The 71420-nt window shown below is 38.2% G+C and overlaps 6 protein-coding genes and 1 pseudogene across 7 annotated transcripts; 3 read left to right on the forward strand and 4 right to left on the reverse strand.

Annotated features, from left to right (window-relative positions):
* Window positions 1-1958: 1958 nt before the first annotated feature.
* Window positions 1959-2077, reverse strand: LOC121742781 (annotated as a pseudogene).
* Window positions 2078-3252: 1175 nt separating this feature from the next.
* Window positions 3253-4812, forward strand: LOC121811537 (dof zinc finger protein DOF3.1-like). Its single transcript, XM_042212418.1, has 2 exons — window positions 3253-3455; window positions 3929-4812. Exons 1-2 carry the CDS (start codon window positions 3414-3416, stop codon window positions 4649-4651), a joined length of 765 nt encoding a protein of 254 aa, XP_042068352.1. The 5' UTR covers window positions 3253-3413; the 3' UTR covers window positions 4652-4812.
* Window positions 4813-8016: 3204 nt separating this feature from the next.
* On the reverse strand, window positions 8017-10940 carry LOC121742728 (interactor of constitutive active ROPs 3-like). The gene is made up of 3 exons (XM_042135968.1): window positions 10736-10940; window positions 9888-9985; window positions 8017-9757 (listed from the first exon to the last, which is right to left on the reverse strand). Exons 1-3 carry the CDS (start codon window positions 10911-10913, stop codon window positions 8219-8221), a joined length of 1815 nt encoding a protein of 604 aa, XP_041991902.1. The 5' UTR covers window positions 10914-10940; the 3' UTR covers window positions 8017-8218.
* A 2742-nt stretch (window positions 10941-13682) lies between these two features.
* Window positions 13683-15876, forward strand: LOC121811609 (tetraspanin-3-like). Its single transcript, XM_042212483.1, has 2 exons — window positions 13683-14239; window positions 15409-15876. The coding sequence occupies exons 1-2, from the start codon at window positions 13736-13738 to the stop codon at window positions 15742-15744; spliced, it is 840 nt and encodes a 279-aa protein (XP_042068417.1). The 5' UTR covers window positions 13683-13735; the 3' UTR covers window positions 15745-15876.
* A 9383-nt stretch (window positions 15877-25259) lies between these two features.
* LOC121740888 lies at window positions 25260-27979 on the reverse strand. The gene is made up of 3 exons (XM_042133537.1): window positions 27336-27979; window positions 26244-27004; window positions 25260-25588 (listed from the first exon to the last, which is right to left on the reverse strand). Exons 1-3 carry the CDS (start codon window positions 27933-27935, stop codon window positions 25483-25485), a joined length of 1467 nt encoding a protein of 488 aa, XP_041989471.1. The 5' UTR covers window positions 27936-27979; the 3' UTR covers window positions 25260-25482.
* Window positions 27980-28799: 820 nt separating this feature from the next.
* On the reverse strand, window positions 28800-35972 carry LOC121741729. Its single transcript, XM_042134613.1, has 4 exons — window positions 35884-35972; window positions 35112-35166; window positions 30348-30863; window positions 28800-29592 (listed from the first exon to the last, which is right to left on the reverse strand). Exons 1-4 carry the CDS (start codon window positions 35970-35972, stop codon window positions 29167-29169), a joined length of 1086 nt encoding a protein of 361 aa, XP_041990547.1. The 3' UTR covers window positions 28800-29166.
* A 28038-nt stretch (window positions 35973-64010) lies between these two features.
* On the forward strand, window positions 64011-71040 carry LOC121741524. Of its 2 annotated transcripts, XM_042134317.1 has the most exons (7): window positions 64011-64721; window positions 64900-65091; window positions 65180-65419; window positions 65600-65817; window positions 65922-66176; window positions 66348-66647; window positions 70923-71040. In XM_042134317.1, the coding sequence occupies exons 1-6, from the start codon at window positions 64391-64393 to the stop codon at window positions 66639-66641; spliced, it is 1530 nt and encodes a 509-aa protein (XP_041990251.1). In that variant the 5' UTR covers window positions 64011-64390; the 3' UTR covers window positions 66642-66647; window positions 70923-71040. The 2 variants fall into 2 exon arrangements, with proteins under 2 accessions (XP_041990251.1, XP_041990250.1); XM_042134316.1 differs by lacking the exon at window positions 70923-71040 and having other exon boundaries at window positions 64012-64721; window positions 66348-66851.
* Window positions 71041-71420: the final 380 nt, after the last annotated feature.

Raw genomic sequence — 71420 nt, forward strand, 5'->3', positions numbered from 1 at the left:
ATTTGACTGAAAAAATAATCTTGACCAGTCAACCAATTTCGATTGACGCTGATAGCCCAATACCAACATTTTCCAACATATGGGCCCGCATTGTAATTAGCACATTACTATTGAAATTAAAGTAGATAATTTCAGTTATTCAACTATTTTTGTTCTTGATACAATAAAAAATTCTAAATGTATCCTACGTACTATCATAGCAATGTAATTCAATGATATTTTGATCGGAGTATAAATCGGAATCTGCTCATTTTTAATTCCACAACAACAACAAAAATATCTTCCAAAATCCAAATGTATCATGTACCGAACAAATCAAATTTAAAAAATACTTACTAGATCAACCAAAAGTCGAACTAAAATATTCATTTTTATTTGGATTAATAATGATAATGATTAAGATGGAATACAAAGATTTGAAATTCAAAGTGTACCCTTTAATTCGAAGAATAGCTAAAAGAGAGCCAACAAATCAAGTATAACCCTTGTTTTGTAATTTTGAAATACTAATAGTATAGTGATTGGAAATGGGGAAAATTAAAAGCTAGGGACTAGTAATAGGGTAATGAAGGAATGAGTGGAATCAATGATTGTCCGTTTGTGATATGTATCAATCTTTGATAGATTATGACATGCTTTTATATTTGGTGTGGTCACATTGATTTTCACACCTTCTCATGACTCTTCGTCCCTTTAGTGGTGAGGCTTGGGAATGAGAAAAGAAGAAATATATTGGTACCAAAAGTAATTGTGGAATGGCGGTGTGGGGTTTTCATGTTGGCTATTCATTGCAATTTTTGTTACCATACTTTATTTAATAATGATAAACGTATAACTATATAATTAATACATTGGGTGAGATGAAATTAAAAACTGATCCATATAAAAGACAATATAACTTGAATTTTATATAATTTATTATAAAACTAATAACAACATAAAATAAAAAAAAAATTAACATGAACTAATTTATTTTATCAGAAACGACGCTCATATAAAATATCCATCATAACACTCTCAATATATATAACAATGTTATTTGTTAACGCCTAATAAGTCGAGATAATTCCAAAAATAGGCATGCGCGTAATAATCATTTAATTTGCATGGAGATGGCATATTAAATTAATTAGGAAATCAATTTATATTACTCCACAACTTACCGAGACTAAATATATGACTGTGTACATTTTATTTGATAAAGACCAATGCGATGAAATTTAACTTTTGATTGATATTTTTCTGAATTGGAATTAATGCACCAGAGATATTTATGTTTGTTATCTTGGGTACGTAGCATCCTATGTTTATGAGTAATTAATAAACACAAGTACACAACAATGTAAAATAATTGATGAATAAATAATGATATATGTTCATATAAATAAATTATGAGGATTTGGCGATTATGGGGGTAGGAATCTTTGACTAATCACAAATCTTTTCAGCCCAAATAAATGTTTATATTGTGATAATCATATGTTGGTGGATCGTGGATTGCATGTGTGTAGAGTTCATACCTTAGTGGATAAGGAAATTGATCTAATCATTTCGTTAAGATTCTTTTATGTTTTTCTCTTCTTTTAGTATTTTTGGTTTTCTAATTGGGTGATAATTCTGTTTACCTTTCTTTTAGGTGTGGTTTATTTTTTTGGCTATGTTGAATCCTTATTCATTACCTTGGATAGTTGTATGTTTTTCTATTATACTCATATAAAAAATAAAATTATTAAATATAATTTTTAGAGTAAAATTTATACTCTTTTGGTTATTTGTAACAACAGTAAATAGACAACTTCAACCACATAACCGGAGGTCCGAGTCACTCCGGGGGTAGATGGGGAATCATCGTCGATCCTCCTTAAAAAAATTTTAAAAAAATAACTTCAACCACATAGCCAAAACTGTAAAAAAATAAAAATAAAAAGAGAGAGAGAGAGAGAGAGAGAGATAGAAAGAGAGAGAGAACTAAATTAAACGTATTAACATTTCCGTATTTGGAAATAGTTTTCAACAAGCAATAGACGCGTCTCGATTAGAACCTCACAAACTGAGTCATTGCTCGAAGTGCAAAGATTTCCTTATGAACGTCGAAATAGGCAGGCTTACAGTTTAAAACATGCATATTTCTTTAGATTAATTTGAAGGTGAATTAAAAAAAAAGTTATGCTGGTCTCAAATAAATATTAGGCTACATCTAGCCTAAAACATGTAGAGGAAAGATTCTTCCTTAAACTTATATATACTCTATCCATGTAATAATAGGAGTTCCATTTTATCATTCATTTCACTTGTATTACAACAAACTTATTCAATTCATATAGAAATAAGATCTACATTTCACTAAATTTTTCAATTCATATTTATTTAACCCCATGACATACAAAGACCCCTAATAATGAAAGGAGGGAGTAACTAGCAAATCACTGAATGTTTCAGAAATACCCTTTTAATAAGATATCAAATACTAACCGACAATATTTGTTACTCCGGGGGTGTTCGGTTGGCAAGATTAAATCTCATGATTAAATATGTATCATGTTTGGTTCAGAAGATTGAACCCTTCAACTTAATCCTAGATGGATAGTCTCATGATAATTAGTTATAGCCTCCCCCTCCAACTAAAATAATCTCACAACTTAATCCTAGATGGATAGTCTCCTGAAATTAGTCATGGCAACCGAACGCCACCTCCGTGTATATTTGTAAGGATACATGCACCTAATTCAGTTGCATTCTCATTTCATTTGTGATATCATGCTATACCTTTGGTTGATAGCTTGACACCCACAAAAAAAAGATTTCTAATGCTACTATATATAGTATGTTCATTTTAAAACGTCTAGTATTGATATTTTGAAATGTTTACCATTTAACCCATTTAAAGTAAATCACAAAAACATATTATGTGACCACATTAATTATGATCAAACTACAATTAAACTCCTAGGATTATTAATTACTAATAAAAGAATTTGTGGACACCCAGGAAAAAGACCCAATGGAAATCTGAACACAAAATTCTTGTCCATTCTATTGTTGTGTGTGTGTGTGTCTCTTCAGTCTCTCTCTTGAAATTACAAGAGCTTGCTGACTGAGATTACTTTAGCAGTGGGCCTGTGGCATGCCAATTCATAGAACACAATTGACAGAGACACGCATCCCCATTAGATTAATTAGACACTCTTGTAATCATTACTTTCTCTCTCTCCTCTCTCTTACATATCGACAAACTCCACACCTCGTCTATATATATATCTCTGTGTTTTGGCTGCTCATCACTTCACACACAAACAGGGACAAACACAACAAACCTTTGCATCAGCCTCTTACATACTTACCTCATTTCTCAAGAAATTTTAAAACTAAAATTTGAAGGTGAGTTTATATATCCGAAGAGATCGATCTGTTGCATGCCTATGGATTCTGCTACTGCACAAGCTCATCATCACCAGGTTGGGAGATTAATTATACTTTATTATGCTTTTTTTCTAAAAAAGAAATTGGCGGAAATTGTTTGAATGTTGTTATGTTTGACTCTCAATTGAGATAGCTTCCTTTTGATTGTTTATGCTCTTACAAAATAGTACTCGTAGAAACAAATTATTGATAGACGAAGTTAATTTGTAGTAGTAGTGAATTACTACTTATTAGTTAAACAATTGAAGTACTTAAATAAATACAAACACTAAGATAGTTGTAGAAATCAAACGCGTTTCTTGAACAAATTTAATGATAAAGTTGATGTCTTTGATATAATCCCATGATATAAATAATTTTTTTGTGTTATTGCCACTCAAGAAAAAAATAATGACTTGATTTGATAATTCTTTCTTGTTCCTCTTCTCATATGCAATCCATTATAGTGCAATAAATCATTCCATGTATTAATTTTAACTAATTAATTAATTGTCATTAAATTATTCAGGAAATGGGATCACAAACACTAGAAAGCATGTTGGCAAGCACAAAGGCGGCGCAGCCTGCAAAGAAGCCACGGCCGGCGGAGCAATCCCTAAAATGCCCTCGGTGCGACTCTAGCAACACCAAATTCTGCTACTACAACAACTACAGCCTTTCCCAGCCCAGGTACTTCTGCAAATCCTGCAGAAGGTACTGGACCAAAGGCGGCACGCTCCGTAACGTCCCCGTCGGCGGCGGCTGCCGCAAGAACAAGCGCTCTTCAACTTCCGGCCGCCGCAACCACGACCACCCTTCGCCCTACGATCCAATGCCCGTGTTCCGGAAGCCGACTCTTGGCGGCCGCCTCGGGCTGGACGACCCCGGTCTCATGGATGCCCTGAGGGACGGGCTTCACAATCTCTACGGTGGTGGCGAGGGGGGTAGTTTCGGAATGGAATGTGGAGCCGGGTTCGGGATAGGCATGGGGAATGGAATGGAGGTAGGAATTGGGGCACTTAATCAAGAGTTGGGATGGATGGGGCTTGAGGAATTTTGTAGTGGTGGGGGACCCACTGGAGCAGGTGTATGCTCCATTGGGTCTGGGGGAGAGAGGTGGGGTTTGAACACGTGGCAGAATGGTAGTGGTGGTGAAGGAAGCTTGGGTGACCTTGAGTCCACTAGGATTGGGAGCTGGAATGGGATTGTCTCGTCTAGTTGGCACGGGCTTCTAAATAGCCCTCTTATGTGATCGGGTTGGGCTGGGTTGGGTTGGGTTGGGTTGGGTTGAAATTTCGATAATATATAGAGAGTGTGATGTGTTGAAGGAGAAGATGCATCTTTGTTAATTTGGTTGTGTATTGAGAAAAGGATATTTGAATTATCTAACAAAGGGCATAACTTTATGGAAAATTTGGCAAACTACACTAATTCTCTTGGCACATGAATTTTCTTCCTTTGTTTAATGTTGGGAATTTTTTTTTATGTTTTAGTGTCTTATGTTGCACCTCTAGATATTGTCTCTTTTACTATGATTTACAGCAGCCAAATTACGAACATACAAATCTAACTAGTTCATGTTTGCTTTCTTACTTTTGCTAGACTAATTTGATGATTTTGTGTCGTCAATTTCTAAATTGCAAGAAAACAGAAATTGATACATGACAAATCAAGAAATTTCGGAAAATAATTTTGCCTTGCATGATTTTCTACATAGTTTTCTTAAAATTGGATTGAATTTTTTAGTCCAACAAACTAGCTTCCAACGAGCCCTATTCCATGGATTAGTAGTGTAGAGTAATTTTTGGCAATACAAGTAGCTAGTCTAGAAAGAAGAAAAAGCTTCTTACACAGGAGAGTTTCAATATCTCGATAGTTTAAATTTTGTGGTGTCATATTATTTCTTCGAACAGCAATGTCTCGAGAAAAGTTTAATTTCCTGTATTTTCTTCTGTTGTTTTTCTTCTTTAAATTTTCCAGGCATGTTTAATTTCCTTGGGAAAGTAAAGATTTCCGGATTTAGAATTTTTGTATATTTGGTTAGTTTATTATCTAATATACTAGTACTACTATATAAAATAAGAACAATTCTGAGTACAAAATTTCGAAATTACTATTATTTTCTAGTTTTTTAACCTATACACAGGCTCATGGTTTCTTATATGGAGTATAATATGTTTTGACTCAAATTCTGATGTTATAATTTTTGCTAACCTAGCTGGTGTGAAAGTTATTATGTGGATTATCTCTTACTTTTATGTAGATATTTGCTCATATTAATAAGCAAAGATGTATAATTAAATGATAATGACTCTATTCAATACGAATACTTGTCTTCACATATCCCAACAAACTAGAATTTCAGTGAGCTCTGCTTTCCGCACTTCTGTAATATTTTCGCTAGACCAAATCATGCAACAGATTTAGGCGTGGTTCAGAGTTGAAAGTTGAATCACTACAGTTTCATGCACTACAGATTTAGGAGTATTGTTTTTTTTATTTTGTAATTTTATAAACACCGTTTTAGTTTATATTTGTTGTTACTTGTTGGAGTTGAATGGTGGTCTCTTATCTTGCAAACGAATTAAGTTCTTTTTTTAATTTTTAAGACTTTCATGGCTTCTTAATATTTAAACATTTAGACTTTAAGAATTTTTAAGACTTTCATGGCTTCTTAGCACGAAGATAAAAAACCATATAATAAAGTGGTCTGAACTGTGAACTCAAAATTAAGAAAAATGTAATTAATGGGATACAATGTCTGCAACACAAACTTATCCATATTAATATACACGTTTTTTCCAAATATACTTATTTCATCTTAATATTTAGTTACTTGAAACAACTATTTCTTCGCACTAGACACTTAATGGCTTGAATTAAAAAAATTGGTGAAATTTTGTAATTCAATCACATCGCCTATAATTTACTATTTTGTAAAATAAGCGGTGGTTTATGTTTTATGGCCAAATAAATATATGTTTACAGTAAACTAGATCAACATGGACCACCATAATATCATCAAGAATAAAATGCTTAATGTTATAAATCCTCTGAGCACCTTTATAGTATTTTATATAGTGCTATGGTTTAGCTACATTTGTTTAAAAAAATGAAATGATTTTAGTTATATTTGTGCAACACATTATTGCTGATATTTTATAAATGAGAACTACAAGACGAGGTACACTATTTCCCATCACAGGAAATTAATTAAATTTCCTTGCAAAACTTCTTAAAGATTTTCATTTTATCATACACGCAAGTTGATACATAGTCGTTACTAGTACTTTTCTCTATTATAAACTGGTTTTAGTTTTGGTGTTGGTTTTAATATTTCTCACGACTTAACCGCAACTAAATACGTCAACTTTGGCCCAATTTTAATTTACGAAATGAGATTAGAAATTTGAATCGTAAAAATCAGTTTCTGGATAGTAGTAGAACTATATTTTCACGGTTGTAGGTGCTTAGTATAGTATACGTGTGACTTGCAACCGTGGGTAAAAGAGTCTTAATTTAACCTAATTAAGTTAGGTAACCGCAGATAATAGAATCTTAATTTAAATTAGAAAACGTTTAGAGTATTTATCGATAAACATCACAGTTCAATTACCAGATCTTGTTAGTTTTTGCCTAAAATATAATGAAATAAATGGTAGCCATACTAAAAATTTAAGATCCTGTATAAATATTATGACATTGATAAAATAATATAAAAAATTAGTAGTGAATAAAGTAGTAGTATTAGTAATAACCAACACATAAACGCAATAAAAGAAAAAATAAACAAAAAAATGGAAAACCCAACGCTAGTAAGGTAGATGATCCTTGTAAGTTGTTTGGGGAAAGAATTATAAAAATGATGTTTCAACCCTACTGATCTGCAACCCCACAGAAAAAGAAGAAGCCGAGAACAGTTTAGAGTGACATTTGATGTAAGTCCATTAGCATTCAAAGCTGCTCATAGCTCTAAGGAGCTCTTAGCCTTGCCAAGAATGGACTGCAAATTATTCATCCAAAAAAGACCAATGATAAAACCATTCATTGAAAGAGAAAAAAAAAACTTACAAAATAACCACACACTACTGCTTGCTGAAGAGAATTGTGCCGTTGCGGCTTCACACTAATTGATTGAAATAACCCTAGAAATGATGGGTCTTTTATAGAGATTTATGTAGGCTTTAATGGGCTTCAATGTTTCTGGGCCTATAGCATTCATATATTATTTGGAAGGTTATCCTCTTTTTTTTATTATTAATTATTGTCCATTTGTTTTTAATTACTGTCCTAATTCATTCTTTATTCGCCGGCTGTAACTGGAATGATTTTAATACTCGATCTTCTACCAACTTTGTTTATTTATCTCTCATAAAAAAATGTTTCCTATGATTTTTTGTGTCTAGAAAATGTATTTAGGCATTAAACCAACACCATATTTAATAGTAAAAAATCCCTAACATTACATAACCTGAATATGGGTTTAATTCACTTCACATAGTTTGAGTAATATTTGCATTCAAAAAATACTACAATTGAACTTCAAAATTAGATGGACAGTACTATTTACATAACAATTGAAAAGGTTATACCAATCACAGAACTATATGGAACAACTGAAGAGAGAGTTAGAGAGGCTACCATAGATATTTGTATCTTCATGGGGAAACACAGACATAGATTTTACAGCTCATCCTGAGTAAAGGTAGAAGTATATAACATAAATAAATGGTTGTCATGGTTACACAGAGTAATAATACTCCACATAACATGGTTCAAGCAGTGAAGAAAACCAATGCTGAAATGAATGAAGGGTCTCCTATTTTTGTGGCTTCTTCCACAACACCCCAAACTTCCTCAGTTTGTTACCATTTTTCTTCTTCATCAACTCCTCATCAAGATTGTCCGCATAAGGCGAGCTTACCTTCCCTGTCAGAGGGCTGTAATGACCATCTATCGACCCCGTCCTCTCCATCATCTGCCCGTTGTTGTTCCCTGCCGACAGCATTGCAGCAGCAGCCTCCGCAGCCTTCCTCCATTGATCCGACTGCACTTTCAGCCTCCTCAGCTCACCTTCCATCTCTGCATTTGTTGCTTGCGCCGCCTCCAGCTGCTCCCCCACTCTCGCCGCCTTCTTGTTACTCTTCTCTATCTCCTCTGCCATGTAGCTCACATTCATGGCCGCCTCACTCTCAATTTCCTCGCTCGTTCTGCCATTCTTCGCCATTTCCTTCAGAATTTCATTCTCCTTCGACGTGCTTTGCCACTCTGCCTCCTTCTGTGTCAGGCTGGCCTTCAGAGTTTCTATCTCGGCATGGAACTTCTTCTCCAGCTCGCTCTCCCTCTGCCCCGACACAGAGTTCTCGAGCTTCACGGTGAGGCCCTCGTTCTCTTCAACTATACCTTGCAGTTCGGTCTCCTTGTCCATCAGGTTCGCCTTGAGCTCCTCGATCTCGTATTTGGATCTCCGGATTTCCACCTCCAGCTCCGATTCTCTCTGGCTCGATGCAGATTTGAACTTTTCCACCGTTTCCATAGCGTCCTGCATCTGCTCTGCATTACGACTTCGTTCCTCGTTGTATCTTATCTCACCAGCTTCTAAAACCGACCTCAATTGCTCAATTTCGAGTCTCAAAGAACTAACTTCTATTTCACCTTGGGAGTCTTTTTTGCCATCACTACCAATGTCAGCCTGGAGTTTGTTCACAAGATCTTCCAAGAAACTAACACGAGCTCTCGACTGCTCCAGCTCAGAAGCAATGGCAGTATACTCCTCGGTGGTCTTTAGTCCATCCGATCTAAGCGTCTCCACCATCTTCTTGGCCGTTTCTAGTTGCACCAGAGTCTCTCTAACGAGCGCCTGCGCCTGAGCTTCGGATTCTTTGCTACACATTACCTGTTGTTTCATTTCTTCCACGATCAAGAGCGTCTCAGACAAGTTCTCCTTCAATTTAATGAGGTCGTTTTGCTCAGATTCCGAGTGCTTAGGTTGAGGTGCCTCAGACTCAGCTACCTTCTCAAGCTGAACCTTAAGCTGCTTGATCTCATCCAACGCAGAAGCCAATGCAGCCGAGTCATGAGAGCCCTGCTTCTTGATAGCCTCGAGTTCGGATTGTGAACCCAATTTTTGTTCCTCATACACAACTTCCTCCGAAGATAACTGCTCAGAGAGGTGTTTCTGCAACTCTTCGAGCTTCAAAGATAAGGCCGAGAGCTGCTGGTTAGACTCCTCAGCATCTGTCTGAGCTTGCTTCTTCTGTGCTTCCGTAGAAATTAATTGATCCTTGACAACTTTCAGATCATGCTCAAGCTGAGATATCTGACTCTCGAGCTCAGGTATTTTGCTTGGCCGTTTCTTCTGGAAATTTTAGAGATAAATTCTTTTAGTAAAACACTCAAACTTGTACAAATTCTAAATGCAAGCAGTCATAAATACGAGCACGTTATGATTGTCGTTGCATAAATGGAGAAGAATGAACTTTTTGTACCTCAGACAGCGGGCTTCTAGGGGATTTGTGATCAGTTACTTTAGGACTTCTCTCTTTTGGAGCTCGGCTTGCTTGGTTTGATGAAGATGCGGTAGGGTCTAAGAAACGTGGCCGTGGAAGGCATTAAGTCGGTTCACGCAAAATACGGATACAATAGCCGTGGTGAGATCAATCAAAAGGGAGTGTAATGAATGAACCGTAGGGTGCAAGAACTCAATGATCAAGAATTGTAGGCGTGATACACATGCAGCATAAATGCAGTCACGAGGGAACCACAGCTATAAAAGGGTGGGGACAGCCAAAGTGGGGCAAATATCACTTCCATCCGCCATTGCAGCCGAGATTAGTGGTGAAAAACTAAATCTTGTTTTCAACAAAAACCATTATAATAATGCAGGTGATGAAACAAGTCAAGAGTAGCAGTTGCAAATGATTAATCTAAACGGTTTGATCGAGATAGCCAAGTCAAATGTAAACCAAACAAGAGGAAGTTGTGTTTATATTTGGAGATTAAAAATTAATGGCCGTTTCTGCTCATAACTATACAAGCTGAGAGATTCTTTACTTTTTTTCTTCATTTATTTATTTTTTCTCCTAGAGACAGAAGAAAAATTAGAACCGAAAAGATTCTATTTTTTCACCAGCACTTTAATTTTCAGACACACATAAAAGAACTAAAAAGTGCAGCTGCATTTTACAGATTCGACGATTTCCAGCTGAAAGAAACAATTTTTCTCCAAACCCATTTTCCAAAAACCTAGGATTATGATGAAGGACTCGGAATTAAACGTGCAGCTTTGAACGAATTGCAAGTTTCAAGAGAGAGAGAGAATGTGTGTAGTCCTTACCAAGAAAATGCAGAAAAAGAGAGGCTGTAATTAATGTTGCGCTGCAGCAGAAGGATTTAGAGGCATTTTTGGAAGAAGAAAATAAGAAGCCATAGTTAGTGGGGGAGAAGGAGCTCGGTTTTCTAGGCGAATGGTGAGTAGTGGAGTGAGCAACAAGTGGGTGGAGCCGTGGAGGCATGCTTCATTATACAGAGTTTAAAGACAAAAATTTAGGAATATACAACGGCATCCACTGCTTACCAAAATTGCTTATGTTTGGGCATCTCTTTTTCACTGCAATTATCCTTTAGATTCTCACGATATTTGCAAAAAATATGTAATTCTAGTTAATTATTTTTTGGCAAAAAATAAAAAAATGATTTAATTATATTAAAACTTTCCAAATAAAATTAACATAAAATTGGAATGAATACTAATTAAAGAGGAGAAATATAATTACAACTTTTTTTATATACCCATACCAATTTTGACTATCGGGTGATTAATTATTGATGGAGAAGTAAAAATATCTTCTCAATCTAGCCGTGTTTCATTATTAACAGTATGACTAAAGTTACCAAAATATTTTATGAGCGAACATCTTGACGGTCAATTTTTTTTACTTTTAATAAATTTTAAATAGTTCTTATTAGATTGGGATTCAATTTGAAGTAGGTATTGAGCTCGATTCAAAATTTATTTCCAACTAATATGTTTTAGATCATTTTTCAACAAAAACAAAGTTTTAATTTCAACGTAAATTAAAACAAAAATAAGAAAATGGAAGCGGAATATGGTGTCACACCATTGTGTGAGTACAATAATAGGTCGAATCATGAATTTATTCAAATCACAAGACCCTGACTACAAATCATTTGCTTAATTAAAAATCACCATCTGCTAACCTCAAATCGGTTGAATTTTAGCTTCCGGAAACACAATTCGGCTGGATTATTTTTGTGTCTCCATTAAACAAATAAAATACTCTATCAACCAAGTTTAGAAAAAGTAAAATATCCCTATTAGGTTTTCTATGTTTCAAATTTTTAATAGAAAAACATGGATGTGACCTTCGAGAAGCCGTTGCATTCCTAGGAATCTAAGTAAGAAAAGTAAATTCATTATTACGTTATGTCTTTATATAAATTAAATCCAAAATCTGAAATTCATTCAATAAAATAATGAATCCATCATAAAATTGAGCGATGTGTTAGTGATGGAATATATGATCTCATAATTGAACTTAAAAAAAGGTTAATTATACATTTAACATCTAGAATTTTAAATGAAACTTTAAAATAAAAAGTAGACAAAAAAAGACAATTTCAATAGGACAAAATGATAACATACGATAACTAAAAATTTGGTTGGAAGATTTTGAAGGCAAAAGTGGGACCCATAGGATGCAGGATTCTCGTAGTTGATCACATGGGCCTATGTTTAAGGCCAATTCCGTCTATTTCAGGTCACTGTCCTTGTCCTTCACACTCCATTTATTTTCATACTTACTAGTAGTAGCAATCATATTTTTCATATTAATAAAATAAAAAGTGTTATGCATTATTGCCCTCATTTTCAAAAATATCGTTCATGAAAATACATTCATTCTAGCGTTAGCACAAAAAAATTTAGCATCTGTTTGGTAAAATTAACATCTTCAAATTCAACAATATCTACTTTCAATTTTTTTAACAATCCACTTTCATGTTATTGCTCCTACATCATATAGTAAAAAAAGTACATTTCCTCCAAAAAAAAACAGTACATTTGTTGGTGAGTTGTTAATGTGGGTTGTAGTATTATGAAATAGACAAAAATTATATTGGATCTGGATTATTAGATCCAAGTACTCCAATTACAGTATTTTGAATTATCAAATCTTACAGAGGTAGGCACCTGCATCTGACATGTACTATGAATTATAGTCCTACCACATGACAAAAAAATGATGGACTAACAATGGAGCTAGGTGTCAATAGTCTATCCGACACAATTACAAATTTAAAACTTATAAAATAAAAATCATACAAGTCACTAGAGGAAAAAGGGATATATGATTGAGTTGAAGAAAGTTTTCATTAAAATAACATAATTCCAGTGCATTGTTTTCTATTGGTCAATAGTCAATACTGTATTGCAATATTACTTCACGATAATTCAAACTTCTAACCTATTAAATTGAAGGAAAATGTCATATTTCCCTTAATTAGAAATAATTGGAATGTCAAATTCTTATTTAAGCTCGGAAACTCTTTAATAGTTTTATTTATAATGCATGTGATGTCAATCTCACATAATAAAGAGAAGAAGAATAGGGTTAACATTTTATTTACAGATATAATGAATCATCCTTTTTTCGAGAAATAAAGGTCTCAAATTAGCAGTGTCTAGTTATATAAAGGCCCAACTATATTGGTAAATTGGGCTAAATATCAATTGGGCTAAAAAAAATTATGACAAAAAAAATTGATTAAATATAACAGTAGCACTATATATGTTGATCAAACGAAACAAGAGAATAGAATGCATGGAATCAAAAATACATTTATGGTTATCTTTTATTCAGTTCCAAAGTCAAACCTTTTTGAAGTTACTCCAATTTTAAATTCTCAACCTCATCAATTTTTTATAGTATGACCAAATGCACTCTAGCTAATTATTTAGATTTTCAAATAATTATAAGACTGAGATTCTGAGATCCTCTAAAACATATTGCTATTTCCAATCGTAATCAGGGTTTACAAATAATCTAATTAGTTTTTAGTCCTTTATAATTAGTAGTAATTTTTAATTTATAACTATATTTACTGGCTAATTTAAAACCTAAATCCCTCACTGACTGACAATAAATCAATAAAATAGAATAAAATAAAATAAAATAAAACCAGAAAGTGAAAACAATAAAAAAGTGGCCTTTCCACAATTCCTATATATCTCTATCTGGTGCATATGCTCACTCATATTATTGGCATCTTATATATACCAAACTCCCAAAATAAATTAATAAAAAAATAAAATAAAATGGGAAAGAGCAACAACCTAATCGGATTCCTCAACTTCCTCAGCTTAATCCTCTCCATTCCGATCATAGGCGGCGGCGTATGGCTGAGCACCACCGACTGCATGAAGTTCCTCCAGTGGCCGCTCATCCTCATTGGCCTCACCGTCATGGCGGTGTCGCTGGCTGGCATCGCCGGCGCCTGCTACCGCAACACCTTCCTCTTGTACGCCTACCTGTGGGCCATGTTCTTCGCAATCGCGGCCCTCGTCTTCTTCATCATCTTCGCCTACTCCGCCACTGAGAAGGGCTCCGGCCGCCCCGTCATGAACCGGGCCTACCCGGACTACTCCCTCCAGGATTACTCTGGCAGCTGGCTCGCCGACCGCGTCTCCTCCCGGGCCCACTGGGCCAAGATCAGCGACTGCCTTCGCGCCTCACACGCCTGCCGGAGCCTGCATAGGAACGTCGAGGGAGTTCCTGAGTTGGCCGATCGCTTCTACCGCAGGAAACTCACTCCCATTCAGGTAATTAATTCGTATCTAAATAGGAGGCCTAAAAGTAAAATGAGATATTTATTGGCAGCCAGATTATAAAGGAAAATTGAAGGGAGTATATTTTTGTATGTTGATTAAATGGCCCCTAGACATTATTTTTCTTCATATATCATTCCATATGAAAAAATTTAGGTTATAGTATTACTATTTTTCAACCTTTATTAGTAGCAGTAAAAAGTGTTTTTTGTTTATTCTTTGGGAGTATTGTGATTTGAAATATGAAAATAAAAGTAAAATTTAATGCGATCATATGTGTGAAGAGGGAAGGCTCCGTTCTAAATTTCTAAATGGCAAAGCTTACAAGTTAAGAAATTCCCCCCATTTGGGAATATGGGTATGGTCTATGCATGATCAACTATATAGCAATAATGCATAACCGAAGAGGAAAGTGGTGAGCTATCTAGCTTATAGTTAGGTTATTGTTGTCAAATTTAGTGTCACTTTAGTTTTCTATTTGATTCCATGAAAAGTAGAAATGTTTAATATGTATTGAAAGAATCCAACAAGTTAAGTATCTTCCCCAATTGATTTTCTAATTTGTGCCAAGCATTGATACGAACCAATTGAAAATCATGTGGTTCAAATGAGAGCTCCTAAATATTATGAGAATCAAGAATCATTTTCAACTCTTTAATAATAAAATTAGTACTTGCTAGACAATACAAGATCAGAGTTTGAATCTTGAGTCGATTAGTATAATTAATTTCAATGTATATGCATTGACTTTATATATTAGTGACGTAATATATATAACATGTTCTCGCGTAAAATGTAGTTTTACGATAAGCCACCCTCTCTTTTACAATACTTAAATTATAGAGTTCTATCAAATTCTTGAGATCCATTTATGTTCGTCCTTTTTTAACTTTTTTTTTATTTTTCGCTTTATTCTTAGTCCACTATAAAAATCTTCTCTCTTTTTCCCTTCAAAAAGTTGGTAGGAGTATGTTTTATCTCTCTGATTTCTGTCGCAATCTGCAGGTTCTTTTCCAAACTTATCTAAAACCCAATATGTGAGACAAAATATGTTAGATACTGACATGTATTGGACTCGAAATCTAATTTCCATATATAGCTTATTTAATTATGTAAATTCTAGCCTTTTACTGATTTATTATCACCAATTTTTAATATTGTAGTCGGGATGTTGCAAGCCACCAACGTCTTGCGGGTACACGTACATGAACGAGACGTTCTGGATCCCTGGCGAGGGGCAGACGGGAACAGACCCCGACTGCGCTCAGTGGAGCAACGAGCAGCACCAGCTATGCTACAGCTGCAGCTCGTGCAAGGCTGGCGTGCTAGCCAGCCTCAAGAAGAGCTGGAGAAGAGCCTCGGTCATCAACATTGTCGTCCTCGTCATCTTAGTTTTAGTTTACATCGTTGCCTTAGCTGCCATCAGACACAACCAGCAGCTCGATGACGCCCATGGTGAGACCTGTATGCAGAAAGCCCGCCCGAGCTGGCTCTTCTGATAATGGCCCAACCGTGGACTTGAATGAAAAAAGTATATGTAAATATATTGTGAAATATTTTAGAAATCATGATTCGAATGGAACTACTTGGAACATTAAATGGAATAAGATCTGTAATTTTAGTTTACCAAACAAACTGCTAGAGTTGGGTTGAAATTTGGAGCCATGAACATGAATATCAATGAAAACATTTGAGGTGAAAGACAACTCAAACAGATTCAGATAATAACATAAATGAAAAGAGATGACAAACCTGATTTACATCTTGGATAAGCATTCCAAGCTTCCTCCTGCATCACAAGAGCATCGGCCGGGGCAAATGCAGATAACCAAGTAGGAGCTTTGCTGAAAATTAGTATAAATAAATAAACCCACGGTCCGTGATTAAAGTAGAATTTCGTGCTAGATCGAAACAAGAAGAACTAAAAACACAACCAAAATAAACCACTCTTAACAAAAAATAGTAAAATGCAGAGGAAGAGGGTGTAATGATGAACAACAACCGTAAAAATAAACAATACTTTGATAGAAGAAAACTCCCAAAACTATGCCAAAAGCAACAAAAAACTACCTTTGCAGCCTATAAATTTTCAAAGTGTATTGGCCTTTTCCAATTTCTTCATCTTCGAAGGGTCTGTTCTCCAACACCTCCACCCCTTCCGTTGAATTGGTGTTCTGTTGCTGCATTTTCATCACCATGTACATCTGAGCTACTTGAAACTGCCAAATAGTAACAAAATAATCAGACAGATATATCTTTACTGCAAATGAGCATTACATCAAATTGTTATTTTTCTAACATTTTTTGTATTCTGATCTCTCTAACATTACCAATTGCCAGTTACCCTTCAAAAGTTGTTGTTTTTAAGGTACGGAGGGAGTATATTTTTCTCAAAACATCAATTGCAATTACCTCTTCCACTGATAATGGCATAACAATCCGACTGCACCACAAACCCAGTTAAGAAAAACAAATTTTCGGAAAATTGATTTTAACAGCAAAGAAATCAACAAATTGCGTCATGATCCCACAACAATATGAACAAATAAACAGAAAGAGGCAGACATAATTCAGAAAACAGAATTCCAAGAATAAATGGCGATTTCTAAAAAAGGATAAAACTCTTTAATCTGAACCATTTTCAAATATGTGCAGCCCTCCGTTCCTTGGAAAAAATGTTGAAGCGCAAAGAAAAAAGAAAGAATTTTGTTGGAGAAGAATTAAAGAAGGGAAGCGGCGAGGATTTGGTTTGATATGGTCAGAACTAGGCATGCACAAACCGACCCGGCCCGGCGGTTAACCGGCGGTTCGGAACCGTCGGTTCATGAACCGGAACCGGGCCCGGAACCGGCGGGTTGAACCGGCAGAAGGGTCGCAGGGTCGGAAGGGCCGGTTCAGGTTCGGCAATATATTGAACCTGAACCGGCGGTTCAAAACCGGCGGTTCGGCGGTTCGAACCGCCGGTTCAAAGGGTCGAACGGCATAGGGTTCGTAGGGGTTCAAAGTAGGGATTGGTATGAACCGGCGGTTCGCCGATTTTGGGCGAAAACTGCCGGTTTTGGACGAAAACCGCCGGTTTGAACCGGCGATTCCGACCGGTTTCCGCCGGTTCCGGAAGCTTTTCAGGCGTAGGGGCTAGGTGAGGTCAGAAACCGGCGGTTTGTGTCGGAAAACCGTGGACCAACCCGCCGGTTTTGTGGAAAAACCGCCGGTTTTGTGGTTGAACCGCCGGTTCAGGCGGTAAACCGGCGGTTCGGCCGAAAATTTGAAAATTCGAATTTTGAATTTTTTTTTTATTTCTTCCAATTTTACTCCTATAAATACCCCACTTCTCCTTCATATTTCCTTACCCCATTCTTGTGTTAACAAGGATTTCATTCTCAATCTCCATTTCTCTATTCTCTCCTCATTCTCTCTAATTGCGCAAGTTTAATTCTACACTTTCTGCTCACTACTATATTTGTTGTGCTCATAATTTACCACTTCTTTTATACTTTATACATATTTCATTCCAAGTCAATATTACTTTTCATTTATCAATATATTCAATATGTCTTCTTCTCGTGGTGGATCGGGACGTGGTGATCGGGGCAAGGGAATAGCCCAAGATCAAAGCACTACGCGTCCCTCAAAATCTCGACGACCTAGTCGTCGAGATGTTATGGAAGAGGTTTCCCGATTGGCAGCCGAACGCATACAAGTAAGTAATGAAAAATTTGTTTTCCAATTCACATGCACAAAATTTCATTAATTTTTTTTTTGCGTTCATACTTTTAACTTCTACTTACATAATATTTGTAGATGGAAGAAGATCATAGGACCGCCATGCTACTTGCTGAAATGCAACAAGGTGGGGGGGGGTAGGGGAGGTCGTTCCCAACAAGATGAGGAGTTCGACGTTACTATATCGTCGGACTCGGACAACAACGAGGATAGATCGCATTCTCGTATTCCTTCTAGCACCGACGGAAATGAGGAGATGCCTCCCCCTGCACCCACTAACACGGCAAAAGCTTTGAAATCGGACATTTTTATCAAACACTACAAGAAGGTGGCGGTGGTGATTCCAAGTTCTCACGATCCGAACTCTCAAGAAGTGACTTCGGACTTTCATGTTTACTGCAACTATTGCGATAAAGTGTACAAATGGTCCGCCGGTGGTGGATATGGCACCCTCCGTCGCCATTTAGTGGCAAAGCATCCGGTAGAATGCGGCACTGCCTCTACCCAAAGCCAACTAAACTTCCAACCCGCCGGCTCGGGTTCGTCAGGTGCGCCTCTATTTAAATATGATAAAAAGAATTTTGATGATACAATGACTAGATGGGCGGCTATGAAGCATATGCCCTTTAATGTTTTTGATGACAAAAGTTTTGAGGTTACTATGCAAAGTGGGTTGAATGTAGCAATCAAAAGAATAGGTCGAATGACCGTGCAACGATCTACCGTTCGGCAGTGCTTGGAGAAAAAGGTAGAATTATCACGTTATTTAGTTAACATGGGCCACAGGGTGAACATTTGCTCAGATGTTTGGACGGATTGTTTTAACCGTCATTCATACATGGGTATTACGGTTCACTTTGTGGACAACAGTTGGACTTTGAACAAGCGTTTAATTGGTTTTAGAGAATTTGAAAGTCCACACACTGCACCCGAAATTGCTTCTTTGATTATACAAGTGTTGAATGAGTTTCAGTTATGCAACAAGATATTTTCTATTGGTTTTGATAATGCAACTGCCAACACCGCAAGTATTGCCGATTTGATTGCGGCTTGTACACCGGTAATTGGAGGTAAGTATTTTCATCAAAGATGCATTTGCCATATTTTAAATTTATGTGTACAGGATGCGCTTGAATTATGGCAAAAGCATGTCTCTCCTATTAGAAATGCAATTAGATTAATCCATCAAAAGCCAGCTATTGGCAAAGCATGGAAGAAATATTGCCATCAAAAGAATGTCAGGTACACGAATTTTACTATGAATGTGTCTCATAGATGGAATTCGACATATGATTGTCTGAATTCTACCTTGACACATAAAGATGCTTTATGTGATTTTTATAGAACTAACCCCTACTGTGATTTATATCTTTCGCATAGTTGTTGGGATAACAGTTTGGCTTTATTTAAATTGTTCAAATATTTCAAAAATGCTACTGTTGAATTGTCGGGTGTTTATTATTGCACTGCTGTTCGTGTTTTGGAGCATTGCATGTACATATCCCTTGGTTTTAAAACTGCAATGAAAAATGCTTCCTCTTCTCCCGAGTTAATGTGCGTTTTGTATTATATGATTGAAAAATGGCTCAAGTATTTCAGTGAGATTCCTAACGTGTTTTTGATTGCAAAGGTATTGGATCCAAAATGGAAATTAGCAGGTACCTCTAGAATTTTAGATTTTTATTATAACAATTTGAGTTCAATTGATCTTGGTCCCCTTCAAGCAATCCAATCGGATACCAGTGACGAATTTGGAGTCGACCTCTCAGAAACCTTTCAAATAAACCTCCCGGACCGGTCAGTTGTGCAACAAAACCTCGAGTATAACTTGCGCTCTCTCTACACCGAATATGAAACCAAGTATAACACCACTCACCAAGTCAGAAGACCACCTCCTCCACAACATAACTATGGCTTTGCATTTCAAGCCGATTATGATGACCCCGACGCGCAATCCCAACTAGCCGACCTATACAACTACAGCACCGGCGGAAGGTCCTCAGGTATGGTCAGTGAATTAGATTTATATTTTGAATCACTCTTTTCCTTTGGTGATGAAGGTCCTACTCCTCCCGCCCAAATCGACGTCCTCGATTGGTGGGGAACCCACGACAAAGATTTTCCCATCCTTGCTTCAATGGCCAAGGAGATTTTTTCTGTTCCGGCTTCCACCGTCGCCGTCGAGTCCGCTTTTAGTGTTGGCTCGCGCGTTTTGGATGAATCACGAAGTAAGCTCTCCGCGAAAAATATGGAAGCCGTGATGTTACTTGATGATTGGGCCAAAGCTGACGTCCGAGAACAAGAAAATGATTGGAATGATCGTCAAGAGGGATCACAAGATGAATTCACTGGGGATGAAGATTAGGTCAACCGTCAACCGCCGCCGGCCAAGCCAAATAGATAAGTAAGGTAAGAGAACTACGTGGACTTTGATTCCCTAATGCAAATGAGCAATTGGGATACGTAGGCACATCAACTTAAATTTTTTAATTTAAGTTGAGCTCAAGTCCTTTTTCTTTTATTTCTTTTTTTTCCCATTAATTCCTACTTTAAAAATATGCAAATACAATTACATAATTGTATTTGTATATACTCTAGTCGATGAAGTATATTTCTCTATACGGCTAAATGAGGGAAACTTTTGACAATTCTACTATAATTGTTGATTGTTAGACGAAACTCAACATTTAAAGTTGAATTGCTAAAGGTGTCCTTAATTTAGTTATGTAGAAAGATCTTCTTCGCCGGTTAAGAGTATATATATAATACACTTATACGTTTAAGAACTTCAACGTCATTTCTTGTCATTTGTAATTAGTTCTTCACTGGTAGTCTCATTTGTATTTAAATTTTGTTTAAGACTTCAAGACCGCCATATGTTTTCAATTTGTAATTGTTGTAACTTGTCACGTGTAATCTGTAAACATGCAATTTCAATAAAATTGCAACTTTAGCCGTATTTTTTTCAATTTTATTTACTCACATTGCATACAAAAACAAACTTGAAAAGTGTAAATTAATTTGATTAAAATTGAAAAGTTGAAAAATGCAAAAAAAAAAAAAAATATATATTCGTCGAACCGCCGAACCGGCCCGGAATCGGCGGTTCAAGCCGAAAACCGGCGGTTTTGAACCGCCGCGTAACCCGCCGGTTTTTTGAACCTGAACCGGAACCGCCGGGAGCTAGGCGGGCCGGTTCAGGTTCGGCATTTTCTCGACCCTTGAACCGCCGGTTCGGCCCCGGAACCGGCGGTTTACGACCCTTGTGCATGCCTAGTCAGAACAGAGGATAGGAAAATGAAATAATAGAAACGGTGGCAAGCAACGTTATTTGTTAGGCCATCCACAACGCTGTTCCTATACTGTTCATATACCGTTCCTTAAACCACTATTTGAGGGCCCCACTGTACTTTTTTACTCCATTCCTTAACTAAGGAACGGAACCTGCAACCCTCCGTTCCTTAACCGTTCCTTAAATTACTATTCATTCAATTTCATTTTTTTTTATTTCCAACCCAATTCAATTTAAATAAACACACTTTATTAAAAAACAAACACACTTTATTAAAAAACACACAACATTAAAAAAAATTACAACTTAAACTTAAAAAAATAAAAAGCACTCAATTAAAATCCTAAAAAAATAAAAAACACACAATAAAAATCCTAAAAAAATAAAAGTACACAATTTTAATAATTTCATCCGCCAAAATTTGCCCAAATGTGCTCAATTAGATCCAGTTGGAGTTGGGTGTGGGCACTAGAGTCGCGTGTCCTTGCACGAATAGATAACCGTTCTTGAGATGAAAATTGGGGTGGAAATAGAGAGGAATAGATGTGTGTTTGTGATTGAAATGAGTATGAAATAGGAGTATTTATAGAGTAAATAAATAAAATAAAAATTAAAATTAAAAATAAAAACGGATATAAAAATAATTTTTTTTTATTAAATTCGAATTAAAAAAAAAATGAATTATTGCGTCACCGGACGAAGCCCACTCGCGGGGCAGCGAGTGGGCTTCACGCGTCGAATGGGAGGCCGCCACGTCGCCGAGGCGACGTGGCGGAACGTTCCGTTCCGCGTTCCTCCGGAACGGAACGCGGCACGGCATAGGAATGGCGACGGCACGGAACGGCGACGGAACGCATCCCGCAACGCGTGCCGCCGCGGAACCGTTCCGCCGGAACGGCATAGGAACCGCAACGGCACAACGTTGCAGGTGCCCTTAAGACGGTGAAGGAGAAGGAATTCGTGTCGATAACCATATTTTCCCTCGATTCTAGTATTTTATTATCATGGCAACTCAAAATGGGAGGTTTCAACGTTGGAGACGGCCCGACCACAACGATTCGGGCCGGCCGTCCACCGGTCCACTACATGTATTTTCTAGCTTATTTCTAGACACTTTCCTTTCTAGCTTAATGGTTTTTTGTATCGATTTTTCAAATGTTTGGACTATTCTATTCAATTTTCAAATTTGTATATATTTTATGCAATTTTTTTTATTTAATGTCAAACTTCAAATTTTGGATTAATTTTTTTTTCGAAAAAATTCAAATCGAATCAAATTTATTTTTCATAAAATTTCAGATTTTAGATCGGTTTAAGCAAAAATCAAATCTGATACCCGAATGCTCATCTTAAGTCTAATGCTATATTTTTTAACATTATTTATTTATTTATACATGTAATTTAATTTTAATATCTCAAGAATAATTATTGGCAATTATTAATCTTATAAATACAAATCGAGATTCGATTGTTAATTTTTATCAAAAATATTGTGACCATAAGTTACTCTCTCATCATACAAAATAGCAATAGGTAGGGATCACCTAATTCAATTGGTATAACTAGGGAGGTCAATTTAGCCCGTAACTCGTGGGCTGGCCCGAATAACCCGCCAAATTTATAGGATTAGGGCTGAAAATTTCCAGTCCGATAAAATTACAGCATGATTAACCCGCACCCGATTAACCCGCAACCCGTTAGGGGCCAGACCCGAAAACCCGATGGGCTGGCCCGGAAACCCGATAAAATTTATATTGTTCTATTTGTTTGACTCTAATTCGACACGTTATTGATTAATTTATAATATAGATTACTGAAAAAATAACTTTTCATTTTATATATTAAATATATAAATTATATATTAAGTTTATATTAATATAATAATAGATAAATGAATTAGAAACTTCAAATTCACTAAAAATATATTTAAATTTCTAAACATGCTTTAAAATTTCTTGATATTTATGTTTTATTTTGCATAAATATCAAATATTAGTATTTGATCATGTTTATGTTTGAGTTTACGCATATATCTCAAATTTATCATAATTAAATATTTTACATTTTATAAATATAATTAATTTTCACCATTATTTATTGGATTGATCGCATGTTAATTTTATCGGTAGCAACCCGATTAACTATGGGCTAGCCCGAAACCCGAGTTTTTAGGGTCAGGGTTGAACTTTTATAACCAGGAAAAATAACAACCCGATTAGCCCGCAACCCGAATAGGGTTGACCCGAAATCTAATGAGCTGGCCCGATTGACATCCCTAGCTATAACATTTCATACTACACCACTACTGAATGAACCTGAGGATCTTCAGAGCATCCGCAACGGTGGCGCCGTAACCCGCGTCCGTCCGCGCCGCTGGCACGGACGTGTCTCGCCCCCGCTGCGCTCGCGCCCTGCTCGATGCATCGAGCAGCGCCGTGCCAGCGAGCAGGTGACATGGCGGCACGCGATTAGGCAACGACATAGCCGTTGCCTTTGAATATATTTTTTTTATTTAAAATTCGTTATTTAATTATAAATAATGATAAAAAAATATATATATATTTTCCAAATTCCAAAAATATTGCCATTTTTTTGCCCGTTTTTCTGATTTTTTTTGAATTTTTTTTATTTTTTCCACCCGAAATCATCTATAAATACACACATTCATCATCCATTTATCACATCAAATCATCTCTCATTCATAATTCTCCTACAAACTATCAACACATTCATCCCTCACTTAAATAAATTTTTAGGATTTTAATTATGTCGTTTTTATTTTATTTGTCATTTGTAATATTATTTAGGTTTTTTTAATGAATTTTAGTATTATGAAAATGTTTTTGTTTAATTGAATTTTAAATTAATTGTGCTCGTCCTTGCGGAAGAGCAAAGCTATGGGTGTTGTGCTCTTGCCAGAGAGCAGACAGAAAAAGTAGGGTCGGACTCACAACCGTGCCACTGGCAAGAGCACGATTGTGGATGCTCTCATGTTCATTGCAGCAAGCTAATGAACATAAAGATCCTATTTGGCAAAAAAAAAAACAAATCATTTCCCAATCAACCTCTCTCCTCTATCTTCTCTCTCCCTACTTTCTTAAATTACGTTTAATTCAATACAAGTACAAAACCTATTTCTTCTACCTGCACTCCTATTTTCTCTCTATACCTTTTGTTAATCTTAATAAATATTTTATTTATCTGTCAAAAAAATACTGTATCAAATAAAATCTGAAAATTTTAAAAACTTTTTATTTGTTATATTAACTTCTAATATTTCATTTAGCAATGGAAATAATCTAGAGCACGATAACAATGTTCATCACATTTATTATAAATTTATGACGATAATTTTTTTTAGTTGAGTAAAAAAATTTTAATTGTACTAATATAATTTTATAACGTTATAGAACTAAGTTTTATTACTATTAAAATAAACTAGTATTATAATTAATTATACCAATTAAACATTCAATTTATATGAATTACTTTTATTATTAATTATATTATTTTACACATTTATTTAGTTATTTACTGAAACATATTTTATTCCTATTTATCATCTAGGCCCTCTAGTTATTTAATAATGACTAATACAATTATGTAGATTAAGAAAAAATAGGGAGAGAAGGTCAAGGTAGAGAAGACAGATAAAAGATTTTAGATTTATTGGATATTTTTATGAGTGGTTATTTATTTAGATTAACAAAAAATAGATAGAGAAAATAAGAGAGAGAAGGTGGAGGAAAGAACTTGTAGTATAATTGTAATTATTGAATGAAACCGTAATTTAAGAAAGTAGGGAGAGAGAAGATAGAGGAGAGAGGTTGTATTGGAAAATGATTTGTTTTTTGCCAAATAGGATCCACATGTCTAGGAGTGTAGTAGGAAATGTTGCAACAATCCATACTCATGTGTTTCCGAATGGATTTAATTATTATATCTTCGATTATGAGAAATTATTTATAGAAACTCATCAAAACTTGAATACTATGAAACTAGAAGCCAAGCGTAACCACATTTCCAAAATGTGCAGCACAATTACACAAAAATTGCGCAGGAAACGAAACAAAACAAAACAAAAACATCTGGATGAGTATGTTATATCCATCAGATTCTAATCTTGAAAAAAGAAAGTCAGCCTGCCAAAAAGTGATCTTTACCAAGGAACAAGGAGCGTAGAAGCACCGAGCATCACACTCTATCTTGCTTCTTCTCAATCTTAGTTATCATATACGATGTTGTGCTCGTCCCAGATAGGACAACGACATGTAGCTTTCTTGTTTCGCCATTCTGCTCCACATGTATAGCAAAACTCGTGCCCACACCTGCATATTCGAGTTCGGATTATTTGAATCTTCAAAGTGCAAAACAGTGTAAAATCTAGCGATTAACAAGAACAATGGTATAGTTCATACAGATTGAAGAACTTAAAAACAAGAGCTTTGGAAGAATCGTAATGCAAGGACCAATAAACAGAGGTGGCTGAAAGTAATCAAAATAACATGTAAGCAATCCATGTTACCAAAAACTTGCATAATAGGTTTGTTGCTATCACTCCCATCGCCCGCAATACTTAGATCATTGGATAAACCAGTAATGCATTGGTCTTATAAACAGAAGATCAGCGCAAAACCAATACAAGGGGCAAATTGTATCGTACTAGGATTTCAAATCACATTTTAAAAACTAGAAACATGTTTTTCTTCAAAAGAGAAGGGGGAAATACACTATGGCCAGGGTTGATAGACAAGAATGATAAACATCAAGGAGAGGAACCCTAAACCCTATGTAAAAACTAGAAACATGTTTTTCTTCAAAAGAGAAGGGGGAAATAAACTAGAGTCATGGTTGACAGACAAGAATGATAAACATCAAGGAGAGGAGCAAACTTTTGCAGTCAGATGCTACCAGCAGTAATTGGAAGATTTGCTAGTGTCAGTGCATTTGAGAAACACATGATCCAATGATTGAAGTGTATACCTGCAGTAAATGTGGTAGCATCCTACAGAAAGTGAAACCATATGGCTGCACTTGGGACATTGACGCCAGAGATTCTTAGTAGCCAATGACTTCAGTTTCTTTTCATTACTGGAGCTGGGATTACCGGTTTTAAATGCAGAGCAGCTCATATTACTATGCCAAGGGACTTTGCAATTGATGCAGAAAAGGCCACCACAATGAGAGCACTTCCTACAACCCAATACTTCAATCGCATCACCCTTGGAACCTTGAAGCTCTGTTTTCGATAACAAACTAGAACATCTTGAGTAGGGGCAATAAATTTTCTCCGCTGGTGGGATTGATGCTTCCTTCACACGCTGGCACATTATGTCGAACAATTCCGGAGTCAGGAATTTTCTGCAACTATCAAGTTCCAACAGAGATTTGCAGTTCTCATTGGGGCATTTAGGTAGAATGCCCTGAAGCAACTTATAGTGGACATATTTTGACATACATGACAAGCAGTAGCTATGCAGACAACCTGCAATTAAGAGCATCTGATCCACATCTGTATCTTCCAAACATATTGTGCATGTCTTCATCAGATTCTTTGTGCCACTGCTTCCTGCTGATCGCTTGACCTCAAATGCAATTGCCTTCCTAGCAAGTTCAACAGCAAACACATTATCATGGCGAGTTACAAAAGATGCACCGGGATTGCCTAATTTCCGCAGAAGAAGATCTATCTGGTTAGATAGCACAGCAAAAGTTTCCCTGATCTCCCGGTTTTTGCCAGTGATCTACATTCAGAAAAACAGGATCAACATTAAGTCATTGTAATGTAATAACTCATAAAATCATACTATGAGCGTGAAAACCGAAAGGAGGCTATTAAATCCTAATTGTGATGAATAAGCCCTAACTGGAATTAATGTGATCTAATTGAGATGGACGCACCACATTAGGAATTTCGGATGTACACAAGTTATTGCTATTCATTCAGACAAACTGAAAACCAAGAATCCCAACAAATTAGAGTACAAATTTTCATAACTCAATAATAAGTTATTAGTTCATCCTAAAGTAAGGAATGTTAATCAATGATAAATAATATTGCTGGCAATCACTAACATGCAAGTACAGCAACCGATTATCAGTAACAATGGTAACCCTCTTTAACTCCAGCATCACGGCGGCTTCAAGTCCTTCAATCAAAGCTTTCAACTCAACCATCTCTTCACCAATAATCTGATTTTTTCCGCTCAATCCCTTGCTCAATTCAAACACCGATCCGCCATTGTCGTCACGTATCACAACCGCAACGCCGGCCACGATCCCCTGCACCAAACCCTTGACGTAAACCCTAAATCCCCAACATTTCCCACTCGATGAGGAGCCTTCTCCGTACGGCTTCTGCAGCTCATCCCCGATTTTCCTCCACTCCTCCTCCGGTATGTTGGAAATCTCGCAGGCGAAGGCGCGGTCGTGGACCTGGCGGCACAAGTCGAGGCGGAGGCGCTTCTCCGCGGCCTGCGTACTGTACTGGTTGAGGAGCTCGCACTCGTACTTGTAGAGATCGTCGCGCTGGAGGGCGTCCGACAGAACGGGGCCGAAAACGGCGTCGTAGGTGACTCCGTCGGCATTGGGGGAAGAAATGGTACCGTCGAGGAGGGAGGCGGTCAGTGCTTCTTCCAACTGGAGATTGAAAGCGAAATCGGAGTCGTCCGCCATCGTAGTGTAGCAAATGTTGCCGTCGATTTTCGCGCCAATTATTAGGGAAGCCGTTACAGATTTTCAACCCTTTTAGGTTTTTACAGAGGTGATCATTTAAATGTGAATTATTACTGCTACCCCACGACTCTTCGAATTTCGACTTCTGGAGTTGATGAAGTTTTTTTTTTTTTGAGAATTTATAAATTGCTGAAATTTATCTACATAGCCTCTGCTACATTGTTTGAGCTTAGTATTTTACTAAACATTTTCCAAAAACTTATAACCATAAGGAAATTATATCTCAATTACATAAATCCAAAAAAATTTGAGCTATTTCCCAAAAATTTATAACTTCCTAAATCGCTTATGAATTATCCTTTCTATCACAAATTTAATTATTGATCTTTTTTTGCCAATCGACTGACCGTCTAAATTCCCCAGCAATTTCAGTGCATAAATATTTAAATATAGAAATTTATAACCCGAATATATAAATAATCAATAGAAATAAAAACCAAATAAAGACTAGTGATTTTCGAGAATCCACCTCAGGGGGAAAGAATAACAAATAAAAAAACATTCCTCAAAATCGTGAGGCGATGCGAAATAATACTACTAGTTAAATTAATCACAAAATTTAATTACTATTAACCTTAATAACAACATAATTACAAATAAAATACTTGAACTTCCATAAAAATAAAAAACCCAGACTTTCAGAAAATGTTCAGGCCATTAAAAAAAAGAGAGAACACATACATCTAAAAACTGTGAGCATACAAGCTCTAAACCACAATGCAATCATCCAAGTTGCTGTCTATTTTGGTCGTATATGAGATTGCGCTCGTCCCAGATCGGACACTTGCAGGTTGCCTTCTTGTTTCTCCATTCGGCTCCACAAGTATAGCAGAACTCATGTCCACATCTGCGGGAAACATTGTCGACCGAAATGGAAAGGACTTCCAAAAAATCTTCTCATTTGAACTCAGTATACAAATGGAAACTAGTACTAGTATATTGTAAACTTGTAATAACTGAACTGTTGAAGAAATGCATGAGTGGATTATAGTAGCAAGAAATATAGTACTCCACACTATTCAGTCGGGGAGAATATCAAGTCGTGCTTCTATATCTACATGAACGTAATAGGCTAACAAGAGGCACACTCGGAGAGCATCACAGAGCGAATACTGGAGGCGCGAAAACTAATAAATACCATTTCATCCTTATTTTTCAGTACATAGAGGCACTATATAACCTTAGGAGAGATCTTCATCATAGAAGCACAATATTTGATGACATAATAAACAAACATCAGCTCAGTTGTGCAGTTCTCATGAGGGCATTTAGGCAGCCTCCCTTGAAGCAACTTAAACTGAAAATGTTTCGACATGCACAAAAAGCAGTAGCTATGTCGACAACTTGTATTTAAGAACATCCGATCCACATAAGTATCCTCTAAACAAATAGTACATTGCTCAGTCAGATTCTTGCCATTGCTACTACCTGCTGAACGATTAACCTGAAATGCAATTGCATTCCTTGCAAGTTTGACAGCCTTATTGGCATTAGAGGCAACAAGAGATGGATGACACTTAGTAAATTTTCTTAGGAGTTGTATCTGGCTAGATAATGTGACAGCAGTTTTTATCGTTTGAGTGTTTTCTCCAGTAATCTGCATTTAGAAACACTATGTCAATCACATAAAAACCAAAGTTTCTTTAAATGCAGTTAATGAACAAAATGTTGCATATGAATACTTTCACGCTTGAGTCTCTGGCCTCAGACAAAATATGGAAGAAACCGTTACACCTACTTAACAAATTAAGAAAAATACACCTAAGGGACAAATAAAGAAATCTACAAACAGAAAACTCTAGGCTCCTCTAAGCAGCAAAAACACACAAGACAGCTTCTTAAAAAGGATAACAAAAATAGACAATTCCTGTGTTTACTATCTGCATATGGATGATTCACATACAAGTGACAGATAAGGGCATATAACTCAAAAGCATGAATCTGTATCAAGAGAAATAGAGAATAATTTCAATGTTAAGCAGCAGAAAATCAAGTCCAAGACAGACAGTGTAACTAGCAAGGCTTACTTTCACTTTCACACAAGGTGCCTGACTAGTACTTATGGAAACAACTATACCACATGCTACTATTCTTGCTATTAATTAAAGATAAAACAAAGCTTTAAAAGGCAATCTTTGAGTGTGTGTGTGTGTGTGTGTTTGAAGACTAACAGTTGATTAAGTAAGTCACAATACAGACAAAAAGCTCAAATTAAACAAACAGCAATCAATTTGCACAAAAACGAAGAAATTAATAGCCTAAAAGGTACAATTATCATAACAAGGCGTTTGTAGGGAGCCTCAAAATTAATGAGGCTACTTAATCAACAATGTTTGAAGACTGTATACCGACATGTTGACAGAGCAGAGGATTATCGGTAACAACAGTAATCCTCTTCAAATCAAGCATCACCGCAGCATCAAGACCTTCAATCAGCGCTTTGAAATCAACCAATTCCTTATCCTGATCTTTGCCGCTCAAACCCTTACTCAACTCGAACAGCAAACCATCATTCCCGTCGCAAATAGCCACGCCGATTCCGCCCGCCCCTCGCTCCACCAAACCCTTGACATAAACCTTGAATTGGAAGTTTTGCCCATTCGAAGACGACAAGGAGGAGCCCTCTCCGAACGGCCTGTGCAAATTGTTGCCGGTTTGTAGCCACTCCTCGTCCGGCACGCTCATGATCTCGCAGGCCAGGGCGCGGTCGTGGACCTGGCGGAGGAGGTCGACGCGGAGACGCTCGGCCTCCACCTCGTCGTCGAGGGCGTCCTGTTCCCAGCCAATGAGGGCGTCGTAGGCGGCAGTGGCTGGAGGCTGAGCGGCGGTGGCGTCGAGGAGGGAGGCTGATGGGGTACGAACTAAACCCTAATGGCAAGCCCAATAACAGTGACGGCCCATCAGCCCAGAGCCCAAGAAAGAGTATCTGTTCGGCACCAAAGAGTTCGGCACGACCCAAGAGTTCGGAGTCAGCCTACAGCTCGGTAAAAGCCGACCAGTCAAGCTCTCCTCTCAGATCGGCAAGAGCTGATCGGTAAAGTCCAGCAGTTCGGTCTCAGCATTCGACCGAACTAGGAGTTAGTGGACTCATGAAAGGCCTCCACGACCTCCGCTATACCCACGATCTATTTAGTGGTACGAAGCAGTTATTGAGCAGTTATTGCTCACCCACGATCTTGTTAGTGGGGCTGCAAACCACGACCTTAGTTCAATGTATAAATAGAACTTAGATCAGATAGAAAAGGGTTAAGCTCTCTAGAGATAAAATCATATAGCAAGTCTGTGTTGTAAGCTGTAATCCCAGATCAAGCAATACAATCTTGCCCTCCCTTCTTCCCGTGGACGTAGATTTACCTCAGTAAATCGAACCACGTAAATTCACCGTGTCGTAATTTATTTTTACGAGCATTCATCATCATCAATAATTCGCGGATCCATCACTCGCTCATAGTCACAACTCCTCGGCGAATTTCAGTCCGTCCCTGTCTTGACGATTCCGGTTGCTCCTGAGCCCGTTCTCGTCTTAACGTTTCCGGCTGTTCCGGAGTTCGTTGTTGACTGGAAGTAGGATTTTGAACAAGGGAACCAGAGGCTTGATCTGGAGTGCGAGCATCTGTTGGCACGACATGCCGAAGGAATCTTTCTATGGAGGGGCGCCGAGAAAGAACAATGTCGTACCGAGAAGCATAGCGCCGCAATGAATTCACAACTTGTTGGCAAGCCGAGCTCTCCAGCGCATTGTTCCTCCGGAGTACATGATATTCCTCCCACAATTCGTCAACTCGACTCTGAACATCTGATATGGTCAATCCCCCGCGCACACGGATGTAATCCTCGTACGCAGTCCTCTCAGCAACGGTCGTATTCAGCTCGGCCTCCAGATCCTTCTTATCGGACTCTAAGTCCTTATTATCGGCCTCCAGCTTCACTAAACGAGCCAGAAGCTCGTCATTCTTCGTCTGATCGGCTATAGCTCTTTGCTCAGCTTCGTCTAAAGCCGAAGAGTACAGCCGTTTCCAGTGAAGTATCTCCATCTCCTTGAGTACAAAGCAGCTATATTAGTTCGGCAGCTGTACCGAGCAGATAGTAAAATACAACAGGAGTAAAGGCGAGTACGAAAAGCTATACGAAGACAAGTGTAGAGAATTTTTCATTCACAAGGAAAATTTTTTACACTAGGAGGGCTTCAAGGCCATTTTACAAAGAAGAAACTGGACTAAGAGAAGGGAGGCGAAATCATACTCCGCCAGCTTCGTCTCCGGCTCCTTGGTCTGGTTCAGCTTCTTTCTCCTGAACCACCTCAGCCTCCGCCTCGCCTCCCCGCCGGCCTCGCCTCCGCCTCCTGATCGGCCTCCTTCTCCGGATGCCCGGCCCGCTCGACTTCGGCCTCCAGCTCCAGCGGTTCGGCCTCACCCTCTCCGTTGTAAGTCGAAGCGGGTGAAACGGGTCCCACGGAGGCAAAGATAGCCTCCAGGTTCTCGTCCCGATCAGCTCGACAACCCCGGACTCGGTCTGCAGAAAGCAGGACCGAGGATGAAGCGAGCTCCTCAAGGAGCGGCAGATTCTGAAGCCGAGCTGCTATCTCTCGGCTGTACAGAGGCAGCACGACGTCGGCCCCCTGCTCGCCCTTATCGGCAATTAGCCTTACCAGGCTACCGACAAAGGCCGAGAACTGGCTGCTCAAAAAGAGTTTCTCCGTGTAAACACGGAGAGCCTCCCCTTGGGCAACCACGGCAGCAGCATCGCTCCGCTTCGTCTGCTCTCGCTGGATGACGAGCTGGTTCTTGGCAAACTGAGCTTCATCCTGGGCCGAAATCCTAGCAGCTCTGGCCTTCTCAAAGTTAGCCTCAGCCTGTTCGGCCCGATGGCAAGCAGCCGCCAACTTCCTCTGCATCTCGGCATAGTCATTGGACGCTTTGGAGAGTTCGACGGCGACGAGCTTGGAGAGCATATCGTTCCTCTGAAAATGAATAAAGAAAAAAGTCAACAAAGGGGCCACAAAAAATACAGGAAAAAAGCAAGGCCAGAAAATCAAGAAGAGAATTCACCTCGGCGAAGTCCGTGGGCCATAAAAACGGCTCACAGATATGTTCCGAAGGAGGCGCCAAGACCACGTCTTTCTCTGGCGCTCTCGGGGGCTTCTGGGCCCTCCCCTTCCCCTTTGCCGAAGTCGACTCCGGCTTCTTCGGATCCGAAGAGGTTTTTTGCCTTTTCGGAGTCCTCTCGGCATCAGACGCCGAGCTGGTGGTTTTCGGCCTCTCCGGCTCCTTGGACTCCGAAGATTTGCGGCTAGCCTTACTCAGCATGTACACTGCCAAAAAGCAAGAAAGCAAAGTCAGATTTTCTTCGTTAAAGCAGTAGAGCATAAAGGTAAAGAGAAATCCTCACCCTCGGCCTCTTCGTCCGAAGACGAGATGTCGAACACGACGTCGCCCTTGACGAGCTCAGACTCCGTGTATTGTTTCCTAACTATGGGAATCTTGTTGAGCTCGCCATCGAGCTCGTCCAACGGTTCCGGCCGAGGGTGACGGATAACGGACTCCGGCCCTCTCCAGGGAAAACTAGGAGCCGCGGTCCTATCATAGTAGAAGAAGCGATTTTGCCACTTCGGCCACTTCGTTTTACAAAAGGCTCTAAAGGGCTGTAAAGGGATCAAGTAAAACCAAGACCCCTTCCTCTTAAATTGAAAGAATTTAAGGATCGCCTTCAAAGACAAATCCCTTCCTAACCTACGGAGTTCGGCAGCGAAGGCCGACAAGTGCCTCCAAGAGTTCGGAGTCACTTGGCCTAAAGGAAGCTGAAAAAAATCTAGTAAATCTATAAAGGCAGAAGGGAGGGGGAAACGAAGCCCGCATTCTAAGCAGGCCTCGTACACGGTGGCGTACCCCTCCGGCGGGGAGTCAGCCCTATGATCACCGTCAGGTACCACCGCCTTCCCCCCAGGAAAAAAGTATTTTTCGGGTAGGGATATCACAGTATCCTTACTCAAAATACTATGGAAATACTCTACAGTCTTCTCCCCGGACTCTTTCCGGCCAGAAGACCCCTTATCCCCTTTCCTACCGCTACCCGACTCCGAAGAAGAAGAAGACATTTTTCTTACTTTTTGAAGATGAAGAAAGTCGGAAGAAGCTCTTGAAAGCGGAAGAAAATTTCTCGAAAAAGAGAGAGTATAGAAGACGCAACAGCAAAAGTGCTTCAATGATGAAGAAAGGAGCATATTTATCAGATTCGGGAAAGATTTCGAGATCGTTGCGCCGTTTCGAATCCCACCTTTTCAGGATTCAACGGCCGGATTTTACTGTCGCATTTAATGCAGGCACGCGCAAGGCACGTCCCCTGACGTCAGCCTCCCCCTTACCATTATCCAGAATGCCGAAGTGACTCACCTCGCCGAAGTGATTCACTTCGCTTTTCGGGGGGGTAGTGATGGGGTACGAACTAAACCCTAATGGCAAGCCCAATAACAGTGACGGCCCATCAGCCCAGAGCCCAAGAAAGAGTATCTGTTCGGCACCAAAGAGTTCGGCACGACCCAAGAGTTCGGAGTCAGCCTACAGCTCGGTAAAAGCCGACCAGTCAAGCTCTCCTCTCAGATCGGCAAGAGCTGATCGGTAAAGTCCAGCAGTTCGGTCTCAGCATTCGACCGAACTAGGAGTTAGTGGACTCATGAAAGGCCTCCACGACCTCCGCTATACCCACGATCTATTTAGTGGTACGAAGCAGTTATTGAGCAGTTATTGCTCACCCACGATCTTGTTAGTGGGGCTGCAAACCACGACCTTAGTTCAATGTATAAATAGAACTTAGATCAGATAGAAAAGGGTTAAGCTCTCTAGAGATAAAATCATATAGCAAGTCTGTGTTGTAAGCTGTAATCCCAGATCAAGCAATACAATCTTGCCCTCCCTTCTTCCCGTGGACGTAGATTTACCTCAGTAAATCGAACCACGTAAATTCACCGTGTCGTAATTTATTTTTACGAGCATTCATCATCATCAATAATTCGCGGATCCATCAGAGGCGGCGATGGCTTCTTCAAGTTGGAGGTTGTACGCCATCTCTGAATCGTCCGCCATCGTTGCTTTTCGTCAATTGTTTCCCGCCTGCTTATACAGTCTCCGCAGCTCTTCTCTGCTTCGTCTTTTCCTCCTCGTTTTCCTTCTCTTTTCTGTTGAACATTTGCAGAGATATATTTGAACTTTTGTTATTAGACTTTGTCGTATATTTATCATATTTTACAGAGACTTTTTCGTAGGGATATAGAAAATTGGAGTCTCGTCTCGAATCTAATTTTTAGTATCACAAAAAAATTTAGTTTGTATGAGCATCTCTAAAAGGGGTAAGGTATATAGAGAAAAAAAATACTACTTATCTATTCAAAAATAAAAATATACACTTTCAAAAATAACAAATTCCAAAAGAAAAAATATAGTATATAAAAATGTAAATTATTTTCTAAAATAAAAAAAGTAGTACAAGATGTATTCAGAACATAAAAATATAATACATTCTCAAATATTCTCATTGGAAAATATTTTTCATGAAAAAAAATACAATAGTTATAAGACATTACAGCTTCATTTACATCTGTCGTTGAAGATACTCTAATTGAATTGAAATTCCAAATAGTTATAAAGCTTGACACCTTCCTACACATACAACAAACAATTTCACACACTATATAATTTCTTCAAATTCAATTTTATACTTAGTATCAATTAATACATCATTTTTATTGAATAATGGATTTGAAATTGAATTACAACCCAATTTTTTCAAATTCTAGAATTATAATGCAATCCAATCCAATTCGAACCTAAACATTTTGGTCATCCAAATTCCAAACTGTACCCTTACAAATACAATACCCGCACAACGCCCTCACCCTAATCTGCAGCCATTGGCTGTGTCGTTCATGCAGATCCTCACCATGCCCTTGGCCATGGCCATATTCTGCAGCCACGACGCCTCCATTGCATTTGCGAACATGGATGTGTTGCGAATACCCTTGAATAAATCATTTTGTTATACATGCAAAATAGTATTATGGATGATCAATTCAAATAAAAACTACTGCATTGTTTGCGATTGAAAATGTAGTTGCAAATATAATTGAATTTGATGCGATTTGAAACCAAAGAGCCTAAATGTGAAGTTAATTTATTTTATTTTAGATGCACTTAAAGGATAAATTAATTTGAAATAGAAGAATTTGCAATGTTACAATTTTATGCAAGATGTAACTATCTGTATACTAATATACTCTTATAAAAATAGAGTGAAAATGGGGCTAATTACATGTTTTGATTTTGAAGCAACTTAATACAGTATATGATAATTTTGTACATGTATATTAATTAATTGATTGTCTTACCTGCCCCAGTGAGAATGCATAATCAAACACAGTTCATAGTCTTTCATTAGTACTACACCTTTTCTCCTATTATATCTATTCATTCAGCCCATTAGAGCATGCGCAGCGGTGGCGTCCGTCGCTACCGCCTCCGCGCCGCTGGCACGGCGCTGCTCGATGTATCGAGCACGTCCGTGCCAGCGGACGCACACGTAGCGCGCTCTCATTCGTCAACGACTTGACCGTTGCATTTAAACATTTTTATATATTTTTTAAAAAAAATCAGTTTTTTATTAAAAAAACCGATAAAAAAAATTCACTTCCCCAAAAAAATATATCCGTTTATAACCGTTTTTTACACCTTTTTAATTTTTTTTTTCATTTTTTTTACCCCAAAAATACACACTTTCATCTATAAATACCCCCAATTTCACCCCAAAAATTCACATCAAACTACACAACTCTCATCATCATTCTCCAATATCCATTCTCATCTCCATTCTCTCATATCCATTTTCATCTTCATTCTCTCATACCCTACAACATCACTATGTCCGGCCAAGACGATAACCCTTCGGGCTCCCACGGTTGGAACCCCGAATGGTTCGGTTCACAACCGTTTCCTAGTCCGGAAACGGAATATTCGGCCCCTCCTCAAACCCAAGATTCGGCCGTTCCGGGTGGCTACCGTCCATACCCAATCGACGACCAAGGTGCCTCCGAAGGGCGCTACGGGTGGACATCGGAGCCTAGGCCTCGCGTCCCTTCCCAAATGCCGATTCCTCCATCTCGCGCCGGTGTCCGCACACCGTACTCACCGGCGGAGATGGAAAGATTGTTCAAGGCGTACTTGGAAATCTCCGAAGATGCGGTGGTTGGAACGAACCAATCCGGCGATCACTTTTGGTGGCGCGTCTCTAGCCGGTACAATGCAAACCGGCCGCCCGGAACGATCGAGCGCAACGAGAGTATGGTGCGCAACTGCATCGGCCGAGCCAACGAAGAAATTGGCAAGTTCAACGGCTATTTCATCCAGGAGTCCCGGAATGCCAGGAGCGGCGGAAGCGAGGTCGACATCATCACCGCCGCGCTGAGCACCTACCAATCCATGAACGGTAAGTCGTTCAAATATCTTAACGTTTGGCAGGAGACGCGGACGCACCCGAAGTATAAGGGAGGCATAACATCCTCCTCTAGCGGCTCCTCCAAACGATCAAGGTCGGTAGCCCTATCCGACTCCGGCTCGGAAGAAGTGGCTAGCCAACTCGCCGGAGCTAACTTGGGTAGCCCCGACGCCGGACCGAGCGGTTCCCAACGCCGCCCCCAAGGAAGGAAGAAGGCGGCGGCCAACCGTCGTCGCGGCTCGACTCCCAAAGCCACTCCCGAAGCCGCTCCCGCTCCCTATGTGCCACCTCCACCCCCGAACAACTCGCTGTGGATGCTCTTAAGCCAACTCAATATGGCCGATAGGTCATCTATGACCCCCACGCAACTTGAAACACACGAGACCATGATAAAAGGTCTCCAAAAACAATTGGGGTTGATCCCGCCGGATGCGTAGTCTTATTAGGAGTTTAATTATGTAATTTTTAATTTTTAGGATTTTAATTATGTAATTTTTAATTTTAAGGAGTTTAATTATGTAATTTTTAATTTTTAGGATTTTAATTATGTATTTTTTAATTTTATTTGTAATTTGTAATATTTATTATGGTTTTTAAATGGATTTTAATATTATGGAAATGTTATTGTTTAATTGAATTTTATATTAATTGTGCTCGTCCTTGCGGAAGAGCACAGTTGTGGGTGTTGTGCTCTTGCTAGAGAGCATACATGAATAGTACCGCCCGGGCCCACAACCGTGCCGCTGGCAAGAGCACGGTTGTGGATGCTCTTATATCCATTCATTCTTCAAACAAACTTGGGCTGAAGTTGGAGCTTCTCCTTTTTTAAATCTAGTGATGTGTTTAGGTTTTAGTCCAGACCAAAGGATAGCAAATGAGGTGTGAAAGAATATAACATAAGTTATTTAGTATCATTAATACAAAATGCTTTTGATTAAGTTTGTTATCTAATTTCGATTATGAGATTTCTAAGAAGAAAGTTGTTTTGTTAATTTCAAACAATATAATTAAATCGTGTGCAGAATCAAAATCTAAGTATCCTACTTACAGCTGTGCCCCCAAATTATCTATTTATTTTTAAATAGCATTACTAATTACATATAATTTCGTAACTGTATTAATACTCAATTTGAGTTTGCCGTTTGATTTACTAGTAGTATATGGTCCAAGTCCAAAACTTAGTTAAATGGGCTGACCCATAAATTGGCCCAATCTCACATCAGAATACCATACACTTAAAAATTAAAATTAAAACAAAATATGGTAAGTTAATTATAAGTTGAGAGGAATGTCCAAATAATTTCATTGGAATACATCTATACATATATAAAAGTTGAGTTTTGGGACACTTTTTAAAATATATAAATTATGGGTATCAATTTGAATATTTATAAGAGTGCATAATCAATGTATCACAACATTCATATTCCACAATTAATATTACGTGTCATTATAGCTTTGACCACTAATTAATTTTTTCAATTTAATATTCAGTTTTCTAATGTATTTATCACATTTAAAGGGGACGTTTATAAGTTTTGTATTTGGAAGGTAAAAAGCATTTTTCATAATAAATGGAGGAAGTGAAAAGTTATGGAGAGGCATCTATATTTTACTATAAATATGTTGTTTGCTAGATTTTAATCATCATATTCCTATCGTTTTTCATAATATTCTTTGTTGAACTTTTGCATAAATTTGAATTGATTTTAAGTATTTTTCTTATTCTTTGTCAATATTGTTTTCTATATGATGATTTTTTTCCATTTGTTTAACATGAAATTAGTTGAATGCTTTGCATAAATTTTTATTGATTTTAGGAATTTTTCTTACTCTTCTTCAATATTGCTTTAACATGAAATCAGTTTTTTATATGAGGATTTTTTTTTTCGTTTGTGTATTAATATGTTTGTTTTGCACCATCCCAATTCACCCATTTTTTCAATTTTTTGTGATTGGAGAATTGTTTTTTTTTTTCTTTTGTTTTATTAATATGATTTTTGCTATTCTAAATTCACAATCCTTTAATTTCCTATGACTTTATGCACTCTTTTTTTAATAATGTATTTGATGTTGCTGATAATTTTGATCTTATATATCTTTAAATCTACTAATTTTGAGGATTTAGTTTTTTTTAATATCTTTTAAACCTACTGATTTTAGTAGATTATATTTAATATAGTGTATGACTTTCTTTTTTCTATTTTCCTTGACAATAGTTAGAACTATTACTATGTTATATCTTACAAGTTGAAAGATTTTTATATATGTAAGTTTTAACGGTGGGTTAGGGTGTAAAATATCATTGTATGTTATGTAATCTTTACTCATCTATTTCAGGAACAAAAATCACCCCTCCAACTCCAAGAAATGGTATACTAAAGAGTTGATGAAGCGAAAAAAAGTCTAACACACTGCGCGAGGAAAAAAACAAGCGTCGATATAGGAAAAACAAAAATATAGCATAAAACATTTAGTTTATTATTAGTTTATATTTCTTTATTTAAATGTAGTGAGCTAAGGTTATATATTTTTAGCTTTAACAATATGCTTTGATATAAAATATTGTTATATTCTTATTTTTTTTTACAAAAATAATTTGTGATTTATTTTGACTATTTTAACATTTATCACTAATTTAAGTTTGATTTGTTAATTTCAACTTTAGATTCATTGATTTTGTATTCTTAACTTGAAGTTCGCTTGGAATTTTTACTAATTAACTATTTTTTATACTAAAAGAGTTTACGAAATAAGGTAATTTTAAAGTAAATAACCAATTTTCATGTTTAGCGTTTAATTGTGTTCATTTGTGTCATTATTTTCATTTTTACATATTGTATGATATTTTTGGAACTCTCATGATCCATTTAATTTCTTTTGTAATGCAGGAATATTATAATAACATATCATTGAATATTTCAATATGTATAAAATAAAACTTAGGAGCTCAACAAGTATATTTTTTATATCTTCGTATTGTGTTTTACTATTGAACTAAATATGCTAGGAGCGTATGTTAATTTTGTTAACATAATTTAAATATAATTATTTAAAATATATATTTATTTATATATGATAGAGTCGTCTTTTGAGGCTATATTATAGGGATATTTTATTTTTTAAAAATAACAATTTATATATGCAATATTGGAAGCAATTTTTAGGCCTAGATATAAGAGACATGTATTATTTGATCATAATCGATGCTAAATTGCTAAACAACCAACAATTCTCCATCATTAATGTTAATGGAGATTTCGTACACTTTTTGAATGGTCACTATTAATCTTGATCAATATAAAAATTAGAGGATTGCCTGTAGTTTTGTAATTAGAGATTTCAACATAGAGATTTGTACTCTTAAGTTTCCTTAGTTACATTTAATGTTAAATATGAAACAAATTAGTTATAACAAAACACTATAATTAAGAAATTCAAATTTGATTTAGTTTCAATTCTCCATCATTAATGTTAATGGAGATTTCGTACACTTTTTGAATGGTCACTATTAATCTTGATCAATCTAAAAATTAGAGGATTGCCTGTAGTTTTGTAATTAGAGATTTCAACATAGAGATTTGTACTCTTATGTTTCCTTAGTTACATTTAATGTTAAATATGAAACAAATTAGTTATAACAAAACACTATAATTAAGAAATTCAAATTTGATTTAGTTTTTTTATTTTTAAACAATACACTATTATTCATGTTTGACAATTTTTTATTATTTATAAATTAGTTGTGATTCACTTAAAAATTAGTAAAGATTGTTATTTAAATTAATTATTTGTTTGGTTTAATATTATAAATAACAACTATACTAATGTTAAATTATGTATAATTCAAAAGTAATAAAACATCTAATATAATAAGTTATTTGAGCCTTCGTATAGTATTCCATTCCTTGCACCCGTGAAACACAATTATTTGATTAGATAGAATACAAGTCTAGCTTCAACAAAACACTACTTCGACTCCAGTAAATAATATCATTGGGTGAATCGATGCTTGATTCAGGTAAAAAAACATCTACTATCAATAAGGATTATCACGTAGGCCGACCCAGTATAAGATATCGAATACATATCTAAAACCCTCAAAATTGAATAAGTGATCAACAAAGTAAAATTGAACTGGGACGGAGTGAGAATTTTATTGCTATTTGACTCATTTGTTGGTCATGATGAGTATATTTTAAAGTTAAGGGTTTAGGATTTAGGTTTCAAGGTTTGGGTTTTTATTGTATAGGGTCACTATATTGCAATGAAATGAGACTCGATTAGGAGCCAGTGCAATCTTAAATTATAGCTTTTGATAAACAATATCTTAAATCTCATTAGGAGAAGTGGTAATTATACATTCTTTAGGTTTTTATTTTTATTTTGTGTGATGTAAATTTGCTTTATTTTTTAGTCTCACGGTTATTATATGCAACAATTAGGTGGGCCGAAAAACAACATATACTGTCTGTGGTGGTTTTGTAGCATTCTTGGTTGTCATAAAAAAGGTTTTAGAATTGATAAGGATTTTAGTTTTCAAGGATGAGGTTGAAAGTTCTATCTATAATTTAATGTTTGAATATTATGTTTTAATATTGATTTGTAAATATTTTTAACTTCATATAACTTAAAATTTTATTACTCATTTTGTTCATTGCTATTATATGCTATGATCATTTGTTTATAATTTTTGAATAATAATATTGTTTATAATTTTGTTTCAATTATATAGAAACTAACAATCAATGTTTTGGAAATATCTTAGTCTCAATTATATAAAAACTAACTATCAATGTTTTGGAAATATCTTAGTCCGTGCATAGCACGGGTATAAAAGGTGAGTTTTTGGCATAGTTTTGAATATTTATAAATTTTAGGTATCATTGCAATTACTTATATTATCTAATATAAGTGTAAATGATATGACTATCTAAATATTCTAACCGTTTTTCATTAAACGCTTGGCTAAGATATTGAGGCCATGCTGATTAGTTAATACTAATTAATTATGAGAATGAATACTACTAAACGCTTGGCTAAGATATTGAGGCCATGCTAATTAGTTAATACTAATTAATTATGAGAATGAATACTACAACACCATAGCTAATTAATTGTGAGAAAGAATACTAATTATGTGTACTAATATTTGTGTATGACGACCGTTTCATTGTTGAGGCCATGATATGTCAATAACTATATACTCCTACGTTTCATATTATTGTAAATGTAAATGAATTCACGTGATTAAGATTTCTTATTGTGATCAAATTAATTCCAAAATGATTAAATTAATATGCAATTGATTATCAAATTAACCTCCATGTCTTAATTTTATAATTTATCCTGTTTTAATTTTATGATCTCTCATGTCCTTTTTTTTGCCTATAAAAAGCATTGAGTTGTGAATGAATTACACACCAACAAAAGCACTTTTTATTCTCTTTCAAGCTATCAACATTTTATTGTACATTTTAGGACCATTGTGTTGTTCAATCTTTGGAGCCCCATCAAGTTCATCGGTGCCTAGCGGATTTGAGATGCAATATACGTTAGGAGGAAGTCGTTTTATCTTCGAGGATAATATGTCAATCTGAGAGCACTAATCGTGATGTAATTTGTCTTGCGGAAATAGGGTTTTTCTCGACTAGACTTAATAGTTCTGTTTATTTTATAATTTTTATTGTAATTTCCATTTCATTCATTTTTTTGTCTTTGATAGCAATAGTTAGAGTACCGCGTGTATATATGGTTTAAGAATTTTATCCCAATATTTCTTACTATAATTCTTGGAGAGGTAGGAACTGTAACATCCTTAACTCGAAATATGCATAATATTTATCTTCATATTTACACAATTTTTTATTTTTGTGTATCTATATTGTCACTAGCGCTATAATTATATTAAGTGGTGTCACAAAAATATATTTGATCACTTATGATGAATTAATAAATTCATGTATTTATAAGTATATATGTATATTTGCAATGAGATAATTAAACCTAGCAAAATCGAGTCAATCAAACTTTTAGTTGTTCAAACAAAATAAAATAGTCTGCTACCAGATTTTGGTTTACTAATAATACTTTGAAATTAGGATTTAGCACTTAATTGTTTTGAAATACAACTAATTTTATGTGAAGAATCTAATTATCTTATCTATAGGTGAGCATGCTGAGTAAAATAAATATATTACATATATTTTTACAAAAAGAAAATTTGCAGTATTGAGAATTGTAAAGTTGCATAAAAAACACAGTATAGATGTTTCATGTTTCAATAAGCCACGTTTAAGAAAGATAAATGCTCCAACATTTAAAAAGTCATAATGTAATAATGTCAATTCAACCCTTTAATATAATGTTATTATTCGAATTTTTTTATGGTCATAATTTTGACATTTTGAATATTATGAGTTATCGATTCATTATTTTGTTAAAAGTGTGATTTACATTTTTTTTGTAATTATATGAAGGATTGTTTTAAACATATTTTTCAAAACTGTCAACGCTTGATATATTCTCTTCATCGTTGTCCAAATAATTGTGTTTGTCTTGATTCCATTTTGAATATGTTTAATTTTATGTCTTTAGGTGTAAAATGAATTGAGGAGTATCTAATTATTAAATTGTTATTATATACTATATTTTTAAATCTTATATAGTTATATTGTTTCTCATTTTAGTTAACCAATTAATTTAAAATTATATGATGAAAAAATATCCGTCGTGCATCGCACGTGGGTTAACACTAGTTATGCTTAAAAAGTACAGTATATATTAAGTGCTCATAAATATTATGTCAAAATAAAAGGTTTAAATTTCAATTCCGTGGGCATATCTACATATCCTCCCTTTTGTTTTTCTTGCTTGTATTTTTCTTAAGTGCTCGACCCGATCTGAGCGACTTTAGCGTGGCAACACGTCCGACCGGGTCTGACTCTCTGAAAAATTGCAGTATAAGACCATCTCAAATGGTACACTAAAACCTAAAATGTGATAGGTAATTAGCTTTAATGGTACTCAAAAACCAATCTCATTTTGGTTTTTGAGTAAACACTTAGTACATATTTTTAGGTTTACATTAAATCAAAACCAAAAACTTTTTAAAATTTTATGAGTAAAAAAGACATAATATAGAGAATATTCATTTCAGTTTGAGTTTAATATTAATAGTTGGAGTAAATTGTATTTGACGTAACATTTATACTAAAATGAATTTGAATTTAGTGTAAATGGTTGGAGATGCTCTAAGAACAATATGTGTTTATTGTGATTTTTTTTACTACTAATAAAAAAACATTTTCATAGATTTTGATAGTTTCATTTATGATTATCGATTTTAAACACCTCATGGTAGTCTTTTATATATAAACTAACTGCTCCTATGAATATCCAATTGTTAATTATTTGCTACATTTCAAATCAATAATTGTAGATACGTCGGAGAAAAAGGGATATTTGGTGTACCTAATGATCCTATTTTCTCATGTCAAGATTTCGTCATGAAGCTAACTGCACCATCATGATTATGATAAAATACAAAATCTTATACCTTCCACCTTTTAATCAACTCGTTATTTTCTGGAACATTTTCTACTGCGTGATTATTACTCACACTAAGTCAATGCCCACTTTCCAAGTTGTGTTTGATTACGTGTTTGAAAATTTTTAGCCTTTTTTTGAGATCGACAACTAACAAATTTAGGGGTGGGTCGGTACGGTATACCGTACCGACCGTGCCATACCGCATACCGTACCGGAAAGTACGGTATGACAAAATTCAATACCGATACCGTACCGAATTTTCGGTATACCGAAATTCCGGTATACCGGAAATTCGGTATGATATTTTTTGATACCGTTACCATACCGTTATTACGATATACCGTTAAAAAACGGTATTGATGGGGTACGAACTAAACCCTAATGGCAAGCCCAATAACAGTGACGGCCCATCAGCCCAGAGCCCAAGAAAGAGTATCTGTTCGGCACCAAAGAGTTCGGCACGACCAAAGAGTTCGGACTCAGCCTACAGCTCGGTAAAAGCCGACCAGTCAAGCTCTCCTCTCAGATCGGCAAGAGCTGATCGGTAAAGTCCAGCAGTTCGGTCTCAGCATTCGACCGAACTAGGAGTTAGTGGACTCATGAAAGGCCTCCACGACCTCCGCTATACCCACGATCTATTTAGTGGTACGAAGCAGTTATTGAGCAGTTATTGCTCACCCACGATCTTGTTAGTGGGGCTGCAAACCACGACCTTAGTTCAATGTATAAATAGAACTTAGATCAGATAGAAAAGGGTTAAGCTCTCTAGAGATAAAATCATATAGCAAGTCTGTGTTGTAAGCTGTAATCCCAGATCAAGCAATACAATCTTGCCCTCCCTTCTTCCCGTGGACGTAGATTTACTTCAGTAAATCGAACCACGTAAATTCTGTGTGTTGTAGTTTTCATTCTCTACCAGCATTTACTAACATCAGAAATTCGCGGATCCATCACTGGCGCCGTCTGTGGGAAACCGAGAACAAAATTTGTGATAAAGCGAATTTTTGATCCATTTTTTCCACCCAAAAAATGCATACCAGATCGCAGAGTACCCGTATTCCTGTCCGTGAGAACCAGGAGGAAGCCAATCCATCCCACAGGTCTGGAAAACAGCCTAGGGATAAATCCACCACCAGTTCTCATGGCGAAGGAACAAGCCGCTCCAAAAATCGTCCCACTGAGTCTTCCCAGCAGCCCGATTTGAATGAGGCTGTCAAGCAGTTTTTGGAGGCGAAGCAGGAGGAATTCTTAACCTTCCTGCGAAAAAGCCAAAAGCAGCCGGAGACGAAAACGGCGGATTCTCCTTCTCCCTCCGCACAAGAAAGTCACTACCGCAGTAGTGTCGCATCTCCCAGGAGAAAGAATCCCCGTCCCCCACATATTCCAGTTCCTCCTCGGTACCGGAATCACAGGAGAACTCAATCTCCTCCATACCGACGAGATATCGGATTCGCCGTGTACGGAGCACTGAAGACTCCGTTCTCGGACGACATCACCCGAACTCCCCTACCACAGAACTACCGAACTCCGTCGATGACTTACGACGGGCTCGTGGACCCTCACGATTTCTTGGGGCGCTATCAATATAACATGGCGAACCAGGGTCTCAACGAGGTCCACATGTGCAAGCTGTTTCCCGAGCTGCTCATCGGGAACGCGAGAAGGTGGTTCGATAGCCTCCCCCAGGGCAGCATCAGATCTTACCGAGATCTAATGGATGCCTTCCACAGGAGGTTCTTTCAGAAAGCGGAAGCCCGAATCACCTCGGCTCAGCTGCTTTCCATTCGTCAAGGTCGCGACGAAAAAATCAGCGACTTTATGACAAGATTCCACAAGGAATGCCTGCAAGTAGACGATCTCAACGATCTGCTTGTCATCTCGGCATTCCAAAATGGAATCCTGCCCGGAGCTCTCTACAGGAAGCTCGTTGAGTGCGGTCCGCAGACAGCTCAGGAAATGTGGGACATTGCGGACCAGTACTCCCGGGCCGATGAGGCAGACCGTCGCAAACGGTCGTTAGACAGCTCATCGACCCGAGGAGACAGAAGGAAGCCCGATCATAGCGATCAGGGGCATCCTCGCCGGACTCCATTTGAAAGAATTCAAAGGGCTCCGGTGCAAGACAGATTGGGACCTCGTCTCAATCCCGAGAAGCCGCCCGCTCAGTTCGTACCGCTGAACAAGCCGAGAGCGGAAATTTTCGAACTGCACTCTGACCTATTCGAAAAGCCAAAGCGGATGACGAAATCAGCCGCGCGCCGACCACAGGATAGCTACTGCTCCTACCATCAAGACCACGGTCACGATACTGAGGAGTGTAGAAACTTGGCTGCAGGTATCGATGTTCTTGTGAAGGCAGGGACATTGAAAAAATACCGAAGCAAGCAGCCAAAGAAGAATAAAAAGCAGAGTGGTGCGAACTGCGCTCCTCAGGATCCGAAAAGGCAGCCGGATCCCGAAGACGATGACGAGCCGCAATATGATGGAGTAATCCAGACTATTGACGCGCTCCCTGCCGGGAAGACCAAGTCGTCCCTAAAGTCAGAACGCAGAGGCTCCAATCGAGAGGAGCCAACGCATAAAAGGCTGAAGCAGGACGAAGTGATTACGTTCTCGGCTGCTGATCCCGTCCCGGCCATCTCTCCTCACCAAGACGCCATTGTCATCCAAGCCGGAGTGGCAAACAAACTGATCCACAGGGTGTTTGTGGATACAGGAGCGTCGGTTAGCATTCTTTTTAAAGAGTGCTTCGACAAACTAGAAGTGGACCCAGCTCGGCTCAGTCCGGCTCCGCTTCCCCTGAAGAGCTTCACCCAGGAGGACACCCGCCCTGAAGGTATTATCAGCCTTCCGATCACGGTGGGGAAAGCGCCTACTAGCTCCAGTACGATGATTGAGTTTTTCGTGGTGAAAGCTCGGTCCCCGTACAACGTCATCCTGGGAAGAGACTGGCTCAACACAGTTCGGGCCGTTTGCTCCACCTATCACCTCACCATCAAGATCCCTACTAAAGGAGGGATAGCGGTCATCCGAGGTGACCAAAAGAGAGCAAAGGAATGTCTGCAAATTGCGCTTAGAAGTGCCGAGCAGTCAGATCGGCACCACCAAGCATAGCAATCACAGCAGCCGGAGTCAGAGGCGATGACCGAAGTCATACCGGAGCCGAACTCGATGACAGTTCAGCTGTACGAAGACGATCCATCCAGAACGGTTAAGATCGGCTTCGCGGGAACGCCCCTACTTCGGGAAAAAACCATCCAGCTCCTCAAGGAGTATAAGGACGTCTTTGCATGGTCTCCGTTGGACATGACCGGAGTGCCCCCCGAGGTAATCACTCATCGGTTAAATATTGATCCTTCAGTCCGGCCGATAAAACAGAAGCAAAGACTCTTTGCGGCAGAACGAAGTCAAGTCATCCATGACGAAGTCCGTCAATTATTGAAGGCGGATGTGTTATTCGAAGTGAAGTATCCTTCGTGGGTGGCCAATCCTGTCATGATCAAGAAAAAGGAAGGAGGATGGCGGATGTGCATAGATTTCACCGATCTAAATAAGCACTGTCCCAAAGATTGCTATCCCCTTCCGAACATAGATAAAAAAGTAGAAGCTTTGATAGGCTTTGAAATTTTTTGTTTTCTTGATCTGTACAAAGGATACCATCAAGTTTTAATGGATGAGATTGACGCCTCAAAAACGGCCTTCATTACTGATTTCGGCATTTTCGCTTATAAAAAGATGCCATTCGGTTTAAAGAATGCCGGAGCCACTTATCAAAGGATGGTAGACAAGCTTTTTCGGCACCTGATTGGAAAGGAGGTCGAAGTGTATGTTGACGATATAGTCGTCAAAAGCAAAAGCACTTCGGAGTACGAGCACAACCTCAAGTCCACTCTCAACGTGCTCAAGGAAGCCAACCTCAAACTTAATCCCCAAAAGTGTACCTTTTTGGTAGATTCGGGAAAGTTTCTGGGTTGTTGGGTTTCAAAGGACGGACTCAAGGCAAACCCCTCAAAAGTTCAAATCGTTCAGAACATGGCAATGCCGAAGTCCATACATGACGTGCAAAGGCTAACCGGATGTCTAGCCGCCCTGAATCGATTCCTTTCCCAAGCAGCCGAAAAGCAACTGCCGTTCTTCAAGGTGTTGAAAAAGGCACCAAAGTTCGAGTGGGGAGCCGAGCAGAAAAAGGCCTTTGACGAGCTCAAAAGTTATTTAGCCGAGCTTCCTATTCTCTCTGCTCCAACCGAAGCCGAAGTAATATTCTTATACTTAGCGGCATCGGATCAAACCATCAGCGCGGTGCTTGTACGAGAAGAAGGCCTAAAGCAGCTTCCCATCTATTTTACAAGCCGAGCATTAAGAGGTCCAGAAACCAGGTATCAACCTCTGGAAAAGATTGCTCTGGCATTAGTAAATGCAGCAAGGAGACTGCGGCCATACTTCTATGCTCACAAGGTATGCGTCTTAACTGATCTGCCACTTCGGCAAGTGTTGACCAAACCAGAAGCATCAGGCAGAATCGCCAAGTGGGCTATAGAGTTGGGAGAGCACACAATTGAATATCTACCTCGGAAAGCCATCAAGGGACAAGCCTTGGCAGATTTTCTTGCAGAAGCAAAGTTCGATCAAGCAATTCCTGTTATTGCCGAACAGAAGAATTCTGCCAATGCCGAACTAGCACAGCCCTTGGAATCCGAAGTAGAGCCGCCGGACTGCTGGAGCGGATTCGTAGATGGAGCTTCAAACAAGATGGGAAGTGGAGCTGGTATTTTACTTGTCGCTCCCGACGGACACGAGGTAACCTACTCACTTCGGTTCCTATTCCCCACTACTAATAATGAAGCCGAGTACGAAGCCCTCCTGGCCGGACTCCAGTTAGCGCAAAGTCTGCTCGTCAAATCTCTCAAAGTCCATTGTGATTCACAAGTCATAGTAAATCACATGTTGGGTACAAGTGAAGCTCGTGACGAGAGAATGAAGAAGTATTTGGACAAAGCGCAAAGCATCAGCCGAAGTTTCTCCTATTTTCGGATAATCCGCATTCCCAGAGCGGAAAATAGCCGAGCAGATACCTTAAGTAAGTTGGCCTCAGATCCGAACTCAAAGGCGGAAGAATTAATGCATCGAAGCATTGATGAAGCCGAGGTACATTCAGTATCCAGCTCGCCGAACTGGATGACGCCGATCTTGCAGTATCTGGATCAAGGACAATTGCCCGAGGATAAGAGAGAAGCTCGGAAGATCACATGCCGAGCACTTCGGTACGAACTTCATGAAGGAGTCCTCTTTAGAAAGTCTTACCTCCAGCCGTTATTGCGGTGCGTAGGACCAGAAGAGACGGACTACATCCTCAGAGAAGTTCATGAAGGATCGTGCGGTAGCCACATCGGAGCCAGAGCTTTAGCTAAAAAAGTTCTGAGATGGGGATATTATTGGCCAACCATGGTACAAGAGGCAGTGCAGCTCGTCAAGAAGTGTACGAAGTGCCAAATTCATGCAAATGTCCCAAGGATGCCGCAGACCGATCTATACACTATGCAAAGCCCTTGGCCTTTCATGCAATGGGGCATAGACATAGTGGGACCACTTCCTCAAGCTCCTCGGCAAATGAAATTCCTTATCGTTGCCGTGGACTACTTCACGAAGTGGGTGGAGGCTGAACCATTAGCTACGATAACGAGCTCAAAGGCATTGGACTTCGTCTGGAAGAACATAGTGTGCCGATTTGGCATACCCCACATCCTCATCTCGGATAATGGGACTCAGTTCACCGACAAGACGTTCAAGAATTGGTGCCAAGAGCTGAACATTCAACAGCGGTTCACTTCGGTCTCCCATCCCCAAGCAAACGGACAAACGGAAGTAACGAACCGGATTCTGGTGAAAGGGTTAAAAGCTCGGTTAGAACAAGCCAAAGGACAATGGGTAGAAAATCTCCCTCAAGTCCTATGGTCCTACCGAACTACGCCCAAAACCTCCAACGGTGAAACTCCGTATAGTCTGGTGTACGGCACTGAAGCCGTAATTCCGGTGGAGATCGGCGTACCCAGTCCCCGAACTCTAAATTTCTCCTCAGAAATGAATGACGACGGACTGAGAGCAGAACTAGATCTCGCCGAAGAAAGAAGAGAATTGGCGTGCATAAAAGCAGCCAAGTATAAGGAGCAAGTAGCCCGGTATTATAACCAAAGGGTGAAAAAGCTTCAATTTCAAGTGGGAGATCTCGTCTTGAGAAACAACGAAGTAAGCCGAGCAGAAAAGCTGGGCAAACTCGAGCCCACATGGGAGGGTCCGTATCGGGTGTCAGAAGTCCTCGGCAAAGGGTCTTATAAATTGACTCACATGTCAGGAGAACAAGTACCCCGAACATGGCACGTCTCCAACCTCAAGAAGTTCCACTTGTAAGAGACAAGGTCCGGTCAGTCTGTCTTGTGTCTAGTTCGGTCATAGGGGTACATGTTTTTATTTGTTTGTTTTTTACTTGTACCTTTTACTTGTCGTTTTATAAAAAGTTTAAAGTTTTTTCTTTCGTCTTTTTCATTTTTTCTCTATGTGTTTTGTCTCTATGTGCTTGTCGTCTCTTACAAATGGTACCAAGGTATATCGTTCTTTAAAGACTGATCCCCTTTTTAGATCGATTATTAAAGACTATTGTGAGTCCAAGCTTCTAAGGAGGATATAAGACCACAATTCAGCTTAACAAGCAGTCCGTCTGAAACGAACTGCAATAAGCCAACGATTGTGAGTCCAAGCTTCTCAGGAAGATACAAGACCACAATTCGGCTTAAGAAATAAGCACTTCGTCTGAAACGAACTGCAATAAGGGAAAGTCCGATCCACGCGATAAACCTCGCCGAATTAGGACGACCAAGTTCGGTCAAAGAAGTTTACCTCATAAGACCGGGGACGACCACGTCTAGTCAAAGAGGTTTACTGCATAAGACCACTTCGGTTAACTGGGAAAGTCCGATCCACGCGATAAAACTCGCCGAATTAGGACAAGGGAAAGTTCGATCCCGGCGACAAAAATCGCCAAATTAGAACACAAAGACGAGTCCGGTCAAAGATGTTTATTTCATCAGACCAAAGACGAGTCCGGTCAAAGATGTTTATTTCGTCAGACCAAAGACGAGTCCGGTCAAAGATGTTTATTTCATCAGACCAAAGACGAGTCCGGTCAAAGATGTTTATTTCATCGGACCAAAGACGAGTCCGGTCAAAGATGTTTATTTCATCAGACCAAAGACGAGTCCGGTCAAAGATGTTTATTTCATCAGACCAAAGACGAGTCCGGTCAAAGATGTTTATTTCATCAGACCAAAGACGAGTCCGGTCAAAGAAGTTTACTTCATAAGACCAAGGACCAAGTCCGGTCAAAGAAGTTTACTTCATAAGACCGAGGACAAGTACGATGAAATTTTTTCGCTAAGCTGTAAATACAGTGTTAGAAGCGAAAACAAAATTTCATTTTTCAAATCTTGTTCGGCATACAACTCCGCTACCCTACAAAATGGCGTTACGCTATTACAAAGGACTATTCTACTGTCCAGGGTTGCTGAAGTTAAGCCACCTATCTGCAAAATCCTCTGGAAGCCGAGTTCGGTTGTTCCGAGCAGATGAAGAATAAGCAGGTCGACGAGATGCTATCCTCGACCCAACGCCTCTTCCCCGAGCCCGAGAAGTCCTAACACCTCGGCGATGAAGAGTCTCTGCAATAATCATCTGCTGATCTTGCTCGCTCATAGTCACAACTCCTCGGCGAATTTCAGTCCGTCCCTGTCTTGACGATTCCGGTTGCTCCTGAGCCCGTTCTCGTCTTGACGTTTCCGGCTGTTCCGGAGTTCGTTGTTGACTGGAAGTAGGATTTTGAACAAGGGAACCAGAGGCTTGATCTGGAGTGCGAGCATCTGTTGGCACGATATGCCGAAGGAATCTTTCTATGGAGGGGCGCCGAGAAAGAACAATGTCGTACCGAGAAGCCCAGCGCCGTAATGATTTCACAACTTGTTGGCAAGCCGAGCTCTCCAGCGCATTGTTCCTCCGGAGTACATGATATTCCTCCCACAGTTCGTCAACTCGACTCTGAACATCTGATATGGTCAAGCCCCCGCGCACACGGATGTAATCCTCGTACGCAGTCCTCTCAGCAATGGTCGTATTCAGCTCGGCCTCCAGATCCTTCTTATCGGACTCTAAGTCCTTATTATCGGCCTCCAGCTTCACTAAACGAGCCAGAAGCTCGTCATTCTTCGTCTGATCGGCTATAGCTCTTTTCTCAGCTTCGTCTAAAGCCGAAGAGTACAGCCGTTTCCAGTGAAGTATCTCCATCTCCTTGAGTACAAAGCAGCTATATTAGTTCGGCAGCTGTACCGAGCAGATAGTAAAATACAACAGGAATAAAGGCAAGTACGAAAAGCTATACGAAGACAAGTGTAGAGAATTTTTCATTCACAAGGAAAATTTTTTACACTAGGAGGGCTTCAAGGCCATTTTACAAGGAAGAAACTAGACTAAGAGAAGGGAGACGAAATCATACTCCACCAGCTTCGTCTCCGGCTCCTTGGTCTGGTTCAGCTTCTTTCTCCTGAGCTACCTCAGCCTCGGCCTCGCATCCTGCCGGCCTCGCCTCCGCCTCCTGATCGGCTTCCTTCTCCGGATGCCCGGCCCGCTCGACTTCGGCCTCCAGCTCCAGCGGCTCGGCCTCACCCTCTCCGTTGTAAGTCGAAGCGGGTGAAACGGGTCCCACGGAGGCAAAGATAGCCTCCAGGTTCTCGTCCCGATCAGCTCGACAACTCCGGACTCGGTCTGCAGAAAGCAGGACCGAGGATGAAGCGAGCTCCTCAAGGAGCGGCAGATTCTGAAGCCGAGCTGCTATCTCTCGGCTGTACAGAGGCAGCACGACGTCGGCCCCCTGCTCGCCCTTATCGGTAATTAGCCTTACCAGACTACCGACAAAGGCCGAGAACTGGCTGCTCAAAAAGAGTTTTTCCGTGTAAACACGGAGAGCCTCCCCCTGAGCAGCCACGGCGGCAGCCTCCTTCTGAGCCTCCCGGTGCTTCGTCTGCTCTTGCAGGATGATGAGCTGGTTTTTGGCTGACCGGGCTTCATCCTGAGCCGAGATCCTAGCAGCTCGGGCCCTCTCAAATTTGGCCTCAGCCTGTTCGGCCAGACTACGAGCAAGATGCATCTTCTTCTGCATCTCCTCGTAGTCGTGGGATACTTTGGAGAGCTCCACGGAGACGAGCTTGGCTCTCTGAAGATGAACAAGGAAAAAACTCAACAGAATGGCCATCAAAAAATGTAGAAAAGAAGCCAAGTCAGAAAGCTTACCTCCACAAAATTCGTCGGCCATTGAAAAGGCTCAGGGACGTGTTCCGAGATGTCTGCAACCACCTCGGAGATGACCAGGTCTTTCCCCGGCACTCTTGGGGACTCATGAAATTTCCCCTTCCCTTTAGCCGAACACGACTCCGGCTCTTTCGGATCCGAAGAAGAGGTTTTTTGCCTCTTCGGATTCTTCTCGGCTTCAGACGCCGAGCTAGGGGCCCTCTGCCTCTCCGGCTCCACAAGCTCGGGGGACTTTCGGATAGCCTTATTCAGCATGTACACTGCCAAAAAGTAAGAAAGCAAAGTCAGATTTTCTTCGTTAAAGCAGTAGAGCATAAAGATAAAGAGAAATCCTCACCCTCGGCCTCTTCGTCCGAAGATGAGATGTCGAACACGACGTCGCCCTTGACGAGCTCAGACTCCGTGTATTGTTTCCTAACTATGGGAATCTTGTTGAGCTCGCCATCGAGCTCGTCCAACGGTTCAGGCCGAGGATGACGGATAACGGACTTCGGCCCTCTCCAAGGAAAACTAGGAGCCGCGGTCCTATCATAATAGAAGAAGCGGTTTTGCCACTTCGGCCACTTCGTTTTACAAAAGGCCCTAAAGGGCTGTACAGGGATCAAGTAAAACCAAGACCCCTTCCTCTTAAATTGAAAGAATTTAAGGATCGCCTTCAAAGACAAATCCCTTCCTAACCTACGGAGTTCGGCAGCGAAGGCCGACAAGTGCCTCCAAGAGTTCGGAGTCACCTGGCCTAAAGGAAGCTGAAAAAAATCTAGTAGATCTATAAAGGCAGAAGGGAGGGGGAAACGAAGCCCGCATTCTAAGCAGGCCTCGTACACGGTGGCGTAACCCTCCGGCGGGGAGTCAGCCCTATGATCACCGTCAGGTACCACCGCCCTCCCCCCAGGAAAAAAGTATTTTTCGGGTAGGGATACCACAGTATCCTTACTCAAAATACTATGGAAATACTCTACGGTCTTCTCCCCGGACTCTTTCCGGCCAGAAGACCCCTTACCGCCTCTCCTACCGCTACCCGACTCCGAAGAAGAAGAAGAAGACATTTTTCTTACTTTTTGAAGGTGAAGAAAGTCTGAAGAAGCTCTTGAAAGCGGAAGAAAATTTCTCGAAAAAGAGAGAGTATAGAAGACGCAACAGCAAAGGTGTTCAAATGAGGAAGAAAGAGCATATTTATCAGATTCGGGAAAGATTTCGAGATCGTTGCGCCGTTTCGAATCCCACCTTTTCAGGATTCAACGGCCGGATTTTACTGTCGCATTTAATGCAGGCACGCGCAAGGCACGTCCCCTGACGTCAGCCTCCCCCTTACCATTATCCAGAATGCCGAAGTGACTCACCTCGCCGAAGTGATTCACTTCGCTTTTCGGGGGGGGTAGTGATGGGGTACGAACTAAACCCTAATGGCAAGCCCAATAACAGTGACGGCCCATCAGCCCAGAGCCCAAGAAAGAGTATCTGTTCGGCACCAAAGAGTTCGGCACGACCAAAGAGTTCGGACTCAGCCTACAGCTCGGTAAAAGCCGACCAGTCAAGCTCTCCTCTCAGATCGGCAAGAGCTGATCGGTAAAGTCCAGCAGTTCGGTCTCAGCATTCGACCGAACTAGGAGTTAGTGGACTCATGAAAGGCCTCCACGACCTCCGCTATACCCACGATCTATTTAGTGGTACGAAGCAGTTATTGAGCAGTTATTGCTCACCCACGATCTTGTTAGTGGGGCTGCAAACCACGACCTTAGTTCAATGTATAAATAGAACTTAGATCAGATAGAAAAGGGTTAAGCTCTCTAGAGATAAAATCATATAGCAAGTCTGTGTTGTAAGCTGTAATCCCAGATCAAGCAATACAATCTTGCCCTCCCTTCTTCCCGTGGACGTAGATTTACTTCAGTAAATCGAACCACGTAAATTCTGTGTGTTGTAGTTTTCATTCTCTACCAGCATTTACTAACATCAGAAATTCGCGGATCCATCAGGTATACCGAAACACGGTACGGTATACCGTAATAACGGTATGGTAACGGTAACGGTATACCGAAAAATAATTGGTTTCTTGATTTGTTCATTTACTAATTGGTTTCTCGATTGTTCATTATTTTTTGCTATCGGTAATTCGTTCATCACTCTATTCAATTTTATATTTTGGTTAGCATGTTATCAAGTATCATATTATATTTGTTGTTGCCGATGATGTTGATCTTTAAGTATCTTTTAATATATATTTATGGATTATTTTGATTACATATATTCAGAATTTTATCCCATAATCGTGGTTAATGATAAAATGAAGGTAATTATTGATTATTTTTGGCTATTTAGACCAATATAAAATAATTGGTCTTATAAATAAAATCTCCAAATAGATTTACAAGTGTAATGAAATAAAGATTCAATTTTTCCCCCTAGACTTTAATTTCAATCTATCATTATAAACATGCATACAAATTCTCAAAAATATTAACAAGGCACGGCCTTCCTTTGATTTGAATAAATTTTTAAAATACTAGCAAATAATATATTTTTTTAATGTGAAAATACTAAAATTCAACATATATCAAAATTTGGCTCATTTGTTGGTTATGATGAGTATATTTTAAAGTTAAGGGTTTAGGATTTAGGTTTCAAGGTTTGGGTTTTTAGTGTATAGGGTCGCTATATTGCAATGAAATGAATCTCGACTAGAAAGTGTCTCACCAGTGCAATATTAAATTATTGCAACGTAAACTTGCTCCTACAGTTATAACTCAACGGTTAATTCATATTTTCACAGATTTAAAATGCTTTTTAATTTTAAGTCAGATATTTAAATGTCAAGACAGTTTATTAAAATGTCAACACAAATATGTGTTGAAATTTTAATGTGATCGTATTGACATTTTTTAGAAAATGTAGCATTTAAACACACTCTTGTGTCTATGTGGGGTTAATGTGATTGAAAAAGTATAATCCAAAGTAAGAGGATGTCGAATATTCTTTTGTTTATCATTTCACAACTTTTATTTCGCAAATGAAATAAATATGAAGAAATTAAAATGACCCGTGCATCGCACGGGCATGACACTAGTTAGTAATTTAAATTGGACATTTATTTCTCTTTAAGAATTAAGAATGACTGATCAGTATCCTATTTATTCATCCTTCAATTTAAGTAGTATATAAAATAAGATAACATACAATGAATTAAACACTAATTAAACGATTTGATTCATTTTCAGCTGCACATATTTTTAATTGACATTTTATGAAGTGGGACGAAGAATAAAACAAAATTTTTAATTACTTTGTATATTTGGAATATGACATTACACAAAGAATCATATACTAAATGGTGTGAGTTAATACAAATTCTTTCAAATGTGCTCTGTTGAAACATATTCCCGATATCGTATTTCCAATCTTCTTTCGGTGTTATGTGCTATTGTGTTTATTATATTTAATAGGATGAGTTGATAAAATAATTCAGGTTAATTTTGAATTTGTTTGAATAAATTATCATTTGAATATTTAATTTTATTGTATTAATTGATGTATTAATTTTTTTTAATATAATATATATATAAATGTAATATATATATTACAACATATTTAATATTATTATTAATATATATATATATATAGGGATGTATTAATTTCTTTTTGCATCTTTTCTCCTATTTCCTTCTTAATCTCGGCCATTCATTATAAGGATCTAACCGCCCAAATTAATCCCAGATTATATTAAATTAATTCATTAAAAATTGTGAAAAGGCTAGTTTAGGGAATTAACGTTGGCGGTTGTTATGAAAAATCCCATAATTTTCTCTTCCAAACTCAGCGGTTATTTTGATTGCAGATCACGTTCAATTTGTGGTTCTCTTCCATGTGGTTGTAAATCCTCAATTCGTTCCATCTATCCTCAATTTCATCGGAAACTGCGTGGATGTGCTGGAGATTCGGTTTCAGAATCCTCCGCTTATCCTTCTTCCTAATCCTCAACACGAAGCTCCGGCTTCCGCTGTCTCTCTCCACTCGATTCAGCCACGAGACTCTCGTGCCGAGGAAATCGTCGTCGATCGTCTGATTGTCGTCGAGCGAAAAAATGATGTCGTTTGATTATCTGATTGTGTTGCATGCGACATACGGAGTATTCATTTTCTCCTTTGTAATTTTCTCAACATTCTCTATTTTATATCAGTGCTCCTCTAGTTCGAATAAATGCACTGACTTTTGCAACTTGCTTCGCAGACTCCTCAAGGTAATTGCAATCTTTCCTGGGATCTATTACCTGCTGTTGTTTTATGTTATTTCTACTATAATTTCTATGCTATTGGATATCATTACACAATAACTAGGTTTTTGGATCTTTTACAGTTTATACGATGCTGCATTGGCATACTCCAAGCGTATCCAACATTTGGTTGTTTATAAAGGATACCAAGGTTGTAAATGGATACCATTTTCTGATTAGCTTTTCCTATCTCTATGCAAGTGGTTGTGTTTTTACAATATCTAGTATGCAGGTTTGTTTTTTATCTGCAAATTGGTCTTACTGCTAAGTGCTAAGTCCTGGGAAAGTCTTTGTTGGGACTGGACTTTTCTTCCCAATTGCTTAGTTTCTCCAGTGCCAAAGAGACAATCTATTATTGAATGCAGTGAACTCACGAAGTCACATGCACTGTCTGCAGAGAATAGCGCGTAGGTAGTTTTTTTACTGATACACATAATGTACATATTGTATAGTATAATGCGTAGTTTTGTTTCTGTAATGCATTATTTGTGATATGTAATGAACATTTATCCCAGACCCGTTTAATTTAAGTTGTGTCGTGTTTCGATGTTTGGCGCACGTTTATTGTTTTCCCTAAGGGTTTAACAAGCCTAGGGGCTAGGGTGTAGTATGTTCATAGTCTAAAAAATATTGTCCAAATACACGAGCTGCATTAATTCGTCTGTGTTGCACATAATGTATATTTTGTATAGTATAATGCGTAGTTTAGTTTCTATAATGCATTATTTGTGATATGTAATGAATGTGATTTACCGTGTTTCGTTGTTTGGCACACGGTTCTTGTTTATCCTAAGGGTTTAATAAGGTTATGGGCTAGGGTTTAGTACGTACACATTAATAACGAATCGTAAACAGCTACTAATAATGCACCACATTGAAACGAGTTATGGATATAATTGATATGTGATATGCATTGCATACGAACAAGATGTACCGTGTTACGATGTTGGCACACGTTTCTTGTTCCCCCCAAAGGTTTAATAAGATTAGGGGCTAGGGTATAGTACGTACACATTAATTACAAATTGTAAAACAATTCGAATAATGCACCAAATTGTAGCGAGTAATGCATATTATTGACTGTATAATGCAAATTATGTGAACTGCAATGCATACGAATAAGATGTACCGTGATACGATGTTTGGCACACGTTTCTTGTTTCCCCCCACGGTTCAATAAGACTAGGGGCTAGGGTATAGTACGTACATATAGCAACTTCTTGTGTCTTGCACTAGGTCATGTTTTTGTTTTGTTATTGGAACTTTATATCTGTCATAATGCAACGTTTGGTTTTTATTTAAAGAAGTCAACTTTGTATCAGTTGTGTTCTGATGAATTATTTTGTTTGTTCCCAATTTTTATTTTTTCTAGGTCATAATGCAATGTTTTAGTAAAATAATGCACTAAAATGTCTATTGCAGAATTGATATCCGATTTTAATATTCCATGGACCCCTGAATTCTGGCGAAATGATTAAATTAAAAAATTCACTTATTGGAATAAATAATGCAGCCCGTTGATATGTCTTATTCAATACAAAATTTTAAATAATGATAATTTCTTGGTAAATAATGCAACGTTTTAATCAAATAATGCACTAATTTATCTAATGTTGAATTTATATCCAGTTGAAATAAACCATGCACCCCTGAATTCTGTCGCAACGTTTATATCCACTTTAAATTTACCATGCATACTTCTTATAATGCATAATTAACTGTAAATAATGACAATATAATTACACATAATGCTCAGACTTTGCATATACACAATTATTATCGTAACGAACACTATATTGCAAATAATGACAGTTGATAAAGGAGTAATGCACAGATTGTAAAACACAATGCACACTCTTTAATGCTGAATACGAACAATTTACACAGTCTCAAAATCATTAGCTAATATCCAAACGCACTTATTAAGTTGCGAAAAAGTACAGTTTTAAATTGAAACATCTATTCGAATATCAGTTAACCCATTAACCAAGATCTCCCTATAGCCGAACCAAGACTCACTCCAAACCATAATTCTCATCAACTGGAATAACATCGTCAACTGCATCGTCAATGTCTGATCTTAGCCGCTTCTCTGATATGGAACAAACAAAGTAATACATCAAAACATTATCAATAAATCAGAATACATAATGCTGCTAGCATTTTACAGATTAATGCATATATCATATGAAATAATGCATAACACAACCTCATAATGCATTAAAAATTACTAATAATGCGTTGTCTAAACACAAAAATGCACATGTGTTACACAGAAAATGCACAAAAAATGTACGTAATGCACATTTTAAGTTATATAATGAACAAAAAAATTTTCTTGCTATTAGTCTGTACATCACTCATTCCAGTAAATACACCTTTCAAAAGCAAAAAAAACTGCAATAGGAAAGATTAATGCATACAAACCAAACACATAATGCATAAGATAAAGCAAATAATTATCGCACATCAAATCATCAAATACACCTCCTTATCTACACATAATGCATAAGATACAGAAAATATATAGCTTATTTACTACTATGAATCAGTCCACAAGTACAATAAACCACATCAAATACACAATCACATTTTCATATTACACTGCCACAGCTTATACGGTTAATAATGCTTAATATACTTTCAGTAATGCATATATCATGGTACATAATGCACAATTTAAGTTATATAATGAAAAAAAAAATTTCTTGCTATTAGTCGGTACATCACTCATTCCACTAAATACACCTCTAAAATGCAACAAAAACTGCAATAACAACGACTGATGCGTACAAACCAAGCACATAATGCATAAGATAAATCAAATGATTATCACTGTAAATTCACATTTAAACATTTTATATGCAATCATCAAACTGAATCCTCTGTAACAAATAGGATATTGAAAAGCACAAGTAGCGACGCCAATATACATGAACCCTGTGATGCTTGCGAGCGTGGACGTCCTCTTTTCGACATTTTGGATCTGCCAAACAACAAAAATATAAGAGACCTAAATCCATGCCTGTTCAACACATCTCATTGACTACCCGTGATAATCATAGGCAACCGTAGACGAATAAGTAGGAAATTGTGAATTTAAACAAACACGGTAAAAGCGAAGCTACATTTTTTATTTTTCGGTACTACAAAATCAAAACAAAAAGACCCAAAATCGCAGGTCAAACAAACCTAATCGATTTGTTGAAAATAACATGAAACGAGTCAACGATGGTCGATTTGGGTTAGACGAAATCACCGGTAGACTTGAATCGCCGAAATCTGGGTTGGCTGCTGTCAATTCTTCACGCTTGAAGAACGACTAGGGTTTTAGAGAGTGGAGGGAGTGGGGCGAGTGGAATCTGATGAGAGAGTGATGAATGAGGGAGGTTGAAGAGACGGATGATTTCATATCACTCAAAATTCGCGATTGCCAAAAATATGGCGGTTCAATTTTCACCCAATTCCTATATTACCCCCATAATGCATAAAGAAAGGACCTATAATGCAACACGGAACTATAATTTAAGAATCAAGGTGGTCCGTTGATGAATTGGATCTAACGGGTAATATTAAGAAGGAAAAAAGATCTAAGATGTGAAAAGGAGAATAAGGCTCCCCTATATATATATATATATATAATAATCTATCGGTATACCACGGTATACCACGGTATACCGAATCTTCGGTATATACCGAATATTCGGTATACAACGGTATACCGATATACCGTGGATTCGGTATATACCGAAGTTTCGGTATACCGTGGTATACCGGTATACCGTGGATTCGGTATACCGCGGTATAGAAAAATTGATACCGTTACCGTACCGAAACACTGCGGTACGGTATCATACCGTACCGGAAACTGCGGTATACCGAAAAATCGGTATTTTCGGTATTTTTCTGGTACGGTAAGTCCGGTATTACGGTATTTCGGTATAATTTCCCACCCCTAAACAAATTTGCCCAATACTATTAAGTAAAGTAGTAATACGAGTAAAAGAATTTGTGTGAAATCATTTAAAAATCAAGAACCATAGGGTAGTGTTCACTGTACATGAATCACTAAGAATTTGTGTGATACTGTTACTGCCGTAATTATTGGCACACTCATTGATTAAAATTATTAGATATACTTGAATCTTTAGAAAATTGTGACTAAAACAATTGTATTTGTGGCCTAAATACTATGAAACCATGTTGAAAATTGTCAATTGTGATTCTACAATTACTCCATTTTTCTATTACTACAAGCATCTTCAAAAGTATTTAAATCACATTATATATTAATTATTTCGTTCATAAAGAGTATATAAAGTATTTCATTTTTAATTTGAAAAGTATAATTTTTTTAATTTTGTAAAATCAATATTAGAAATGGGCCACTCACCCCTTAAAAGGCCTCATAAGGGGGAGTCGGTCTTCCATCACGTGGGTAGGCAATGCAAGAGAAACCATCATCGATGTGGGCCGAAAAGGACATCGGTCTTCCACTCGTGAGGTAGATAAGAGATAAAGAGAAAACCATCATCGACTTGGGCCCGCTCTGATACCATATTAGAAATGGGATGGGCCACTCACCCCTTAAAAGGCCTCATAAGGGGGAAGGTTATCCACACTTATATAGATTAGATGGGATCTTCACCAAGTCGATGTGGGACAGAATTTAGAGGATTTAACACGCCCCCTCACGTGTGGGCCGGAAAGGACATCGGTCTTCCACTCGTGAGGTAGATAAGAGATAAAGAGAAAACCATCATCGACTTGGGTCCGCTCTGATACCATATTAGAAATGGGTCACTCACCCCTTAAAAGGCCTCATAAGGGGGAGGGTTATCCACACTTATATAGATTAGATGAGATCTTCACCAAGTCGATGTGGGACAGAATTTAGAGGATTTAACAATCAATTACAATATTAATAATATAAACCCTATTTTTACTAACTATTTTTATTATTTTTTATTTTCTTCTCTTTTACTTTTTATTAATTATACATTAAAATTTATGCATATAATCAATAGGTCGTAAGAGTAAGTATGAAATGAAATAGAGTGGAAAGGGACCTCAAATGCCAACTGTTTTAAAGTCTGATTACCAATATAATGTTCTCTTCAAAAATTCAAGAAATTTAAATTTCGACGCATTACTTCATTAGAAAACAAAACAAAACAGAATAAAAAAAACAAAACAGACTGAAGAACTATACTAGTTCTATATTTTCCGGATTTATAATACAAAATTAACGGAAATGGGCGGTTAAACTGCCACCTCACCGCGGGCCCCGCCACTACGCAACCACCATCGTCGGCGGTGCAGCGGGCCCCACATGGACGCCACGCCTTATGACATGGCGGAATTCAGCACCACGTCTCACCTAACGCCGCAACCCCTGCATTATGAAAAAATTGCATTCGGCCCCCCTCCGCCACACGCCGTCCATTAAATCCATTAATAGCATCCAGCAACACGCCAACAACTCAAGCTCAGGTTATTAGCATCAAATTAATGATCTTTTTAATTCATCATTATTGATTCATAACACTCTGTAAGCTGCCAAAACACCCCACATTTGCCGACTACAGCGACAGCAGCTCCTCGTCTACTTCGATTGTCATTTTCCGACTGCGATTGATTCGATGCTATTATAAAAGATTGAACCTTGTGGGTTTTCGAGCTCTGGAAATGGGTCGGGATTGTTGAAGGATCTTTTTGGGGGAAATTTTATAGTACTAGAATTCTGCTGATGTCAGAAGTCAACAACGACTTTTCAGATCTTCTCGATGAGGGAGCTAGCGGGATCAGGTACAACGCCTTCGTTGCTGGGGATTGGAGGTTTCAGGCGGCGGAGTTTGCGAAGGGGGCGGCGGAGATGAGCGTGGAGTTCGGGAAGGGGGTGAGGGATGTGGTGAAGCAGACGGTGCTGAGAGAGGATTCTTTGATTATGAAGAAGTTTAAGGGCCCTTGTCAGAAATTGTTTCAGAGATTGAGGTTTTTGAATGAGTATTTACCTGAAGATCGCGATCCCCTTCACGCTTGGACCGTCATTGCCTTCGTCTCTGTTCTTGCACTTGCAGGTTTGGTGACTGTATATGATTATTGTTTCTTATTTTAATTTCAATTGTGTATTTGAATCTATGCTTGACTGTTTAATTAGATGGAAGTTGTAATTATACAATTGATTGAGTTAGATAGAGCTCTATGTGTATGTGTTTGTTGGAGGTCTTTACTGACAGAGTGAAGGAATTGGTACAGTTTTAACTGTGAACATGTGTGGAACTAGTAGAATTCCATTGGTTAACAAGATGAAGGTACACCCTTCTAGTGCTTCCATCATACTGCTTCCGGACGGGAGGCGCTTGGCCTATCAAGAGCAGGGAGTCCCAGCTGATAGAGCTCGACATTCAATGGTCGTACCCCATTCGTTTCTTTCGTCCCGACTAGCAGGTTTTGCATATTCTTCATTCGATATCTTAAATTATGGACTAATGAAACTGTGTGGTTGCTAAAAGTTGTGGTGTTTGTTGGCAAGTAGGAGTTCCTAGGGTCAAGAATGCCTTACTTGAAGAGTTTGGCATCCGCCTCGTGACTTATGATCTACCGGGATTTGGAGAAAGTGATCCTGATCCGAAGAGGAACCTTGAGTCATCGGCTATGGATATACTACACTTAGCGTATGCTGTCAATGTTACCGAGAAGCTGTGGGTTTTGGGATATTCTGATGGAAGCAAGCATGCTTGGGCTGCTCTTAATTACATTCCTGATCGCATTGCAGGTAAGCGCTGAAACTCGTATTCGTAAAATAATATTGGAACTCTATGCGTGCATCTAAGGTCAGGTTATGGGATTGTTTCAACTTAAATTTGACAAAACAGCACATTACTTCTTGCATAACTTAGTGTTAAGTCGTGGAGGTTTGTATTTGTGTCGTAATTCTTCTTTTACGAACTCCCAGGTGCTATATTGCTTGCTCCAATGGTTAACCCATACGATCCAAGACTGAGCAAAGCAGAGAGTCGGAGAATCTGGGGAAAATGGACATTAAAGAGAAGGCTGATGTACACTTTAGCCCGAAAATTCCCTAGATTGCTTCCATATTTCTATCGAAGAAGTTTCCTTTCTGGAAACCACGGTGAATTGGATACATTGCTATCAGTCTCGTTAGGGAAAAGGGTGAGGCCTTTTAACTCAAAACTATCCATTTGTATTCAATCTTTTAGTAGTTTATTCCAAAACTATAAAGAACTTGTTTCTCATCAAAAGCTACAATTGTCTAGGATAGAGCTGTGGTTGAAGACAGAACCTTCCAAGACGTCTGGCACAGAAACATTGAGGAGTCCGTTAGGCAAGGAAATGTAAGGCCGTTCGTTGAGGAAGCTATCTTGCAGGTTTCAAATTGGGGTTTCAGCATAGGTGACCTCAATGGGCGCAACAAATATAAGGGTGGAGGCGTCCTTGCTTGGATCAAGTCACTCTTCAATCCTGCAGAGAAGAGATTGAGCGGCTTTTTTGGCCCGATACACATATGGCATGTAAGTCACGTTTCTTGTTCTTGATGTAATCGTGGTGTGCAAAACTCATTGGCCTTTTATCTTAAAAGGCAATCACTCCCGTTTACATGCATCCCGTTTTTTTTCTTTGTATCGGATTAGTCTATCTTCTTCTTATCAAGCAACCAAAGTAATGCCCTTCATGTGAAACAGGGAGACGAAGATACAATCGTGCCTCCATCAATGAGCGACTTTGTGCAACGGGATCTGCCTGATGCCATCCTGCACAAGCTCCCCTACGAGGGCCATTTCAGCTATTTCTACATGTGTGATGTGTGTCATCGGCAGATCTTCACTACGGTTTTTGGACATGCTCAAGGCCCTCTGATCGTGAACGAGAGTCGAGGTCCGGTTGAAGAAGTGGAAGAAAATGGCGAAGCGATCTGCAGCAGCGCAGCAGCAAACGAAGAGAATCTGCCTGCATTTGCAGAAGAAGATGATAAATAAACTCAGGTAAAACTAAGATTATGATTCTTAATAGAGAGAAAGGAAGCTTTTTTTTACAGGATAGAGTATATATTGAAAAGCAGATTAATTAATTGAAATGACATAATTTTGGATAGTGTTACATTAAAAAGTTCTTATATACGACGGATTGTTTTTCACAATGTAATTAGTCTACATATTTTAAGGCTTTTCTTTGTTCTATTCTTGAAATTTAAGCCTATTAATTTACTTCTATAAGGTATTAGTCAGATTTTTTACCAAAAATTAAGTATTTTATTTTTAGGGCAAGTATCATCTTCCAATCTGATTTTTGGTACATGACTAATTAAATTCGTATTAAATCTACTGTCGAAAAAATTACTACTAAGTATGAAGTTTGTATATAAATATAGCCGTATACGAGCCAGCATAGAACAAGGGGTACCATTGTACGGGTACCCTCAAATAATTGTCTATGTACTATATTATTGTGATTAATATTGCCAGAAGCATTAGTGGTGCAGTGGTTAGTGAGGTGCTTTTTCTAAGTGGGGACCCGGGGTCGATTCTTCTTTGTCTCAACAGTTTTCAGCTGTTTTCCATTTTGTAGTTTATCACCTATGTTTCCTATTTTGTGTATACTCTACTCAAATTTTCTATCACCTATGTTTCCTATTTTGTGTATACTCTACTCAAATTTTCTATTTTGTATCCTCATGCCGATAGTTATTATATTTGATGATTTTAGGAAGTCTTTTTTATGTTCTTTCTTTTTTACACTATTTTGTGGTGGTATATAATATAATATATTTTATCTTGTTTATATTTTAATATAATACTCCTTCCGTTCCTTTATATTTGAGTCATTTTTTTCATTTCGCGAAATTTCCTCATAATTGAGTCATTTTCATATATAGTAACATTTTTCTCTCTCTCTTACTTTATTTTCTCTACTTTATTCACTTTTTACTTTATTCTCTATTTATTTAACACACTCAACACCCATTCTTAAACTTCGTGCCGAAAAGTTTTGCTTCAACTATGAGAGAACGGAGGGAGTATTATTTTTAATATGTTTATTTATCATAAAATTCGTACCCCCAATCTAAAAAGTCTGGATCCGCCACTGGCAGTACAAATTCGATTAAGTCTAATAGGCTACTATTAGAATTTCAACTCAAGTGGAATTAAGTTCTTATTAACAACTAACTAGAATTAGAAGACGTATTGGAAAATAAATTGAATATTCATCGTTGTAGATGAAGGCTATATACTTATATAAGGATAAGTATCCATGGTATATTTCAAAACATTTTTTTTCATTGTTGAATGTGTGACTTTTTCATTCATTGTTCTATTGTGTCATAAAAATGCCATGAGTAAATTTTGCAAATACATAGATGCAAGATCTATAGGGGATGGAATGCCGTCGATGTCGATTTTGATAAATTTATGATGGATGGCGTCGAAGGTTGTAGGGTAGTTGGTTATAGATAATTCTTTTATTGTTTCTGGTTGAAATTGAGTCTGTATAATGATGATGTCGGAAGAGAAGATGAGGGGGCGTTGGATTACTCATGTTATTTAAGTATAAAAAGAAATAAAATATGACATATTGATTATAAAATTTATTAATAAATATATAATCGTGTAATCATGATAATTATAATGATAACGATTTATAATTATAGAAAATTTATTTTATTTATGAACTGATTATGGTATTAAAGATTTATAGTTATAATAGATTTACTAACATTTTGTAGAGTATTTTTAATTTAAGAAAATTTAATTTAAGTGAAATTTATACTTCCTACGTTGCTTTGTAGATGAATCGTTTTTTTTTGCACTCGTTTGAAAAAATGAAATAAATAGTTAAAGTGGAAAATGAGTAAAGTAAGAAATAATAAAGTATAAAATTCTTTTTTCCACTTTAATTATTTATTATATCATTTTCTTAAGTATTTATTTGATATAGCAAATATATATTAAATTGTTATTACATATAGTCAGATAGTTATTTTAGCTGTGTGATGTAGACATTGTTTTATTTTTATTAAATTTGAATTAATATATATCAAATTAAATATCTGTGCATCAATTACACTAGCACATAAAACCAAATTTATGTTTTAAATTTAATTTAAAACATAACAGGCATTTATATTTTAGGCAATCAGGCAATTATAGTCCAAAAAAATGTTAATCAAACTAAGCCCGTTTTAGAAGGTGAAAATAGAAATGAATCAGCATCAGAAGAGAGCTTAGATGAGGCACATTGGAACCAGCTATACAAGCGGCAAAAATTATTCATATTTCTGTCGAGAAATGCTGATATCAATTGTAATGCATGAAATGCAATACTAGTCCAGCTAGAATCCAAAATGCTTTCGCCGAGAAAGAAAAATATGTAAGTAAGGAAAATAGGTAAGTAAGGAAAATAAATTAATTAGGGAATGAATATTAGGGTAAATCTTGTCATTTTTATGTAACCCTTGACCTATTTAAAAGAGGCGTACCTATTGTAATTGAATGAACAAGTTGAATGAATAATACTCATATCTTTCAATATGGTACCAGAGCAAAGGCTCAGAACAAAATCATCATAGCCTAATACCTTTTCCGACCAAGAAGGCGGTTATTCCCAACCTGCAATATGTCAGACGATGAAGAGAAACCAAATATGGAGGAGACACGATTAAAGATGAGTAAGAATGTTACTCTAGCCGTTAAACTCAACGGGATGAATTATCCCCTATGAAAACGGCTGATGAGAGTAGCCATCGTGGGAAGACGAGCAAACAGGTATATCACCGGTACAGCGCAGCCGCCGAAACCTGGAATGAAGGGGTACACAGAATGGGAGGAAGCCGATATGACAGTGTTCTCATGGATAATTGAAAACGTCGAAACAGAAATTGTTGTCGACTTTGCACATCACCAAACCGCCTGTGGGAGAGCCTACAAACTACATTCGAAAGTACTGCAGATCCATATCTGTTGTACGATCTAGAGGAAAAGGCAGGCCGAATCGTGCAAGGGGAACATGGGCTAGAAACATATTGGCGACATCTCCACGGAATCTGGGTCGAAATTGACCGATGTCAACATCAACCTGTGGATTGCTGCGACAAGGGGATTAGCCAACTTCGAACGTATATAGCAACAATACGGCTGTTCAAATTCCTAACATGCTTGAATGCAAGATATGACGGGATCCGAAGGGATATTCTCAAGGAAACTCCGTTGCCCTCAGCCGAGACCGCATACGGTCTGGTAAAATGAGAAGCTACGAGGTTGAAAATCATGCCAGCAGCAGACATCGATCCCTAGACCGGCGCAATCAACGATGGATCATCATCGGGCCAAGTCGGACACTGGTTCGCCGTCAGAAACCAGCCATCACCGCGACCAAAACAACCACCACCACGAACCGCCGCGCAACAGCCCAATCGCCAAGGCGGTTTCAAACCCGACAAATCAAAATTATGGTGCTCTCATTGCGGAAAACAAAGACATACTCGAGATATTTGTTTCCTCCTAGTTGGATTTCCGGAATGGTGGGATGAAACTCAAAAGGCTAAAGCTCGATTAGCCATCGGAGTCGAAGATGGAGGCGGATTATTTCAGCAAGGAGCAGGGAATAGGGAGATGACTAACACCGGTGGGAGAGCAGGAGATACCGGTCCTCAACCGGGTGGAGGCGACAGGCCCGACGAGGCAGCCTTGGCGGAGAAGAAAGGAGGCGGGTCATATGGAGGTAACGGATTGGGGTTGAGAAACCCCGATCCCCAATTTGATTTTCAGAATAAACCCCAAAGCATGAGTAATTTAATTTATGGTCCTTATAGTTCAGAATATATGCAATATGACCCGGGAAAATTACAGTTAGGACCCCAGAAAGACTATATTCCACGTTTGACCCCAAAACTGTCTGAAAATTCCGTCTTAAGCCCAAATCGTTTTGCACCCTTGGAAAATATACCTATTGCATGCATTGCCCAAAGTAAAATTGACCCTAAGGAGAGTGAGTGGATTTTTGATTGTGGGGCAACTGATACTATGACCTACGATATGAAAGATTTTTCTGAATTTAATGGGGCAACTAAAAGCCAAATTCAAACTGCCGATGGAGAGTTGACCGTTGTGGGTGGGAGTGGAACCATTGAAATATCCCCAACCCTAAAGCTTACAAATTGTCTCTATGTGCCCAAATTATCTCATAAACTTATGTCTATCAGCCACGTGACGAAAGAATTAAATTGTACGTTACTAATGCATCCAAATTTCTGTGTATTACAGGATATCAGGACGAGGAGGATAATTGGGCATGGCACTGAGCATCAAGGTCTTTATTATGTGGATGAGATTACTCAACAAGGTGGCACCGCGATGCTTGCTCACGGATCTGCAAATCGAGAAGCTTGGTTGTGGCACCGCAAATTGGGGCATCCATCCTCGGGTTATTTAAAATTGCTTTTTCCAAAGTTTTCCCATTTTAAGGATATTACTTGCGAATCTTGTATTTTGACAAAAAACCACATACAACCCTTTAGACCAAGTGATACTCGCGTTAAGACTATTTTTTCTCTAGTACATGCCGATGTTTGGGGTCCAGCTCCTATTGTTGGTGATCATGGTTTTAAATATTTTCTCATTTTTGTGGATGACTGCACTAGATTGACTTGGGTATATTTTTTGAAGCATAAATCTGACGTTTTTGAAAAATTTACCCGTTTCTTTACAATGATCCAGACACAATTCCAAACCACGATCAAAATTCTTAGATCCGATAATGGT

This window comes from Salvia splendens, chromosome 7, assembly GCF_004379255.2.
Source record: "Salvia splendens isolate huo1 chromosome 7, SspV2, whole genome shotgun sequence".
NCBI classification, from domain to species: domain Eukaryota; kingdom Viridiplantae; phylum Streptophyta; class Magnoliopsida; order Lamiales; family Lamiaceae; genus Salvia; species Salvia splendens.

What these genes read in the sequence shown, in the direction of transcription:
- LOC121741524 (XM_042134317.1), top strand. Translation starts at nt 64,391, where the DNA reads ATGTCAGAAGTCAACAACGACTTTTCAGATCTTCTCGATGAGGGAGCT. An exon ending in CTCTGTTCTTGCACTTGCAG is followed by an intron (nt 64,722 to 64,899) that starts GTTTGGTGACTG and finishes GAATTGGTACAG; the next exon opens with TTTTAACTGTGAACATGTGT. An exon ending in GCCCGATACACATATGGCAT is followed by an intron (nt 66,177 to 66,347) that starts GTAAGTCACGTT and finishes CATGTGAAACAG; the next exon opens with GGAGACGAAGATACAATCGT.
- LOC121741729 (XM_042134613.1), bottom strand. Translation starts at nt 35,972, where the DNA reads ATGGAGGCGTCGTGGCTGCAGAATATGGCCATGGCCAAGGGCATGGTG. An exon ending in GCCAATGGCTGCAGATTAGG is followed by an intron (nt 35,167 to 35,883) that starts GTGAGGGCGTTG and finishes AATGTTCAACAG; the next exon opens with AAAAGAGAAGGAAAACGAGG. An exon ending in AGAGAAGAGCTGCGGAGACT is followed by an intron (nt 30,864 to 35,111) that starts GTATAAGCAGGC and finishes GCTTGCCATTAG; the next exon opens with GGTTTAGTTCGTACCCCATC.
- LOC121740888 (XM_042133537.1), bottom strand. Translation starts at nt 27,935, where the DNA reads ATGGCGGACGACTCCGATTTCGCTTTCAATCTCCAGTTGGAAGAAGCA. An exon ending in ATCGGTTGCTGTACTTGCAT is followed by an intron (nt 27,005 to 27,335) that starts GTTAGTGATTGC and finishes TTCTGAATGTAG; the next exon opens with ATCACTGGCAAAAACCGGGA. An exon ending in TGCTACCACATTTACTGCAG is followed by an intron (nt 25,589 to 26,243) that starts GTATACACTTCA and finishes TCGAATATGCAG; the next exon opens with GTGTGGGCACGAGTTTTGCT.
- LOC121811609 (XM_042212483.1), top strand. Translation starts at nt 13,736, where the DNA reads ATGGGAAAGAGCAACAACCTAATCGGATTCCTCAACTTCCTCAGCTTA. An exon ending in GGAAACTCACTCCCATTCAG is followed by an intron (nt 14,240 to 15,408) that starts GTAATTAATTCG and finishes TTAATATTGTAG; the next exon opens with TCGGGATGTTGCAAGCCACC.
- LOC121742728 (XM_042135968.1), bottom strand. Translation starts at nt 10,913, where the DNA reads ATGCCTCCACGGCTCCACCCACTTGTTGCTCACTCCACTACTCACCAT. An exon ending in TCTTTTTCTGCATTTTCTTG is followed by an intron (nt 9,986 to 10,735) that starts GTAAGGACTACA and finishes CACGTTTCTTAG; the next exon opens with ACCCTACCGCATCTTCATCA. An exon ending in CTAGAAGCCCGCTGTCTGAG is followed by an intron (nt 9,758 to 9,887) that starts GTACAAAAAGTT and finishes TAAAATTTCCAG; the next exon opens with AAGAAACGGCCAAGCAAAAT.
- LOC121811537 (XM_042212418.1), top strand. Translation starts at nt 3,414, where the DNA reads ATGCCTATGGATTCTGCTACTGCACAAGCTCATCATCACCAG. An exon ending in CACAAGCTCATCATCACCAG is followed by an intron (nt 3,456 to 3,928) that starts GTTGGGAGATTA and finishes TAAATTATTCAG; the next exon opens with GAAATGGGATCACAAACACT.